Below are 72,089 nucleotides of genomic sequence, written 5' to 3'. Positions count from 1 at the left end.
GACTCTTTTTATTGATTCTGAACTCCTCAAGGTCATGGGCTACATCTTACATCCATTCTGTAATCCTCCATCTCCAGGCTTATCACCATTGACCTGTGCTCAATTAATACCAGGGAGTTGATGGAGTGATTGGACTGACTGCTCAATGAGGATGCTGAAGTTCCCATGGGCAATAGACTGGAAGAGTAGGCGTGGAGGAGATGAATCCTGTCCAGGTGCCAGCCATCCAGGAATAAAGAAGTGTTTCCAGAAAGAGTAATCAAGCTGACTCAAAAGTACTTGGCACACAGGTGTGGACCTTGAGTCCCAAGCAGCGCACCTCTTGTAGTGACCACAAGGGGGCGGCAGAGGGCACAGTCCAGGTATCAAGCTGTAGATAATGGCACCTGGTCAGCTAACAGCCCTGCTGGGAAGGAGATATTGGCCTATGTGATTTGCACAGGATAAAGTGGGCTTCTTACTAGAAGTCCTGAAAGCAAGGTGCCTAGACCAAGGTTGGGAAAGCCAGAGGATGAACGAGTGTTTGGCAGACATCAATAACTAAGAATATGAGCTGGATTCTCCAAAATCAAAGCAGTGAGTGATCTTTAAAGATATCTAGATATTCTGCTGGAGAAGGCAATGGCACCCCACTTCAGTACTCTTGCCTGGAAAATCCCATGGACGGAGGAGCCTGGTAGGCTGCAGTCCATGGGGTCGCAAAGAGTTGGACACGACTGAGCGACTTCACTTTGACTTTTCACTTTCATGCATTGGAGAAGGAAATGGCAACCCACTCCAGTGTTCTTGCCTGGAGAATCCCAGGGACGAGGGAGCCTGGTGGGCTGCCGTCTATGGGGTCGCACAGAGTTGGACACGACTGAAGCAACTTAGCAGTAGCAGCAGCAGCAGATATTCTACTAAGGATACAGGAACTGCCTCAGTGTTTTGGCAAAGGAAAAAGGACATCCAGGCATGTTATCGTGGACAAGAAAAAGTCCAGGGGGGGGGGAGGTAGTAGAGTCTCATCTCAAAGCCCCTAAGTCCTCAGCACTTGATGAATGCTATTGCTGTGTGACCTATGGGATGATCCACCCCTCTCTGAGCCTCCAGTATCTCTTCCCATTCAAAGAAGTTTGGTGTCTAGAGATTCAGAGACTGGGCGTGGTTTTGCACTGGTTTCCACCACGGCCAGGGATCCTTCTAGCTTAGATGGTCTCTGGATTTACGGGAACAAAGAAGTTCAGTTGGCTACAAAAACGTTTATTACCGTGTCTGTGGCCACTTGTTTTCTTTAAACATTTTGATGGGCCGCATGGGACCAAGGCTGTTTTAGTACCTTTGTGGGAGCCAAGCAGTCTAACCTTCAGAGGCACCACCCCATGTCATAGTACATACCAAAATTCCCCCAATATTGCGCTACGAATGCAATTATTTTGCTTTAAAATAGTCTTGAGCGCATTTTTAATAATTCTGTTTTCAAGATTATTTTGCCCATTTAATTTTCAGTGACTGATTTCTCAGAAATCATTAGGGCAGTTTTAGGGATTCCTTGAAGTGAAATAATCCACTAATTGTTTTCAAATACTGTATAATAACATTTCTACAGATACCAAGTCAAACAATTTAGGGAGTTGGCATGATAACTGTATTTCATGGACATGTATTTAAATTTCAATTTTGGAATTTTCATTTTGTATCTTGGAGTTGATGAGAATGTTTGTGATGTGCAAGGATTTTTCTAGGGCCTTAAAAGGCTTGCATGTCCTCAATCCTGTGTCTGCGGCACCTGATGAATAAAACCCTCCTGCCTGCAGCAGCTGAGACAGGGTTGGGGGCGGGGGTGGCTTCTTTCAGTGATTGTGTTTTGTCTCGTGTCTTCTGGCCTGGGAGCCTGAGCAGGCTTTGAGTGCCTTGACGAGAAAAGGACGCCTCTTCCCACTTCCCTTTAAGTCAGAAATTTCACTGTTACCACCGTTTCTTTCAGCCGAGTCAGATAGGCAGGCTCCAAGGTGGCAGAGTCTCCCTGCTCGGGGATTTTTGTAGAGCGGCACCTCCCAGTCCTCCCAGACAGACCACATTCAAGCCAAACACCATCCCCATTGTCAGTGCTTCCACAGAAGTAGTTATCTCACAAAGGGCAATATCTCGCCAGAGAATTTGTTTTCTCTTGCTGATAATTTCTCTCCATAAACATTTTTGAGAGAGATGAATAGGTGTACCTTTCTGGAACAGCGGGCAGATGCTGGGGCGTGAAATGACTTTGTGAGGCATGTTTTATGGATGAGGGAGGGGAGAATCCTGAGAACCACCTTTTGTTTCCCCAGCCTCCAACTTGGTTGCGGATGGCCAGGTTCTTCTTCTGCAGGTGGTAATTCTCTTCACTCCACTGCTGCGCACCTGAAGATTTAAAGGCCCAGCTTGGGTGGAAGCTACACAGAGAGACTCCCAAAGTGTTGGCACAAAAGGCCAGTAACACTCTGGGTCCACCATGGAGCCCTTGGTTCTCTTGGGACATTTCACAGCCAGGCCTATAGTCTTCAGATACTCTGTTATGCTGGTATTTAAAATTTTTTCCTGTCTCTCTCTCTTTTTTTTTTTTTTTTCTGTCTCTAACAGCAATGAAGGGAATGAATTCTTTTCCGTCATAGAGTTAATGAATCTCAAATGAAAAAAAAAAAAGAAGACATGATCTCAGAAAAATAAGGAAACTAACATAAAAACAGCAAACCCTGTGACCTTCAACAAAATGAACAAATGTGGGATTTTTCCATCATCTCTGTCTGGGAGATGGGGAGGGTGATTGTTGTTAACAAAGTGGCACCAAATGATTCACCAACAGCTCACTAGAGTCTCTTTGGAGCCTGGAGTCAAGAATGCCAAGTGACTCAGGAAGGTGGCAGACCACACACGGGTGAGGTGGGGCACAGCATCCATAGCCCCAGGGCACAGACTTCCAAAGGGTTTATTTTCTCCCCGGGGTCAGGATGCCAGATTCAGCCAAAATAATATATGGCGCCCAGTTATATTTGAAGTTCAGGTAACAAATAGTTTTTAAGTATATTTGTGACATCCTTGTGCTAAAAATTTTTATGTTTATCTGAAATTCAAATTTAACTGAGAGTCCTTAGTTTTCCCTGGCAACCCTACCTCAGGGACACAATACTTCTCTTCATTTCCCAAGTACATACCTATTTCTAGGTTCAAGCTCCGCTAGGAAGAGACTCTCTCCAGTCTCAGCGTCTTGAATTTTGTGCTGTCTTACAGGGTTCAGTTCAAAACCACACTTCTATGAAGACTTTCCCCCTAAATCAGCTCCTCCTTTCTCTCTGTCCCTTTGCCGCAGAGCATTTTATTTCCTGTTTTGGTTTATTTTCAGTTGCTTATAAGTCTGTTTCCCCCACTTGATGGGGAACAACTCAAGGGTACTTGGTCTAGAGTTTTTTTTTCATGGCCTCAGTATAACTTTATATAGTAGGTAGTCTGAATATTTGATGAGTGAACGACCACACCTAACATACTGTGAGTGCTGACCATACGGGCTTGGGTCTCAGCATTTTACATGGACATAAGTCCTTTTCTCTTTGAGTAGTCCTTTGAGGTAGGCATTCTCTTTATTTTCACTTTAGAGATGGTGAAATGGAGGCACAGAGAGGTTAAGTAACTTGCCCATGATCACACAGCTAGAAAGGGGCAAAGCTGGGATCTGAACCTAGATAGTATGACTCCAGAGTCTGTGCTCGTAACCTCTGCAGTGTCCGGAATGATTAGGCGACTAGAGAATGTGTGGAAGAGCAAGTGAAGGAATGCACGAGCAGAGGCAGCAGACAGGTGTTAAACCTGGAAGACAGAACGGTTGGGGATCAGAGTGGGTGATGAAGAGCAGAGGCTGGAGGGGTTGGAGAGATATCAAGAAACTGCGCAGGAACCGCGATGAATCCGTGACTTGCACTCGGAAGGCAGTGTGCAATCCGCAGTGGACGGGCTGATTTCTTCTGGTTTCTGCTTTGGCAATCAGTTCCTGATCTCTGCAGGGGCCTGACTGTGAGTCTTTTTCTACTGCACAGCCCTCTTCCCAGCGTGGAACCTACAGAAGAGTCTTAGGAGGCTCAGCCCAGACAAGTTCTGAGGCCAATCCTTTCTCCTCCCCGTACCCCACCCCTCCGGGGCTCTCAGCTGGAAGTCAACAGACTTCATTCTTGGGCTCCAGTCCCTCCGTGTCTGGTGCACCTCTGCCTGGCTCTTGCCGTAAGTGTGGCCTGTGTGTTACATGGAGGAACTGATATGATCCAAGAAGGGTGATGGTGAACTCGAATGAGCACGCTGCCCAGGTTATTATAGTAATGTAATAACTTTTCCTTGTCAAGTCTGTGGGAACGGTAGATAGTAACTTGCTAATGCCTTCAACCTAGTTATTTACTTATTTTCACAGTGGCTTTTTAAAAATAAAGGTTCTAGTATTTTATTTATCTATTTTTATATATTTTCTTGGCCATGCCACATGGCATGTGAGATCTTTGTTCCCTAACTGGAGATCCACCCCCATGCTCCCAGCTTTGGGACACAGAGTCAATCACTGGATTTCCAGGCAAGTCCCTAGTCTTTTTGTTTTTAATTGTGGTTAAAAAAACAAAGATACACACATAACATAAAATTTACCATCTTAACCATTTTCAATTGTACAGTTCAGTAGTGTTAGATATATTCACACTGATATGAAACTGATCTTCAGGACTTTTTCATCTTGTGAAGCTGAAACTATACACATTAAATAACTCTCTTTCTCCCTCTCCCCCCAGACCCTGTTAACTACCATTTTATTTCTATGTCTATGAAATTTACTTCTCTACATACCTTTTTTTTTTAAGATGGCCTTTTTTTTTTTTAAAAAAGATTTATTTATGTATTTTTTGGCTGTGGTGGTTCTTCACTGCTGGGAATGCTTTCTCTAGTTGTGAGCAAGGGCTACTTTTCATTGCAGAGCACAGACTTCTCATTGCGGTGGCTCCTCTCGCAGGGGAGCAGGGCTCTAGGACACACAGGCTTCAGCCCACGGGCTCAGCAGTTGCGGTGCACAGGGTTCGTTTCTGCGAGGCATGTGGGACTTTCCTGGGCCGGGGCAATTCTTAACCAGTGGACCATCAGGGAAGCCCTAGATACCTCTTATAAGTGGAATCGTGCAGAATTTGTCTTTTTGTGACTGGCTTACTTCACTTAGCAGAATGTCCTCAAGGGTCATCCATGTTGTAGCCTGTGTCCGAATTCCCTTTTTTGTTGTTGTTTTCAAGGCTGAAGAATATCCCATTGTATGTATAAACCACATTTTGTTTATCCATATATCTGTTGAAAGGCATTTAGGTTGCTTCTCTATCTTGGCTTTTGTGTATTATAGTGAATAATAGGTGTACAAATATTTATTCCAGTCCCTGCTTTCAATTGTTTTAGATATATATCCATAATTTGGATTGCTGGCTCATATTCTATTTTTAATTTTTTGAGGAAACTCTATACTGTTTTCCATAGGTGTTGCACGCATCCCATCAACAGGGCTCCAGTTTCTCGAATCTTTATCAACACTTGTTGTTTTCTGTTTTGTTTTTTGATAGTAGCCATCTTAATGGGTACGAGGCTGCCTGGAACCCAGTGTTTATCAGGAGGCTGTGTTTCTGAGGTGCCTTAGGACATTATTCACTGGCACTCAGCAACGGGGAAAACAGCACAGAGCTCTAGGCAGACAACCTGATAACCTGCAGATAGAGCATATCATAAATTCGCCAAAGACTTTGCGACTCTGGGAAAGTTATGCAAGCTCTTAATTTCTATCTGCCCACTGGGGACGAGGCTTTCTTGATGACTTAGCCTCCTCCCTCCTTTCCCCAATGTTTGCTCCAGGAAAAGACAGGAAGTGAGAGATGGGAAATGACTCGTAAGATAAGCACCTTCATCTCAGCTGCCGTCACCCTGAGTGCATTTTTTCCTGTCTTTTTATTATAGAAACAAGTCATGATTATTTTTAAAAAATTAGCTCAGAAAAGCCTTAGAATCAAGGAAGTTTTTATCCATCCCTCCATCACTTGGAGGCAACCCCTGATAATATTTCAATCTGTTTCTTGTAGTTTTTTTTTCCTAAATGAGGCAAACTTCTTTAATCTTTGAAAGTCCCTCTTTTCCTAGAGATGAGCACCTCATTTTCACAGCAATCAAAAGCGAAGTTAACTGAGCTCTCAATTTCTTAAATATATCTTTCTTTGTGTTATTTCACGTCTTAAATGTGTCACTTTGAGTGAAAGGCAATTAATTACAGTGGAAACGCTGCTTCGAGACGTCTTATGAAATTGTGTTAATATGTGTAGAGAGAGGGAAAGGAAGGGGAGAGGGAGCTGATGGGCAAAACTAGTTTAGTTAAATGGATAATTTCTCTCCCTTTCAAGTTTCAGAGTGGAGGGTCTCTTTATTAATGAAAGGATCAGAAAGTTATTATGGTTGTCCCAGTTTGTCAAAATTAGTAAAACTCCATCGGAAAAGCAAAGTTGATCAACCAGTAAAAAGGTAACAAACAACAAAATATATTTTAAAAAGAACACTATCAGTTCAGAAAAAAATCTGAAGATACAAAAAAGATGTAGTGTGGGACTTCTCTGGCAGGCCAATGGTTGAGACTCTGCATGTTCAATGCAGGGGATGAAATTTCAGTCCCTGGCCAAGGAACTAAGTTCCCACATGCCATGTGGTGTGGCCAAAAAAGAGGAAAAAAAAAAAAAAAAAAAAGGAAGGAAGGAAAAAGGTGGAATGTGGGAGAGCCTGGAAGGTAAGGCACTTTCTTAGGAATTTTTGACCTCAGGATATTATGCTTGAGGATCTTCTGAGCTGGTGTTGTCTAATGGAATTGGGCTGAGGGACTGTAGGAGACCTAGATGTTTCTATCTTGGTAGCTTGGCATGACTGGGGCCACTGAGGATCGCAGACCTGACTCCTAGGCTGGTAGAATAATGCATGAGAGGAGTTCAGTACCAGGCACAGAGGAAGTACTCAAGAACCGTTCTGTGTAATTGCTGTTATCTGGGGTGGAGGAGGAAGTGAGCTTTTGGATCTTCTTGGCAATGTGCTAGGGGTCAGAAAGTGTCATACTTGGAAGGCAGGCAATGGTGGCGAGTGGCCTGGTCCTTCATCTTCTTTCTGCATGCATGTGTGCTAAGTTGCTTCAGTCATGTCATGCTTCAGACTCTTCGCGACCCAATGAAATGTAGTCCACCAGGCTCCTCTGTCCATGGGGATTCTCCAGGCAAGAATACTGGAGTCGGTTGCCATGCCCTCTTCCAGGGGATCTTCCCCACCTAGGAACTGAACCTGCCTCTCTTTTGTCTCCTGCATTGACAGGCAAGTTCTTTATCGCTAGCACCACCTGGGAAGCTCAACTTCTCATTCCTCTTTAATCTAGGCTTCCAGGTCCTGGTTGGGAAATGCACGTGTGCATATATGTGTGTGTGTTGGGCATGTAGGATGAGGAAGTCTCCAGGAAGTGGAAGAGTCGACTGATATAATTAAGCTATACACCAGACACCACAATCTAAGTGTTAAAAAGCCAAAAGACACCAATCTTGCAAGAGAGTTTAGGTAACTTGACTGCACATTTGGACCAGGCTTGTGGCTCAGAGTTTAAAGCATCTGCCTGCAATGTGGGAGACCTGGGTTCGATCCCTGGGTTGGGAAGATCCCCTGGAGAAGGAAATGGCAACCCACTCCAGTATTCTTGCCTGGTGAATCCCATGGACGGAGGAGCCTGTTGGGGTTGCAAAAAGTAGGACACAACTGATTGACTTCACTTCACTTTGTCTGTCAGAACCTAAAGCTTGAGCAGAGACATTCTCTCCATTTTCCATTTTAGAGAGATTTTTCTCCATTAAGTTTCAAGAGTTCAAGTCTAACCTTGCCTTGGGTAAGGTTGCAAGAGGCAGAAGTTTTCCCATTTGGGGAAAATCAGATTTGGGGAAATCAGAGGCTCTCCAGCTTGGGATGTTGAGGTTTTCTGCCAGTGACAAGGAAGCACACCATTACTGGCTCCCATTAGCACTGAAGGCCTCTCCTCAAAGGGGCTGAGTGGGCTGTCCTGATATAGGCGTGCCAGAAACCTCCTCCTGGGCCATGTGGGAAACCAGGCAGCCCCTGCCTGGTCTGATGCAAGCCCTGGGTAGAAGGGAAGCAAGCTCCAGCCTGCAGGCCAACCCTGGCACACAGTGGGGCAGTGGGCAAACAGCCATCCTTGGCGCCACTGGAGCCAAATTCCTTGCCAAATGGGCTTCAGTTTCAATGCGCTGGTAGAGCCCAGGAGCCCAGGAGTGTAACTGCCATCGACCCTGATGCTGAGCCAAAGAAGACCCCAGAGAGTTAGCACAGTGGGTGGAAGGTATGGCATGGACACTGGGCTCTCGGGGACCCAGCCCTTCCTTGGGGAGTGTGCTATGCCATCCACCCCCAGGGACCTGCTATGACAGGGGTATGTCACATGCCATCCCAGGGTGGAGGTGGGCTTTCATCACCTGTTCTACCTGTGAAATCTTAGAACTTAGACTAGGAAGTTAATGATCTCCCATTCTTGTTCAGCCTGAATCAGGAAAGGAGGTGAATTATAATTAATAGATCTTTTTTTTTAAGAGAGCAAGACATTTTATAGTGTGCTTTATAAAGATTTACATTCAAAATGATTGTAGTTCTTAATTTATATCCAAACTAATGATAATTTTTAATATTTTGGCCAATGGAAAGCTTCAGTTATCAGCAAATTTCATTTAAGTGGAATGGAGAGTATCAGATTTTACTGGGTAATGATAAGAGTCACACTTACTGAATGTTTACCATATCTCAGGCCCTATTTTAAGCGCTTTACTTACATTAACTTCTTTGATCCATGTAACAACCCTATGCAATGGTATACATAGTCTTACTTTTGAAGGAGGAAACTGAAACACAGAGGAGTTTAGTAACTTATTCAAGGTCACACAGCTCATAAGTGGCATACTTGGATTTGAACCCAAGGAGTCTGGCTTATGAACCTATGCTCTTAAAGCACAGTTCTAACGTGTCCCAAATAATGAAGACTTTTATTTGGATATTTTATTAAGTGATCATTTACGTAAAGTTTTCATGGGAATTTTCACAGCAACAGTTCAGGGGTCAGAACAAATTGGGAAGACTAGAAACTTGACATCTTAATCCCTTCCTGCCTCCCATGCAATATTACAAATGAGAAAATGAAAGCCCGGAGAGGTATTAGTGTAATCTAAGATTACACCATGAAATCTAACCGGAAGTTAGAACTTAACATCCAAGCTGAGTATTTCCCAACATATCATTCTTTGTGATTTTTTTTTTTTTTGACCCCCCCGACCAGGCACTGAACTCGTGCCCCTTACAGCAGAAGCATGGAGTCCTAATCACTAAAAGAAGGGAACCAACCAGGGAATTCCTTATCATTCTTTGTTCTGAATGATTTCTATGTCAGTTTCTTAGAGTTCTGAATTCTGCCCTGAGCCCCTCTTTTTCTCTCCTCTCTTTCACAGCCCAACTTCTTGTCAACCAGAAAGTGTCTACACTTTCCTCTCCTGTACACATAATCCCTCGTTCCGATTCCATCACAAACACTCCTGAAGTCCCCCATGTCGGTCCTGCCTGTTTTGCAGGGGCTGTGTCTGAAGGAAGAATACAAGGTCTGTTTTCCTGTTAAAGTCAGGATCGAAACAGAGTGGCCAGGACAGGAACTTTAAGCAGTAAGGCCCAGACCACGTGATTGGGTGATGGACACCAGGGCCTGGCGACAACAGCCACACCCATTACCCCATCAGCTCTTCCCTCAGCTATTTATCACATCACTAACTCTGCTGAGATGCCACTGACTCAAATGTACTAAAAGAAACAAATATTTGAGGGTCATGGCTAGATGCTGGAAATACTGGAAGAGTTCTAGACTAGTAATCAGGAAGCCTGGCTTCCAGGCTTGGCTCTTCCACTAACCAGTGGTATGGCTTTGGGCAAGTTGACATGCCTCTCTGGGCTTCTTGTTTCTCATATGTTACATGGGTTAATGAGCTGCTTGTCCAACCTCACAGGATTTCTGTGAAGCTAGACTAAGAGAACAATAATGCTTTGGAGATGACATTACAGTGTGAAGATGTAAGGAATTATTGTTGCTACACTGAGCTAGATCCAAACGGCCCAAGGCTCCGGATTCCCTGCCCTGATCAAAAATAGTGGTATGAAAGACTTTATTCACTCTCATCTACCATATTAGGACTTGTTCCCTGGAAGGGATTTGGGAAGTAGAAAAACAGAGCCCAGTCTGGGGTTGCGTCCAACCCCACGGGTTAGTTCTTTGGAGCACCGTGCCAGGAGTCAGGAGCCGGGGCTCTGGACACCACCTGTGCGCCCCATGAGGCTCTTGGCCTCCCTGTGTCTTGGCTGGTTCTGAAACTCTGATGCTACATTGTCAGTTTGAATTCAGGGAGTTGGATCAACTCTGGGATCTGGGGAAGGAGGAAAATGGAAAAATATACCTAGTAAGTGCCAGGTCCTTCCCATGTTATCTGTCCCCTTTCATTCACTCAGCCCCTGATGGTGCCAGACTCTGTGCTAGAGGCTGGGATCAGCTGTCAGTAATCAAGACAGACCCAGCTTTCTGGCAATTCCGATGAAGCAAAAGACACAAGCATAAAGCCAAAGTGCACACAAATATCGAAAGAAAATTGCGAGAAAGGATAAGAAGGAAAATAACTATTGGGGAGACCAAACCAGCCCATTGTGGAGCTGAACTTGACAGAAAACAAGAAGATGGCCAGCTAGAAGGGGACAAAAGAATATGCCAAGGGAACAGGTGTGAAGGTCCTTAGGTTGAAAGGAGCATGGCATGGCCCAGAGACGGAGGGGCACGGCAAGTGTGACCAAGGAGCAGTGAGCGCGGGGTGGACTGTTGTTGGTGTGGATGCTCAGGAGCTGACCAAGCCCTTTCTTACAGGCCATGGTCAGAAGCAGAGGTCTTGATCCAATTTTTGAATGTGAGCTCTGCTGACCTAGGTCTTCTGAATACAAGTAGAATTTCTTGTTTTCTGGACAATCTGACTGATCACATTCAACAAATTTAATAAACATTTACTGTCCTGTGCCCTAGAAAGACAGGACAAAAACAGAAGCTTTGTCTCTGTCCCTTGTGTTGCCATCTGGACCTCAGGCTGGGTACAGGGCAGCAGGACAGGACTACTTTATTAAGTAGCCATAAAACAAGAGAGTCGGAGATGAGTGCCACAAAGGAAGCGCAGGGTCTACAGTTCAATGAATAGAGCTGGCAGGTACAGGAACTTATCATGTTAATGGCCGCATCTTTGAAATGCTTGTCACACCCATTGGGAGAGTTTCCAGGAAAAAGCATAATTTCAACTGAGCCTTGGACAGTGGTAGGACTTAATATTTTTTTCCCATTTAAAAATAATATATACTTCTTAAAGAAAATTTGAGAAATGCATAGACGAGTGAAGAAGATAATTATAACCACATCTAATCTGGAGAAATCATTGTAAATGTTTTAGTGAGTAACCTTCAAGGCTCCTTACCTGCGTTTTAACAGTGCTGAAAACATCATGTAGCTATAACTTGGCAGCTCTCCTTTTTTCATTTCATGTGTTAAGTCTTTTCCTATGTCGTTAAATATTCTTCAAAAACATGATATGGAATGGCTGTTCAGTATTTGATTTTTTGGATTTGTGTAACCAATTCATTATCATCGGATATTTTTGTAGTTTCTAAATTTGTTGCTTCTGTGAATAATGCTGGAGTGAGCATCCTCATACATGAAACCTATGACAGCACCTGGGTATTCCCTTAGGGCAGATCCTGAGGAGTAGAATTCCTGAGGGAAAAGGGTGTGGACATTTCTCTGGCTTTGGATTCGCACTCCCACCAGTAACATAAGAGCTCTCCTATCTCACTGCATATTTGCCAAAACTAGTTTCTGATGTAAATCCTTACCATTTTGACACGAGAAGGAGAGGAGCTGCGTTCTCTTGCTGTTTGAGATGATCCTGACCTTAGCCAGCAGAGGAGAGGGACTCAGGAGGTGGGGAAGAGCACAGAACAGCTTGAGGGAAGTCCTGGTAGGTCTCCTCCCCAAGCCGCTCTTCAGAAGTGTCTGGAGTTTAAGGGAATCACACAAAGTTGCCTTGCTGTAACTCCTCCTCAGCTGTCTGTGGCCCATGAATCAGGATATTTCACCCAGAGGACAGGTGACTGCCTGAGACACTGTTTGTCCCAGGATTCACCCAGAAGGAAGTGCATCTTGTCCACACTGCTCCCCTATAGAACAGATCCCTCACCCCAAAATTTCCCCAGCGAGGGGAGAGTCTACTTTCAATCTCCATAAAAAGTGAAGTAAGGTGAGGTGTGATGTGGGAGTAAAATTTTTTTGGCAAATATCTTCAAATTTAGGACTTTATTTATAGACTTCTGCTGCTGCTGCTGCTGCTGCTGCTAAGTTGCTTCAGTCATGTCCAACTCTGTGTGACCCCATAGATGGCAGCCCACCAGGCTCCCCCATCCCTGGGATTCTCCAGGCAAGAACACTGGAGTGGGTTGCCATTTCCTTCTCCAATGCTTGAAAGTGAAAAGTGAAAGTGAAGTCACTCAGTCATGTCTGACTCTTAGCAACCCCATGGACTGCAGCCTACCAGGCTCCTCCATCCATGGGATTTTCCAGGCAAAAGTACTGGAGTGGGGTGCCATTGCCTTCTCTCTATAGACTCCTAGAGGAGCATAAATTAGTTCAACTCTTTTGGAGAGCAACTTGGTAATCAAATCGTAAAGTAGGAGTACTCTTGAACTCAATAATTTTACTTCAAGAATGTGTCTGAGGAAATAAGGGGCTTCCCTGGTGGCTCAGTAGTAAAGAATCTGCCTGAGAATGCAGGAGACATGAGTTTGATACCTGAGTTGGGAAGATTCCCTGGAGAAGGAAAAGGCTACCCACTCCAGTATTCTTGCCTGGAGAATCCCATGAACAGAGGAGCATGTCAGGCTACAGTCCACAGTGTTGCAAAAGAATCGTATCAGTTCAGTTCAGTTTAGTTGCTCCATTGTGTCTGACTCTTCGCGACCCCATGGACTGCAGCATGTCAGGTCTCCCTGTCCAACACCAACTCCTGGAGTTTACTCAAACTCATGTCCATTGAGTCAGTGATGCTATCCAACCATCTCATCCTCTGTTGCCCCCTTCTCCTCCCGCCTTCAATCTTTCCCAGCATTAGGGTCTTTTTCAATGAGTCAGCTCTTTGCATCAGGTGGCCAAAGTACTGGAGTTTCAGCTTCAGCATCAGTCCTTCCAATGAGCACTCAGGGCTGATCTCCTTCAGGATGGACTGGTTGGATCTCCTTGCAGTCCAAGGGACTCTCAAGAGTCTTCTCCAACACCACAGTTCAAAAGCATCAATTTTTTGGTACTCAGCTTTCTCTATAATCCAACTCTCATATCCATACATGACTACTGGAAAAACCATAGCTTGACTAATTGGATCTTTGTTGGCAAAGTAATGTCTCTGCTTTTTAATATGCCATCCAGCTTGGTCATAACTTTTCTTCCAAGGAACAAGTGTCTTTTAATTTCATGTGTGCAGTCACCATCTGCAGTGATTTTGGAGCCCCCCAAAATAAAATCTCTCACTGTTTTCACTGTTTCCCCATCTATTTGCCATGAAGTGATGGGACTGAATGCCATGTTCTTAGTTTTCTGAATGTTGAATTTTAAGCCAACTTTTTCACTCTCTTCTTTTACTTTCATCAAGAGGCTCTTTAGCTCTTTTTTGCTTTCTGCCATAAGGGTGGTGTCATCCTCATATCTGAGGTTATTGATATTTCTCCCAGCAATCTTGATTCTAGCTCGTGCTTCCTCCAGCCCAGCATTTCTCATGACGTACTCTGCATATAAGTTAAATAAGCAGGATGACAATATACAGCCTTGACGTACTCCTTTCCCTATTTGGAAGCAGTCTGTTGTTCCATGTCCAGTTCTAACTGTTGCTTCTTGAGCTGCATACAGATTTCTCAGGAGGCAGGTCAGGTGGTCCAGTATTCCCATCTCTTTAACCATTTTCCACAGTTTTTTTGTGATTCACACAGTCAAAGGCTTTGGCACAGTCAATAAAGCAGATGTTTTTCTGGAACTCTGAGTTGAGGAAGGGGCTGATGCCAGCTAAGAAAACACATATCTGGAGACTATCTGCAGGATCCCCTGCCCAACACCCAAGAGGTGCCCCTCCTCCCAGCATGGCACCTAATACGGTAGTCACACAATTTGGGAAGGGTACCAGGCTGGCTCACTTCAATCTGTGTCCATAAACAGGGAGAATAAGTCATTCTGCCAGGAAGGTGAGGGTCCTGTCAGGCTACAGTCCCTCCTGGTGCCTCTCAAGCTGCTAACATGGCCAATAGGAGAGCAGTTCATTCATCCTGAACTGAGACATTCCAATAGGGAGTGGAATACCCCCTTCTCAGGTGTCTTTCATGAGGTTAAAAACAATCCTAATCAGGGGATCAATTAGACTAAATGTCTTTTCTGGAAAGAGATACATCACAAAGAATAAAAGAAAAAAATATTTAACTACAAATGACAGCAAGCTTTGAGAGGACATCATTTATTCATTACAAAAAGTATGCAGGGACCCCCCACCCTGGGCTACAGTGAACAAAGCAGGCACAGTCCCTGTCCTCATGGAGTTTGCTTCTAGGGGGGCAGTAGGTAACAAACGAGGAAGCAAGACATATGTGGTGGCTATGTGGAGTGCATGAACGGAGACCTGATGAGACCTGATTGAGAGTGAGCAGCCCTGCAGGCAAGGGTGCTCCAGGCAGAGGGCACGAGTCTTGGGACAAAACAGGGGCCAGTGTGGCTTCTGTGCCGGGCAGGGAGAGTAGTGTGGGCTGGGGGTGGGGTAGGGTGGGTCACGAAATGTCTGATTCAATCTGAAAGCAACTGGCAATTATTTGTTCAGCCGCTCAGTCATGTCCAACTCTTTTCGACCCCATGGACTGCAGCACGCCAGGCTTCCTTGTCCTTCGAGTTTGCCCAAACTCATGTCCAAGGAATCAGCAATGCCATCCAACCATCTCATCCTCTGTCACCCCCTTCTTCTGCCCTCAATCTTTTCTAGCATCAGGGTCTTTTCCAATGAGTCAGCTCTTCGAATCAGGTGGCCACAGTATTGGAGCTTCAGCTTCAGAATCAGTCCTTCCAATGAATATTCAGGATTGATTTCCTTTCGGATTGACTGGTTTGACCTCCTTGCTCTCCAAGGGACTCTCAAGAGTCTTCCCCAGCACCACAGTTTGAAAGTATCAATTCTTCAGCTCTCAGCCTTCTTTATGGGCCAACATTCATATCTGTACATGACAACTGGAAAAGCCATAGCTTTGACTATACAGACTTTTGCTGGCCAAGTAATGTCTCTGCTTGTTAAGATGCTGTGTAGTTTTAAATAGGAGAAGGAACAGATGACTTTTTTTGCTGACCCTTTCCAATTGGGCAACAGCAAGGGTCCTCCTCTCTGGTGTCATTCAAGCCCACAGAATGAGAGGAAGTTCAGTTCAGACACAAAATTTTATTCTTTTCTTTTTCAAATTTATCCTTTAATTGAAGGAAAATTGCTTTACAATGTTGTGGCAGTTTCTGCCATACAACAACGCTATTCAGCCGTAACTATACATATATCACCGCCCTCCCCTCCGCAGCCCCTCTAGGTCTTCACACAGCTCCAGGCTGAGCTCCCTGTGTTATATAGCAACTTCTCGCCAGCTATTTGTTCTAGTCAAGTAATGGACAGCTGCAAGCCTATACTCTAGAGTACACGCTTCCCCAACAGGCTGAAAGATGTCTAGGGGGCTTTATCAGGTTATCAGTCAGTGGCGAGGGGGTGGAGTTCTCCTGAGGCAAGAGCAGCTGTACTGCTCACGCTCCAGGTCTGAGTGCTGGGTGCAGCGTCTCTGCACATGGCTCGCTGCCTCCATTTTGAATTACGTGTCCTGTGCAGCTTCTGCACGTGGTCCTCCAAGCTGAGGTATCGGCAGAGCCATTTTGTCCTCGGAACTTTGTTTTGAGGCATCAGGCGCAAGGTCTCTGCTGTTGTCCTGTGAGCAAGTGAAACCAGACAAAGAACAAAGGAAAAAGAGGTTAGATTTTTTATCCAAATTCTAGGGGTTTTTTGGACTGTGTTGCTCTGCATATGGGATCTTTGTTTCCCTCCTGCTGCTGCTGCTAAGTTGCTTCAGTCGTATCCGACTCTGTGACCCCACAGACAGCAGCCCACCAGGTTCTCCCATCCCTGGGATTCTCCAGGCAAGAACACTGGAGTGGGTTGCCACTTCCTCCTCCAATGCATGAAAGTGAAACGTGAAAGGGAAGTCGTTCAGTCGTGTCCAACTCTTAGTGACCCCATGGACTGCAGCCTACCAGGCTCCTCCATCCATGGGATTTTCCAGGCAAGAGAACTGGAGTGGCTTGCCATTGCCTTCTCCTCAGTTCAGTTCAGTTCAGTTCAGTCACTCAGTCATGTTCAACTCTTTGCAATCCCATGAATTGCAGCACGCCAGGCGTCCCTGTCCATTACCAACTCCCGGAGTGCACTCAAACTCATGTCCATCGAGTCGGTGATGCCATCCAGCCATCTCATCCTCTGTCGTCCCCTTCCCCTCCTGCCCCCAATGACTACTGGAAAAACCATAGCCTTGACTAGACGGACCATTGTTGGCAAAGTAATGTCTCTGCTTTTCAATATGTCATCTAGGTTGGTCATAACTTTCCTTCCAAGGAGTAAGCGTCTTTTAATTTCATGGCTGCAATAACCATCTGCAGTGATTTTGGTGCCCCCAAAAATAAAGTCTGACACTGTTTCCACTGTTTCCCCATCTATATCCTATGAAGTGATGGGACCAGATACCATGATCTTCGTTTTCTGAATGTTGAGCTTTAAGCCAACTTTTTCACTCTCCACTTTCACTTTCATCAAGAGGCTTTTTAGTTCCTCTTCACTTTCTGCCATAAGGATGGTGTCATCTGCATATCTGAGGTTCTTGATATTTCTCCTGGCAATCTTGATTCCAGCTTGTGCTTCTTCCAGCCCAGCATTTCTCATGATGTACTCTGCATATAAGTTAAATAAGCAGGGTGACAATATATAGCCTTGACGTACCAGTGGTCATGTATGGATGTGAGAGTTGGACTGTGAAGAAAGCTGAGTGCCGAAGAATTGATGCTTTTGAACTGTGGTGTTGGAGAAGACTCTTGAGAGGCCCTTGGACTGCAAGGAGATCCAACCAGTTCATTCTAAAGGAGATCAGCCCTGGGATTTCTTTGGAGGAAATGATGCTGAAGCTGAAACTCCAGTACTTGGCCACCTCATGCGAAGAGTTGACTCATTGGAAAAGACTCTGATGCTGGGAGGGACTGGGGGCAGGAGGAGAAGGGGACAACAGAGGATGAGATGGCTGGATGGCATCACTGACTCGATGGCCATGAGTCTGAGTGAACTCCAGGAGTTGGTGATGGGCAGGGAGTTCTGGAGTGCTGTGATTCATGGGGTCACAAAGAGTCGGACATGACCGAGTGACTGAACTGAACTGAACTGAACTGAGATACAAACTATTATATACATTTAGAATGCATAAGCAACAAGGTCCTCCTGTATAGCACAGGGAATTGTATGCTTTCTCCTGGGATAAACCATAATAGTAAAGAAAAAAAATTTTTAAAGAATGTATATACATATATATATGTATAATAACTGAGTTACTTTGCTGTACACTAGAAATTAGCACAACATTGTAAATCAACTATACATCAATAACAATTTTAAAAAATTCACGCTTTAAAAGTGTGCAAGTCAGAAGTTTCTATTGTATCATATATTTGTGCAGCCATCCCCATTGTCTATTTCTAGCACATTTTCACCACCCTAAAAAGAAACTTCATATCCATTCACATAACTCTCAATTTCCCACTCCTGTCAGTCCTTAGCAAACACTAGTCTACATTTTGTCCCTATGAATTTACCTATTCTGAATATTTCTCAGAAACAGAATGATACAATATGTGGCTTTTCTGACTGGCTTCTTCCATTTAACATGATTCCAAGCTCATCCATGTTGTAGCTCGTATCAGTACTTCATTCCTTTTTATGGCCAAATAATACTGTAGTGTATATAGATATACCACATTTCTCCTCTTCTCAATTGGTGGATATTTGGGTTGTTTCCACATTTGGGCAGTTATGAAGAATGCTGCTATGAGCATCATGTATGAGTCTTTGAATGAAGAACATACGAACATATGGTTTCCCTGAATAAGTGTTCCTTGGATTGCTGCAAGACTTTGATTAATTTTCAGAGTTCAGAAAAAGTAGATTTTGACAATTTTTGCCAGTTTTGACAATTCTCACTGCGTGTATGGAGAGGATTTTTGGAGATCCTTACTCTGCCATTTTGCCAATGTCACTCCGAATCACTTCATTTTAAACCCTATATTAGTATTTGATGAATCAAAATAAACTGAATTTTAAAGGTAAGTGACCCCAAAGGTTGTCTTCTAAGACCTCTGTTTTTAAATTTATTGTTTCTGATGGGCCAAATATTGAGTGAAATAAGGGGCCAACTAAGCGAGTTAGACCTTCAGTCAGCCTCTGCGTAGGGCTTCAGGGCTGGGAACAGTGCAATTGTGTTTCTTGAAGAGATGGCCGGGTTCCCGCAGAGCAAGCTGCTGCATGCTCCACTCTGGGAAGGCCAAGGATTTCCAAGTTTTTATGGCAACTCTTCAGGACTCTTGGTTGTTATGGGGACTCTTGGTTGCACGTGAGGACACTTTTGCACATCATAACTTCTGTAGAATTTCCTGTTCAGATAGGCTGGGGGTGTTGTCTGGCAGCAGCAGGATGTGTAAGTTGACCTCCTTTGTTCCCTGGGGATGGGGTCTGGTCACTTCTCTTGGGTTGGCAGGAAAGCAGATATTCATGCCCATATGGAAGATGGAGGAGCTGAGGCCAGAGCAGGGCCAGACTATTTCAGCTGCCCCTCACTTGCCTCTAAGTCCTCAAAGGGGCTTGGCTGGAGCTCTTCGTGTTCCACTTTCCAACTGGTTAGTCCTATAGATGGCTCCATGGCAGGGTGGAGTTTGTCCAGGTCAATATCAAGTCTTACGCTTGGAGATAAAAATCCAATTGCAGAATTCTGGCTCAACAGAGGTAAATGAGAGACGGGCTAGGTGATGGAGTTGACGTGCTAATGAAATAATGTGTAGAAGGAGGGATGTTAAATTTCTACATACTCTGGGTTGCGTCAGACTTTCCTGGGGTTTTGTGTCCTGGAGTATGTCTAAGGTAGGGAGGGCAGCCTGGGAACTATATTGTGTTAGAACAAGTGAAGGATTAAAAACTGTCTAGCTGAAGAAGGACAGATTCAAGGGACATGGTCTACAGATCTCTAATGGGCTGTCCTGGGGCAGAGAAAGCCAATTAGAGAGAACCCTCTGAGGGCCAAGTTGGGTTCAGTGGGGGAAGTCACAGGGAGGTAGCCTTAAGCTCAGCATTGAAAAGACCTCTGTTACAGGTTGAGTGTCCACATAGGTAAGTGTGGGTTCAAGTCTGTAGGCAGTAATCCCCCAGTCAGCCCTAAGGGGCCAGAACAAGAGAGTTCTAGAAAGTGTTCCGTACCACATCTGAAACAATATTCTCTTAAAAACATGTTGAAGCTGGGCGAGGTCATTGTACCTTCAAATCTAGCCTTCCTATATTCCAATCTCCAAAGGGATGTCCCTAACCCCTCCCCGCCACCCCCAATCCCCCACCAGTTTAGCATGGATCAGAAACCAGGCATTCTCCTAGACTTCCCCCCTTCTCCCACTCACGTCAATAGATCAGTCAGTCACCAGATTCTGATGGAGACAACCTCAGGATAGCTCTTGCATCTGGCTACCTTTCTCCATCCCACTGCTGCTGTCTTAACTCAGATTTTTATCATTTCTTGTCCTGTCCTTTGTTACAGATTCATGTCTGTTCAGGGGTAATCTTAACTGATGATCCTTAAATGTAGTCTGATCATTTTAGCACTTTGAAATATTTACCATCTCTCCATACTCTCAGGATAAAGCATAAACAGTTTAACATGATATTCAACTCACCTTTCTGGGACCACTCTTCTCCAGGTGCTTCATGCTCCAGCCACAGTTCATGACCACCCGGCCTTTGTTTATGCCGGCTTTTTGTATAAAAAATTCTCTTTCCTGGCTTTTTTTTTTTTTTTTTTGCTTGTTTGTTTTTTAGGTTTTCAGAAAGATTGATCAGAAAGTGCCGAGTTCTCACACACACACAACCCCCTCCAATTTCCCCTGTTATTTACATCTTGTGTTAGTGTAATATATTTTCCCGCAACTAATGAACCAATGTTGATACATTATTATTAAGTCCATAGTTTACATTAGGGTTCACTCTGTGCTGTACATTCTGACAAATGCATGATGACATGTTTCCACTATTACTGTATCATAGAAAAATTTCACTGCCCTAAAAAGCCCCTGTACTCTTCCCTCTAATCCCTCAAAACCAGATCAAAATCTATCCATCTTATAGGATCTTATGTAGATACTACCTCCTCCAGGAAACTTTCACTAATTCTATCAATTGAAAATATTTACTCTCTTCTCTTAATAATCAGTAGCATATATGGCACATCTTTTCAGTCCTGGGTGCTATACCAATCCTCTCTCTCTCTTCCATATACCAACTCTGCTGGATAGATTCTAACTTCCAGATGAAGACACAGAGGCTCCTTATTGAAATGACTTGCTTAAAACCTTACAACTAGCAAGTACGAAGACTGAGATGTGAACCCAGGTCTGTTTGCCTCCAAACCTGCCAAGAGGTCTTTTCAGTCCTTGACCTCGTTCACTGTTTGGTTTCCACCCTGGACTGAGAACTTGAGTTCAGGTGCCATCTCTGGGTCCTTAGAATCCAGCACAGAGCCTGAAACAGATCAAGGTTTTAAGGTAAATGTGAACAGATTGAAAAGTATTGTGTTCATGGGAATTCTGATAAACTCCTAGCTGGAAGTGCCAGAGGAAAAAATCCGAAGTCTTTGGTCTGTCTGCAGGAAAAATTTGCCCCATTCACTCCAGCAAATGCTCTGGGCTGAACCTCTTGAGTGAACCTGTTAATTCCAGTGACGATGAACTGAAGTTGTGTGTGAGTCTGTTAGTGAAGGAGATCCCTCTCCCGCACTCCTAGGACACTCTTAGGAGGGAAATGGACTCCTTTCATCTCAGCGTGGAGAGGGCTGGAGAGGCCCAGCCTTCCCGCTGGGCTCTGCTGGAGATGGGCCAGGCCCCGAGTGTGCTCACGTGTGTGCACTTGAACTCCTGCGTCTTCTCTTCTTTGAGATCACACCACCAGATGCGTAGTTCTCTCTGCTAATGCAATTTATATGTCTGAACATGAACGGAGGATTTGTGAGCCTTCAAGGCTGGGGCTTTGGAAATTACCTCGGCAGGCCAGGGCTGCTGGGTAGAGACCCAGGGTTTTAGTAGACTTTGGGGGAATTATTTTCAAAGGTGCTGAGGCTCCTCCTGGTGGGAGGAAGGGCCATCCCCATTCCTAGTGTCCGTTTTGAAACAAACCCAATAAGACTTTCTGGTTTAACAGTGATCACAAGGGAGCTACACAACGTGGCAGAACAAAGGCTCATTTAACAGGTCAGCTGGGCAGGGAGTGAGGGGAAACGGGAGCGGGTTGAGCTTGGGCTCTCATCCAGCATTGGGCACTCACCAGCTGGAAGCGTCAGTAAAGTTTTAAATCTCTGCCTCAGCTCCTACCTGAGGAAGTTGAGAGGGATAAATAATGTACACCAGGAGGCTGTCTCATTTTGCAAAAAGACTCAGGCTTTTATATTGGAAAAATTTGTGTGGTCTCAGGCAAGCTATTTCACCTCTCAGAGTCTCCTTTCTGTTATTTGTAAATTTGGAAATAATAATGGTTACCCTGTAGGATTTTTTTTAAATTATTATTATTGTATTTAATGTTTTGGCTGCAGCACATGGGATCCTAGTTCCCTGACCAGGAATCACACCTGCACCCCTTGCAGCGTACATGCAGAGTCTTAATAACCACTGGACCACCAAGGCGGTCCAGTGCAGCATTGCTTTGAGGGACTAAATGAGATAGTATGTAGGAAGTGCCCAGAGTAGCGCTGGTACCCAGTAAGGGTTCAGCATCAGTTGCCTTCTCTCTCTTTGGCATGTCAGTCGCGCTCTCCCACCCACTGCTCTCCCACCCACTCACCTCACACAGTTCTCCAACCCCCATCATCTCTCTTGACTGACAATCCTGAGTCTGTCGATTTTCTCCCCACTTGCGGGGACCTTATTGCCTTCTGTTCTGCCTACAAAAGGCTCTCTCTGAACCGTTTTGACCATGTCTTTTTCCTGCTTATAAAACCTCTTACGACTTCCCTTTGCCTACACAATAAAACCTAACCTCCTTTCCACCTTTCACCTTTCCAGTCTTACTTTATCTCCCTTTAAGTAGATGTCATACTGCTGCATCAGGTCCAGTGACTGTGGCTCCCTGTGTTAAGCATCTGTTATCCCTGTTCCTTGGGTGTCATTGATCTTTCTGCCTCCCAAGTTGAGGATGGTTTCTGTACTGAATTTTGAAGATGATGATTGCTTGATCTAGTTTAAGAAAGTATTCTATGGAAAAACAAAATAGCAATTTTTTTCTTTATACCTCAGAAGCCACCTGAGTTTTGCCATGGATTTATTCACTGTTTTCCTATGAGCCAGCTGTAGAAAGATCAGGACATCCCATTTCTTTGTAATTTCCCTGTGCTGAGCTGTAGGCCTGGAAAATGATAGATGCCTAAAATTGATCAGGGTAATCGATGCTACGTGAAGTATTTACACATGATGGATGTATCATCTGCCAGATGTGAGTCTTGGCAACGGCTTGCTTGTTTATAAAACCCCTGAGATCTCATTTGTATTAGTGACTAATGTTTGCACATGGAGCTGTTTGCAGTGTTTTAGAAATGACTATTTATTCGACATGCCCACCTTTCTCCTTTACTTTCCCATTTATCACAAGCCTTGCTGCTCTTTCCTACATAACAAAATTAGGGTTTTCTTCAACCTTCTTTCTCCTTGACCTTGCTGATATATGGGGGTGTTTTTACTTTGCATTTCCAACTGGGCTTCCATTTCCCCTCTTCCTCTAATTAAAAACTTATGTGTTGTTGGTATTATCTCCTGAGGCTCTGACTACTCATTACCCATTGCTGTACCTACAAATAAACTCCAACACCCCTCATGTGGCATTTAGAATCCTCCCCAACCTGGCCTCTGCTGATCTTTCCAGCTGTATGTCTTACTGAGGATCCCAGCATTGGACAGGGATATTCCTATAAGCGACAGAAACGCAGCCTGCCCAACCAGCTTATACCCACAGAAGTATTTATTGAAAGATCCCCATCTATGAGGAAAGATCCGCCTGAATGAGCGCAGTTCTGGGAATCTCAAAGACAGGAACCAGGGTCTCCAAGACTGTCATTAACTCCCGTAACCCCATTTCTGCTTCCTCTCGTTTTTGCTTGCCCTGTGTGTCATTCTTTCCTGCAGCCACTGTCAGCTGAACTCCTCAGTGGGGAAAGTATACCTTTTCCCGGTTGCCCTGGGGGAGGAACTCTGAATGGCCTGGCTTGGGCCCCCCATATTCCTGGGTGAGTCTCACTGTCTGGGGCATGGGGAGTGATAACTGGCCCAGCTCGCACTGCTGGCCTGACTCTGTGGCCAGGAGGGCAGTGCTGGCTCCTAGAGAAAAGGGTGGGAGGGCACACTGGGCACACAGAACTCCAAGGCTACCATTCCTGCTTCCTGGACTAGCTACAGCACGTGTTCCATTCAGTCACGACCAGCGCTCTGCGCCAGGTTCCCAGCCCTTCTGTCACCTGAGCTCACAGTCTGGTGGAGGAAACAAATACTCAACAGGTCATTACAAGGTAGAGTGTAGTGTGGGGCGATAGAGACAGACTGAGAACGCTGTCAGAGCACAGGCGGGAGGCCTTGAACTCAACCTGTCTCAGGCAAGGAGAATTCTTTTGGAAGAGTGACAGGAACCTGAGAATACCAGATTCTTATAGAACAGCAAGAGGGAATGAGGTAATGAGGGAGGGAGGGGCATTCCAGGTGAACAGCTGCGTGAAGGCCTGAAATGGCAGACTGGCGCCCAGAAGTATAAGGGATTCAGGAAGGAGGAGCTGTGGTTATGGTGATGGGGGTGGAGGTTGGAAAAGCGGGTAAGGCTCTCAAATGCTCACTTCTGGCTTTGTCTCCCCTCCTCCCCCTGAACTGAACTCCAACTTTTGCCTTAAAGATGAACTGCTAAAGCTGTCCTGTCTTTGAATCTGGAGACAGTGAACTACAGCTTATCACAGCTTCCTTGGGGACTCTGAGGTGTCTCAGGCCCCTCTCTGCTAGGCTTCTGTTCTGCCTCCTTTCAGTTATTTATTTACATATCTGAGGTCCTTTACCATATCAAAAGACCCTTGGATGCAGTAACCCTGCCCTAAATGTCCTTCTCTCTCACACAGCATGGCTTAGCACAGGTCCTTGTTCATTATCCAAAAAATAATTCTTGAATTGTGATCACTTGGCTAATTGGGCATTTTCCCCCCTTGGGATCAACTAGCAAAATGCTATTGGCTTCATGTGAGTAGAAAGAATCTTTAAAATGATCTATCAACAGTTTCTCAGCATAGCCAGTTTTTTTTCCTTCTGCCAAAAAGAGCTTTATATATTTTAGTGATTGTAAAGTTGATACATATGCATATATATAATGTAAGTAATACATAAAAGCATTAGAATAAATTTAAAACTACACAAGATACCATCTCCCAAAGGCAACCACTGTTGATATTTCAGATAACAACTTTCCAGACATTTCTCTATAAATCCAGCTGTAATTAACATATCACTTTGTAAGAAGGTAGTGCAAAATACAACGTAAGCCTAAGTTTCAGAGTTATAAGTTTAAAATAATTTAATAGTTGAGTAAAATGTTCTTTTCTAGATTATCTAAATGAATTCTTGATGTTCTCTGAGGGATTAAGCAACCACTGAATATTTGTTTTGGAAAGTTCTACCTGTTCTTTCTCATTGAAGTATAATTTACGTACCATAACATTCACCCTTTTAAAGTGTATAATTCAGTGGATTTTAGTAGGCTCACAGACTGTACAACTCTCACCAGAACATTTCATCATCCCCTATACCCTTTAGGCAATCACTCTTCATTCATCTCTCTCTTTAGCCCCTGGCAACCACTAGTCTCTCTGTCTCTATGGATTTGCCTATTTTGGACATGTCATAGAAATGGAATCCTATAATGTGCTGCACTTGGTGTCTAGTTTCTTTCATGTAGCATAAGCGTTCAAGGTTCATTGCGTTCTAACAAGAGTCAGTAGTTCAGCCCTTTTTAAGGCTGAACAATATCATATTGTATGGATATACCATATTTTGCTTATCCATTCATCAGCTGATAGACATTTGAGTTGTTTCTACTCTTCGGCTATTATGAATAACATTGTAGTGAACATTCTTGTAAAAGTTTTTATCTGAACATATGTTTTCACTTCTCTTGGTAGTATACTTTTACATTTTACATTTTAGGAGTAGAGTATATGGTCATATGGTAACTCTTCGCATAATGTTTTAAGAAACTGCCAACTATTTTCTAAGGCAGTTGTATCCTTTTACATTCCTACTATCTATGTATAAGTTTATGATTTCTCTACACCCTTAACAACAGTTGTTATTGTCTGTCTTTTCTATTATGACCATTCTAGTGGTCATAATAGAAAAGACAGTGGGTATGAGGGGGCTTCTCCAGTGGCTCAGCTGGTAAAGAACCTACCTGCTAATGCAGGAGATACAAGAGATGTGGGTTTGATTCCTGTGTCAGGAAGATCCCTTGGAGAAGGAAATAGCAACCCACTTCAGTATTCTTGGGGGCTTCCCTGGTGGCTCAGTTGGTAAAGAATCTGCCTGCAGTGCAGAAGACCTGGGTTCAGTTGAGGGGTGGGGAATATCCCCTGGAGAAGGGAACGGCAATACACTCCACTATTTTTGCCTGGGAAATCCCCTGGACAGAGGGGCTTGGCAGGCTACAATCCATGGGGTCACAAAGAGTCAACATGACTGAGCCACTAACACCTTCACTTTGGGGGTGCTCTGGGGGCTCAGATGGTAAAGAATTTGCCTGCAATGTGGGAGACCCAGGTTTGATCCCTGGGTTGGAAAAATCCCCTGGGGAAGGAATGGAAACCCACTCTAGTATTCTTGCCTTGAGAATTTTGTGGACAGAGGAGTCTAGTGGGCTACAGTCCATGGGATTGCAGAGTCGGACACGACTGAGTAGCTAACACACTCAGTATTCTTGCCTGGAAAATTCCATAGACCAGAGCAGCCTGGCAGGCTACATTCCACGAGCCCACAAAGAGTAGGACACAACTGAATGCACATGCATGCACAAACACACACACACACACACACAGTGAGTATGAAGTAGTGTTTCCCTGTAGTTTCGATTTGCATTTCCCTAAGAATTAATAATATTCATGTGTTTATTGGCAATTTATATATCTTCTTTAGAGAAAAGTTTATTTCTTCAAGTCCTTTATCCACTTTTTGTTTGGGATATTTATCTTTTTATTGGTGAGTTTTAAAAGTTCTTTAAATATTCTGGATACTAGACCTTTATCAGATACAGGATTTGCAAATATTTTCTCCCATTCTGTGGCTTATCTCTTTAGTTTCTTGATACTGTCCTTTGAGAAGCAAACATTTTTAAGTTTGATGAATTTTAATTTGTTATTTTTCTTTTGTGGCTTGTGTTTTAGGTGCCATTCTAAGAAATCACTATCTAATACAAGGTCATGAAGATATACACCCATATTTTGCTATAATTGTCTCACAGATTTCGCTTTTACATTTAGATATTTAGTCCATTATGAGTTAATTTTTGTATGTGGTATGAGAGAGAGGTCCAACTTCATTCTTTTACATATGGAGATCTTGTTCAAGGACCATTTGTTGAGAAAGCTATTTTTTCCCCATTGAACTGTCTTGAGGAAAATCAGTTGATTATAAATATATGGGTTTATATCTGAACTCTCAATTCTATTGATCTATAGGTTTACCCTTATACTAGATCCAAGTCATCTTGATTAGTATAGCTTTGTAATAAATTTTAAAATTAGGAAGTATAAGTCCTCTAACATTTTTCTTCCTTTGCAAGATTGTTTTGTCAGTCCTGGATCTCTTACATTTCTCTATGAATTTAAGGATTAGATAGTTTCTTAAAAACAAACAATCCAGCTAGATTTTGGTAGGGATTGAGTTGAATCTATAGATTAATTTGATTGAGTTGAATCTATAGATTAATTTGAAGAATATTGCTATTTTAAGTTCATGAACATGAGATTCTTTGTATTTATTTAGTTCTTAATTTCTTTTAATGATGTTTTAGAATTTCAGTGCATGGATCTTAAATTTCTGTCTTGAATTTATTCCTAAATGGTTTATTCTTTCAGTACAACTGCACATGGAGTTGTTTTCTGAATTTCATTTTTGGATTCTTCATTGCTAGTATACAGAAACAGAACAGTATTTTGTATATTGATCTTGTATCCCACAATCTTGCGGAATATATTAGTCTAAAATTGTGTGTCTGTGAATTTCTTAAGATTTTCTTTATATAAGACTAACCATCTGATAGTTTTACTTCTTTCTTTCCAGTCTGAATGTCTTTTATTTCTTTTTCTTGCCTAATTGCCCTGGCTAAAAACTCCATTACAATGCTGTGAAGTATTAAGAGAAAATCCTGATCTTGGGAGAAGGCTTTCAGGCTCTCACCATGAAGACTTTTTCTTATTTTAATGTTTGGCAATTTCTTCAGATAAAAATCCTATTTCCTAAAAGTTTTCAGATTATCTGCATTTCAACTGTCTGGAGAGGCGGCTCTTGTGGAGGCAGCTAGCGCGAGGCTGTGGAGCGCTGACAGCGCGTCGTGCTCTGCGCTGCCCAGACTAGAAAACAATACAGTCAAGATGGCTAAAGGTGATCCCAAGAGACCAAAGGCAAGATGTCTGCTTATGCCTTCTTTGTGCAGACATGCAGAGAGGGACATAAGAAGAAAAACCCAGAAGTCCCTGTCAATTTTGCTGAATTTTCCAAGAAATGCTCTGAGAGGTGGAAGACCATGTCCGGGAAAGAGAAGTCGAAATTCGATGAAATGGCAAAGGCAGATAAAGTGCACTATGATCAGGAAATGAAGGATTACAGATCAGCTAAGGGAGGCAAGAAGAAGAAGGACCCTAATGCCCCCAAGAGACCACCGTCTGGATTCTTCCTATTCTGTTCTGAATTCCACCCCAAGATCAAGTCTACAAACCCTGGCGTCTCTTTTGGAGATGTGGCAAAGAAGCTGGGCGAGATGCGGAATAACTTAAGTGACAGTGAGAAGCAGCCATACATCAACAAGGCAGCGGAAGCTGAAGAAGTATGAGAAGGATGTCGGAGACTCTAAGTCTAAAGGGAAGTTTGATGGCGCCAAGGGTCCTGCTAAAGTTGCCCGGAAAAAGGTGGAAGAGGAAGACGAAGAGGAGGAGGAGGGAGAGGGTGAATTAAAAAAAAAAAAAAGCAGTTGATCTGTCTCCTTGGGAATACCTTAGAATAGGGAGTGCCTTGATTGACACACCTCTCACCCAAGAGGTGTCTGTTGCCCTCATTATGTGTAATTACCCAGCTGGATCATGATCATATCCTAGTCTCTCAAAGTGCTCCAGCAACTGTCAGTGGTTTACATTAAGCAGCCATGGGTGTCCAGAGCACCTGGAAACTGTTTCAAAGTTGTACATATTTCCAAACATTTTTAAAGTGAAAAGGCTTTCGTGTTCTCCTCACTCTGTGCACTTTGCTGTTGGTGTGACAAGGCATTTAAAGGTGTTTCTGGCTTTTTTTTTTTTTTTTTTTTCTAAGGTGGTGTGTTAATTCTATGGTCATTGGCTAGAAATCCCGAGTTCTCAACTGTACCTATCTATAGTCTGTAAAAAGAACAAAGCAACCGAGACACACTCTTGATGCTCCTTGCTTGGTATGGAGGCTGTGGGGGCAATGCCTTCCGGAGGGGCCGTAGCTCAGGGCATGCACTGTGGGGCTGGACCTGTGGACACTGCAGCGGGTATCCATTTAGCTTCAGATTGTCTTGTTTTTATATACGGTGACATAGCATCTTGCTGTCATTCTTAGCTGTATAAAAGGTGGGGGGCGGCAGGGGCGGTGGTCAGTAGGCATGAGAAGTGTTTTGGATCCTTCTTAGTTGAAGTGTGGTAGTTTTAAACATTTTTTTTTTTTAAAACAAACTGTAGAGCTGTTCATTGTCAGCAAAGCCAAGAGCCATTGCACCAGTGAAAGTTCAAGAACCTTCGGTACTAAACACGATCTGCAATGTTGGTTTTTTTTTTTTTTTTTTGTATGTTTAGAATGTTGAAGTGTTTTTGAAGTTAAATAAACAGTATTACATTGAAAAATAAATAAATAAAATGTCTGGAATCTCGAGGCTATAGCCTTGGTACTGCTGCCGCTCTCACTCCAGGGTCTGCTTGATGATTGCCTCCTGCAAACAGTGCCGCTCCCCCCGCCCCTACCCCTGCCGCCTGTCCTTGATGCTGTTCTGTAGCTCAATCCGCTGCAGCTCGCTACTGAATCAACTCAAATGCCTTTCAATTAATTCACAAGCATCTCTCTTTGAATATTCCACTTTTTTGAGGTTCAAGATGATTTTGAAACCACTGCAGTTTTTCACCAATAAGGTTGAGATGCAACACCTTTTCATTCTTCAGTTTTCCCTTTTTTTCTTGTTTCTGGGCCTCTTAATTTGAGTTGCCTTTTTTTTACTGTATATATGGATGACTTTTACTGTGTCAATGCAGGGACATGGTAAAAATACCTGCTCCAGGAAGATTCCGCAGGCCTTGGGGCAACTAAGCCCACAAGTGGCAACTGTTTAAGCCCCTGGACCTAGAGCCTGTGCTCATGATAAAGTCCTCATGGTGAGGGACCTCTAGATCTCCGACTCACATGCCTGCACTCACCTTCGGTGGCAGCAGCAGTTCACAAGGTGACTCGCTCTTTTTAAACTCACTTTAAAAAAAATTTCTCTTCTTCAACTGAATCATCTCAATTGACCTAACTGCAAGTTTGCTGATTCTTACTTCTGCCTGCTCAATTCCGCTGTTGAGTTCCTTCAGTAAATGTTTTTATTTTGGTTATAGTGTTAATACTTTTCAACCTCGAATTTCTATTTGTTTTGTCTTTATAATTTCTATCTCTTTATTGTTATTCTCTATTTGCTGAGACATTATTCTCATTATTTTATTTAATTCTTTAGATATGGTTTCTTTGCCTTCTTTGAACCTAATTGTGTGTGTGTGTGTTAGTTGCTTAGTTGTGTCCGACTCTTTGCAACCCCATAGACTATAGCCCACCAGGCCCCTCCGTCCATGGGATTCTCCAGGCAAGAACACTGGAGTGGGTTGCCATTTCCTTCTCCAAAAGGAACTATAGAAAGAAAGAAAGTCAAGTTGCTCAGTTGTGTCCGACTCTTTGTGATCCCATAGACTGTAGCCTACGAGGCTCCTCCATCCATGGAATTTTCCAGGCAAGAGTACTGGAGTGGGTTGCCATTTCCTTCTCCATGAACATAATTAAAAGAGCTAATTTAAAATAGCTGGGTTTCCTCAGGTAGAGTTTCTATTGATTGCTTTTCAATTGAAGCATATTGTGTCATATGCTTCACTATGTAACACAGTCTCTCTTTTTCTTTGCATATCTTCTATTTTTTTGTTGTTATTGAAAACTGGACATACCTAATAATTAAAAAAGCTACCCTGGAAATCAGATTTTCCCCCCATCCTCAGACTTTGTTTCTGCTATTCCCTGGAGTGTGTCAGGGCACGTTTCCTGATATGCCTTTGTATAGCTGATTGTTTTAGCCCTGCCCTAACTAGAGCTCTCATCTGCATTCTGACTCTCCCTTCTGAGTCTTGCAGGCAACCCAGACACCGACAAATATTGGGATTTCTTGTTACCCAAGGTTCCTCTGTGGTCACAGCACATTTTCACACGACACTTTGGATTGACTTCAAGATTTGTCTTGACATTGGGCTGAAAACTTCCTCCAGCTTTGGCTTCTGTGACAAAGACTATTTATTCTCCCTCTACCTCTTTCCGCTCCTCTTTGACTCTTTACTGGGCTCATGGTCTTGCTTGGGGTTTGCCATACTCTCACTTTCCTCTTTCTCCTCTCTCCCAGTGTACCTAGTCTTCTTCAACTCTCTCCTCTCTGCAGCTCTTCCATGATGAAGCTGGAACGCAGTACTAATGAGAGTAAGCTTTGGAGTCAGCCAGACCTGGGTTTGATATCTGGCTTGGACATTTACAAGCTGGGGAATCTTGGACAAATTTATTTACAGCTCCATTTCTCAGTTTCTCATCTATCCAATAAGGATAATAATTATACTGCCTCAAGGAGTTTCATGAGGCTTAAAACTTTCATATGCTCATGATAGAGTAAGTGCTTCAAAAATTAGCTTTGGGGTTCTACGTCACTTAGACTCAGTCTATCCAAACCAAGCTCATAATTTCACTCCAAATAAACCCTTCTGTCTTCCATGCTCTCCAGCCCTCTAGTCTCCTCACTTTGTGAGTCACCTGTAATCTGGGCTTGTTCACTAAGGATGATGACTTCCTACATGCATCTAATATCACCAGAGCTTTTGAATGCCCAGTTTTTTTGTTTTCTTTATTCTTGAAGCATCATTCACTTACTCCTGCTAACTTTTCCGTCAAACTATCCCTGTCCCCATCTTTTCTTTCTACCTTCACTGACTTTGCCCTAGCTCCACTCTCATTGAACTCTGAGTGGAGTGACACTCCCTGATACCACAGCTTCCTATCTGCCTCACAGGAGCTAGATTCCAGGCAGCTTCCTGTGGTCACTGTGGCTCTTGTCCTTTCTTCTGGCAAGGTGGAGCCACACACTAGCCAGGGAAACTATGGGAGGGGGTTAACTGTGGAATTTGAAGGCAGGAGTTCTTGATTCTAGATGAAGCTCTGCCATGGATTTACTAGAGAACACAGGCAAGCCCTTCATGTTCTTTGGATCTTGGTTTCCCCATCCATGCAGTGGGGATGCAGAATTGAACTGTTCTGAGTGCTCCTGCGAGCTCTGACGTATGCTGATTTATCACATGTGATTTCTTTCACATGCCAGGCTCATTCATGGGGCTTCTGGGATATTGTTCTTCCTTCATTCTCTCTCTACTTTGATAGGCTTGTCTTCTAAGGCAAATTCTCCTTTGCCAAGTTTTATTCAGACCTTGTTTCCTGCCCCTGACTCATTCTTGGCTTCTTCCCCTACCCTGCAGCCTAGGGTGTATATGCTGATACACAAATTTACTCTGATTGTTGGCGCAGCTTCTACTTCTGTTGTCACTTGTCTTTCCAGAGAATCTCTGCAGTGTGCCTCTCCTTTTCCATCCAGCTGCTACACTGATACGTATCAGACTTCATATCTGATACATATCTGATATATATCAGCCACATATCCGTTGGCTCAGATGGTAAAGTGTCTTCCTGCAATGCGGGAGACCTGGGTTCGATCCCTGGTTTGGGAGGATCCCCTGGAGAAGGGAATGGCAACCCACCCCAGTATTCTTGCCTGGAGAATCCCATGGACAGTGAAGGCTGGAGGGCTACAGTCCATGAGGTCACAAAGAGTAGGAGATGACTGAACAACTAAGCACACACACACTTGGCAGATAGGTGGTGCTCAGTAAACATTTGTTGAAAAACTGAATAATTTTTCTCAGGTTATCTGGCTTTAGACTCACTCCCCAACCAGGCTACTTGAGAGGCCACCTCCAATTCATCTATCATAGAAAGATCTTCCCAAAGGGCAGCTTGGTTTATCTGCTGCCGAACCCAACTCCTGTTCATCTACATTTAAGCAAAGGAACAGGAAGAAGCAAGGATTAGCGCAAGATCCTCATCACTGAGTGCAGAGACACCTACTAGCATGGGGAACTCTGGTGGAATTCCCTGCCAGTGTGCACAAAAGCAAGTGGTTGATGATGTCCACAGCTAGGATTTGCACTGGTTGAGCTGGGGAATCTGAACATTTGGATCCTTCCAAATACTAGGTTTTCAGAGCTGGAGCTGGCCTTCGAGATCACCATGTCCAAATAGACGCAGAAGCTAAAGTCCCATGAAGGCTTCCCTAGGTCACACAGCAGGTTGGAGCAGGGCTGAGAAAGAATCCCAGGGCTCTCACTCCTAGAACTGAGCTCCTCACTCTCCACTAGGCTGTGAAGTTTTATAAGAATTGTTGTAACTCCTGAATGTCTTATTTCATGAGCAGGGATTTTCCTAGAGCTGGATTAATATGACCTGGAAATTGGCACCAGTGCTTTAAATTGCAAGAGCAAAAACACTCATGGATGAGAGAGAGAGAGAGAGAGAGAGAGAGAGAGAGAGAGAGAGAGAGAGAGAGAGAGAGAGAGAGAGAGAGAGAGAGAGAGAGAGAGAGGAAGGGTGGGAGAGAAGAGAGAATAGGCAGACAGAGAGAAATACAGAGGGAATGAGACATGAACAAAGAAAGAGACAGAGGCAGAAAGAGAGATGAAAATGATCAATGATCCACAGGCAAAGAGGCCAAAAGAGAGTCAGAAAGAGACAGTGTGTGTGAGACAGAGGAAGCAGAGATGGAGGAAGGCTATGCAAACAGAGGCCTCCCTCTATTCTTCCTATCTCCTCCCTCTACCCAGCCCTGGGAAATGCTTCAAAGGTGAATACAGCTGTTTACACTTTGGGTTCTCTGAGACTTATAGGATGACATGGCCCCAGACATCCTAAGACTTCTTTATTGGGAGCTGCAGCTTCAGCTCTTTGGGTGGCATATGCATATGAGGTGAGGATTCAAGAAAAGTGTTGGGGTTTATCCAGTAGCTTCTTCCAGGTTTCCTGGGGCTGCAGAAAGAGCTCAGCGAAGCAGGGATGTCAAGAACTCAGGCTCTGGTTTGAGTTTGGCACTGGCTGGCTGGGTGTCTTGAGGTTTTCAACCCAGGCTTTGGACCAGCTGATCCCTGAGGCCTTCTAGTTATAAAATTGATGACTGAGCCTTTGGATTTAAAGATAAATGGTTCTAGCTCTTCTTGGATGCTCAGCCATTACTTTGGAATTGTGTTTGCCATCAAGGATGTGAAAAGAGAGGGATTATACATCCAAGGAGACAGACTCCACATGTTGATACCTCCAACAACAACAACAACAACAACAAAATCTGCTTGGTAGAAATGTTAAGTTACAGACCATCAGAGCTGGAGAGTACCAGACACATCTTTACTCATTGCTCAGATGGGAGAGAGACACAGAAAGCTATTGTCAAAGTAGAAGCTAGAACTTAGATCTTCTGGCTCCCATCCATGTCCCAGGTATCAGACTAAATGTTGAGTGGCAGGGGGTGGGGGAGTTGGGAGAACACAACTGGGGTTTCGTTGGCAATGAGAATAGCCAAGGTGCCAGAAACATCCCCAGATTTTGGGTTGGGCAGCACTTCTTTACCTTCCCACTGCGCACTTAAATTATGGTGCTATTCAGAGCTGGTTGTGTAGTCCCACATCATTGCTCTAGTAGCTGAGAGGCAACTGGCTGCACACTTACCCTTCATTCACAAAGAACTCGACTTGCAGCTCCTGTGTCTCAAAGCCTTGCCAACTGTTTCAGCACTATCTTGGAGGAGGTTGCTTCAAGCTTTGGAGAGTGCTTGACAGTGGTCGAAGAAGGTAGCAGATGGGATAGTTGGGAAGGTGAAAGGGATGTTAAAAAGATGAAGGCCAGTAAAAACTTATTTACATTACACACCACAAATCACCACGTGATGGAACTGACTTCCAAAGGCATGCTGGGGCTAACTTTTTCTTCATTCCCTTACTTACTCATATACTTATTCATTCATTCATGTAACAAACCAGCCAGTCATTATTGATGTACATGCCCAGGAGTGTTGATGGTGGTGGAGATGGGTGGCACTGGTGGTGGTTGGTAGTGGTAGGGGGTGCTTTTACCGGTGGGTGGTATTGTTGGATGTTAGTAATTGTGGAGGTACTGATGTGGTGGTAGTGGGTGGTAGTGATAGGTTGGTAGTGTTGGTAATGGTGGGTCCTGGTGATGAGAGATGGGTGTTATTTGTGGGGGTATATTGATGGGCAGCGGTGATTGCAGTGTTGTTGATGGGCTAACAGTGGTGGTGCCGAGTGGGTTGTGGTGGTGGTGAGGGGGTAGTAGTGACAGGTGTTATTTTAGGATAAAGGTGTTTTTAATGGGGGTAATGGTAACAGTGATTTGTTGTTTATGATGATCATGGTTTTGGAGATGGTTATTGTGATGGTGTTTTTAAAACTAATTTTAAAACTGTTTATTTTGGCTGTGCCGGGTCTTCATTGCTGGGCAGGCTTTGCTCTGGGTGTGGTGAGCAGGGGCTACTCTCCAGTTGCTGAGCTTGGGCTTCTCATTGCGGTGGCTTCTCTTGTTGCTGAGCATGGGCTCTCGGGCATGCAGGCTTCCGCCTTTGTGATTCCCAGGCTCTAGAGCACAGGCCCAGTGGCTGTGGCACATGGACTTACCTGCTTCTCAGCATGTGGGGTCTTCCTGGACCGAGGATTGAACCTGTGTCTCCTGAACTGGCAGGTGGAGTCTTTACCACTAGCAGAGAAGCTGCCAGAGAAGCCTTGTGATGGTGTTTTTAATGATGATAACGGGGTGCTGTTTTGAGGGGTAGTGATGGTGGGTGAGTGGTTGTGACTGTGGCAGTATTGTGATGTAGGTTGTATTCTCTACTGCTGTCACAAGTTACCACAAATTTAGTGGCTCAAAGCAGCACAGAAGTATTGCCATATAGTTCTGTAGGTCAGAAATCCAATGCAGGGCTCCATAGGTTAAAATGAAGGTGTCAGCCAACTGAGTTCCTCTCTGGGGGCTCTAAGGGAGAATCTGTTTCTGGCCTTTTCCAGCTCTTAGAGAACACCTGCATTCCTTGTCTCATGGCCCCCTACTTCCCTCTTCAAGGCCAGCAATATCACAGCTCTCCGACCCTCCTTTTATTGTCAATCTCTAACCACAGCCAGGAAAGAGTCTCTGTTTTTATGTACTCAATGGTTAGATTGAACCCACACAGATAACCCAGGATAAATTCCCCATTTCTAGGTCCTTGTCCTTAATCGCATCTACAAAGTTCTTTTGCTATGTAGGGTAATATATTTATAGGTCCCAGGGATTAGGCTGTGGACCTCTTTGGAGAGTGACTGTTCTATCCTAGGGCTTATAGTCGTGGGGGTGGTGATGGTGGTAGTGGTGATGATGATGGTGGTGGTGGTAACTCTGGTGGTTTTTGTTGACTGAGGTGTCAGTGGTAGTGAGTGTCGTAATGGGGGTGGGTCACAGTGGTTGTAGTGATGGGGAAGAGGTGATGGTGATGATGGTCGCGGGCAGTGGGTGTGATACTGTGGGCAGGTGGTGGATGCGAGAGAGTATTTTTGAAAAAGGGAATGGTGGTGGTAGCAATGGAGATATTGGAGGTGGTGAGCTGGGCAGTGGAGACAAATCACCCAGTGTGGTTCTCAGTGCGCTGGTAGTCTGGTTGGGAAGAAGGTGTGACCTGGCTACAACACCATAACTGCAGATGTACAATGCTCAGGGATGTGGAGGGGGAAATGAAGAGCTTTGGGGGCTTGGAAGAAGTAGACGTTTTTGCTGTTTAGGGCTTAGGAAGTTATTCTTGGATCCTGAAGTGTAAGTAGCCATAATTAAAGAAGAAACCTACATAAAAACAATAGTTTTCTTGCTTTTATATTTGTAATGACTGCTAATTCAACAGAACCAAGATGTATAGAAAAGTACAAATGAGAAAACTTTTAAATTAACCAAAGTCTCACTTCCTAGACATGATGATGGGGGAGACAGGTCATTTTCACATTCAGAAATGGAGGTTTAGAGGTTCTGGACTCAAGACATTCCCTTCCAGATGGAAGAAGCAGTATGAGTGACGGCCTGAAAGTGCCAGAAGGTAGGGGTTTTTCCAGAGCAGCTGTACCCATCATCAGGCGTGAGGATCCTGCCTTCTGCTGGGGAAGAGAGGGCACCTGGGGCGATGGAAGTGGAGATGCTGCTGACGGAGTTGGACGGGGTGCTGGGGTAAGAGTGGAGCAGAATGCGCGCTCCCTCTCCCTGCCCTTTGTCCTGTGACCCGCCTGGGTGAGCAGATAAGCTTCGCGGACCATTGCGTTCTGTGTGTCACTCCTCAGGAGCGTATTGAAGTGTATCGAAGCAGGTTGCTGCAGCATCTCAATGAGCAAGGGAGATCTGGAAAGGAATAAGATCATAGTGCTTTTCTCTGCTCCCTTTGCACCAACCCCTCCCCTTTTGTGCCCATAAACAGAGCCTCCCAGAATCCCTGACATTTCTGTTTATCTGTGGGTCTGTATGATGTCAAAGGAACATGCTAAGCAATGACCTTGGGGAAAAAGATCTCTTTGGGTCCTACTGAGATTTAGGGTTATTTGGTAGTTTTCAGTGCGGTTTGAGAGCAAAAATGTGTCAGAATTTTAAGAGCCTTTAAAAAAATTATACATTTTTAAAAATTGAGAGGACAGCATCATGTGGCATGTGGGACCTTAGTTCTCTAGCCAGGGATCAAACCCACATCTCCTGCAGAGTCTTAACCACTGGACCCCAAGGAAGTCCCTTAAGAGCCTTTTAAGGGTGATCAAGACCAGATCTTTCCAGCCCTTCCATCCTTGTTATAAGTTGTGACAACCTTTTGTCAAGCAATATCTTCAGTGAAAATCCAACATGGAGAAGCCTCCAACAAAAAGGAGGCTTCTCTGGTTGAAGCAAAGGAAGAATTTCTTGCCTAGCTGAATCCTCGATCAACGCAACCCCAGCCAAGGATTGAAGTGTGAGATGGGGATGATCACATTTGTCTTTCAGGGCTGTAGGAGGATAGAATGTGATAATGCATGTAAAGCTCCCAGGATGATGTATGTGGAGCTCCTTGGCACTGTTCTAAGGCTTCCACATGATATCTCATTTGGTGCTCCAAAAACAAACTCTTCCAAGGCAATATTATTATCCTACCATTTTATACACGAGGAAAATATATCACAGAGAGGGTATGATTTGCCCAAGGTCATGCAGGTCCCAAGCAACAGAGCTGGCATTTGACGCAGGCACCATTGCGCTAAGACCCACAACCAACAGGGCCTTCTCCATTCCTGAAATCTCAGTTGTTGCATCTCACTCCCTGGCTACAGCTCCCCTCTGCCCTTGCTCTTCCACTTTAGAGACACTTATAGGTGCTTTTGTATCCTTTCCCATTTCACCCCCTTCTATTAGCCCTTCTTATCTTCGCTTTATCATCTCAAATGCTTAGATTCATACTGGCAAACTCATCGGCTCTCTGAGCCCCAGACTTACTACTACATCTGATGAAAATTTGACTTTGCCTATCTGGAATGAGACAAAAATCTCTTGTTTGATAGCTGGCTACTTTGGAACCTTCTATAAGGACTGTCAAAGTCTTCTTCCAGGTAAAATTGCTCCTTTGCTCAGAGAAGCTCTTTTAAGAGCCTTTGGGTGAGACAGAGGGGGTGGGTGGAGCTGGGGCTGTTGGGGGAGGTTACTCTCAGGTCATGACTTGTGTGCCTCTAGGGGCCTACTCACAGTGCTTCTACTTAAACGGGACTCAGCACACTGTGGAGCATGTCCTGCTCCCTCCCGCCACCTGCACCCAGAAGAGCCTTAGCGGGAGAGATCACAAAGGGTGCTTTTCAACACTACCTCTGGAGTATGGGAGGAAGTTATACTCTTATCTTAAAATCCTCAACCATCTGTAAAATGGATTCCAGTGTCCTTACTTTGGACTCAAGGCCCTACAAAATCAGGTCCCTGCCTATCTTAATGGATCACACAGCTCCACCCACACCAACTTCCCATCTCCCCTCAAACACCAAGCATAAGACAGCCTCAGCCTCTGCCTTTGCACCCGTGTCCCCTCTGCTGGGCCACAGACCCCTAGATACCCAAATAGCCTGCTCCTTGATTTCATTGTCTTTGCTCAAATGTCACCTCCTCGGAAAGGCCTCCCCTGACCTAGCTAAAATTGCATGCTGTCACTTTCTAACTCCTCACTCTGCTTATATGTCCCTCAAGCCCTGATCATTATCTGATGTCAAAGTATAATTTCCAAAGAATCAAAAACATGACTTTCACACAAGCATCCAGTGGGATGTGCCAGTGATTTATTTAACTCACAGTGAGGGTAGCGACAGGATGACAAAATTGGTTCAAAGAAAGTATGAGAAACTGATATATGTGATCAATGGAGAAAGAGAGCTGGAGTAAGATTGCAAAGTTAAGATACTAAGTTGGTTGATGTCTGATAACACAATGAAACTGCAACCTTTGGGGTTATCCTTTCCTCCAGACAGAGGAAAGGATACTTTCCCCAAGACAGAGGAAAGGATACTTTCCCTTTGCTTCTCTGCTGGACAAAAATCACTTGCTGCTTATCAGTCTTCTTTAAGTTAGCATCATACTTCTTAGAGTCTGGGCCCTAATCAATAGTAAATAGTAAGTCAAACAAAAGTTACTTTCCTAGAGCAGTGCTGTCCAAAAGGACTTTCTATTATGAAGGAAACATTCTGTTCAATATAGCTATGCCACCCCCACATGATAGCCCCTCATGGGACTAGTCAGTTCTTGAAATGTGGTTGGTATGACTGAGAAGTAGAATTTTAATATTTAATTAAGTTAAATGAAGTCTTAGTAAATTTAATTGATACATTAAATAAACCTTATGTCTTTGTATATACCAATGCACCCTGCTTATTTAACTTATATACAGAGTACATCATGAGAAATGCTGGGCTGGAAGAAGCACAAGCTGGAATCAAGATTGCCGGGAGAAATATCAATAACCTCAGATATGCAGATGATACCACCCTTATGGCAGAAAGTGAAGAGGAACTAAAGAGCCTCTTGATGAAAGTGAAAGAGGAGAGTGAAAAAGTTGGCTTAAAGCTCAACATTCAGAAAACGAAGATCATGGCATCTGGTCCCATCACTTCATGGGAAATATGTGGGGAAACAGTGGAAACAGTGTCAGACTTTATCTTGGGGGGCTCCAAAATCACTGCAGATGGTGACTGCAGCCATGAAATTAAAAGACGCTTACTCCTTGGAAAAAAAGTTATGACTAACCTAGATAGCATATTGAAAAGCAGAGACATTACTTTGCCAATAAAGATCCGTCTAATCAAGGCTATGGTTTTTCCTGTGGTCATGCATGGATGTGAGAGTTGGACTGTGAAGAATGCTGAGTACTGAAGAATTGATGCTTTTGAACTGTGGTGTTGGAGAAGACTCTTGAGAGTCCCTTGGACTCAAGGACATCCAACCAGTCCATTCTGAAGGAGATCAGCCCTGGGATTTCTCTGGAAGGAATGATGCTAAAGCTGAAACTCCAGTACTTTGGCCACCTCACGTGAAGAGTTGACTCATTGGAAAAGACTCTGATGCTGGGAGGGATTAGGGGCAGGAGGAAAAGGGGATGACAGAGGATGAGATGGCTAGATGGCATCACTGACTCGATGGCTGTGAGTCTGAGTGAACTCTGGATGTTGGTGATGGACAGGTAGGCCTGGTGTGCTGTGATTCATGGGGTCGCAAAGAGTCGGACACGACTGAGCGACTGAACTGAACTGAATGTAACATATAATAATGCAATATAAATATAATATAAATAATTTAATATGATATAAATATAAATTACATGTAAGTATATAATTTATTATATTAAATATATTCTATTAATTAATATAAAGTTAACAAGTTAAAATTAAATTTAGATGTCCACCATAAATTTTAGTGGCTACCCTATTGCCTAATTGTACAGCACATCCCTGGAAAGTCAGATGACAGCTTGTTAGACAATGTTGTAGCTGAAAGGGAGTTATTTTTGTATTATGAATAATTTTTCTTAACTTTGATATCATATATTTGCTTTTGTCTTCTGTCCCTACTAGAAAGTAAGTTTCAAAATAGTGGGCACTTAGTGCTGTTTTCTACATGTCTCCAGTACATAGGAGGGGTGCCCAGAGCATAGAAGTCAAGTCAATAAGTAAATGTAAGGAGGCTGGAGTCTTACCAGAAGCTGAAACAATAAGGGACTCCCCATGGTATGTTTGGCTGATAAACTTTAGCAAGAGTGATGCCTGATGTTTAATTTTAAATGATTTTCTTACTTCATAAAGTAATATTCTTCCATGACCCTCAGACCTTCAGTGAACTTACATGGCTCTAATAGTTAAAGGTTTTGGGTGGAGGTGGGGATAAGGGCTGTGGGGAGAGGGCCAGGCCTGGAGGCAGGTGATGACATGCTGGGGATAAGGAGGTGGTTGATTTGGGTGCAGACAGGTGGCACTAGAGTGGACAGAGGACTCCCCAGAGAATGGGAGTGCCTCCTGGGGATCCTAAAAATACCAAGGAGAACCTCAGGCACCATGAAGTTAAAGAAAGATGAATCTAGTTACTTACTTTGCATGATGTATTAATATTAGAGTGAGTGACCTGTAGTAAGAAATGTCTTACAGTCACAGTGATTGAACATCAGCGAGGTCTCAGGACAGGGTCCAGATCTTAGAGGACAAGGTCTAGTGGGAGTCGAACTAGACCTTGTAGTAGATTTACACAGAGTGAAGGTGTGGTTCATAAAATTCACAAATCACTTTTTCCATCTTTGGGCTGCCTTGGGTCCTATGTCTAAATGGGGAAGTGTTTACTTAGAGAGTTTACATGCGGTCTGCCAGGAAGTTCTGATGCTCTGGGTGCAGAGAAGCTGGGAGACCACAGCTCCCCTTTCTTGTGCCTCCCCTTTCTTGATCCCATGCATTCCTCCACTTTTGGCCACCCTGAGACCACACAGCTGACTCTTAGATCAGCTGAGTTGCCTGCTCTGCTGGCTTCCCTTCTCTGCCCAAACTCCTCTTGCCCCACTTTTCTGAGCCACCTAAAAAATGTGGCCTGTCTCCTGAGGGTGGGAATGGTGGCAGGGTTGGCATGGGGAGTGGCGCAGGTCTCATCTGTAAGGCACCCTGGCTGCCCATGGATGGCTAAAGTTTATAAATGGAATGAAAAGGACTGTTTCTCTCTCCTATTCAGTATGGTCATCAAATGCACTGGTAAATGTGATTATGAAGTTATCAAGCTGCATCATCCCTTTAAGAATGAGACCTGGAATCATTACTGGAATGCCTCCCAGAAAGACAGAATGTCAGATATGGAGGGTTTTCGCCTCTCATTGTACAGAGACCTGGGCCTGGAGAGGGGACGGGACTGCAGGGGGGCCCGCAGCAAACAGGGCAGAACTGGGCCATGAACCAGGGTCTCCGGTCTCCCAGCCAAGCACTTGTACTCTCTCCCCTAATCTCAAAGCCTCCCTCAAATGTGCCTGTTTTATGGACTTGTCCCCTGGTCCTCCCTGCCCTTCTCCCTACCATCAAAAGGGCCAAGATGAAATGGGATAGGAGACACGGTGGAATGCAGGGAAATGCCTTTTTAGGCTGCAGGGGCTTCCATTCTGGGACTGGAGCTGAGAACTTGTTTATGAGGGCCTTATCTCTGGGTATGGGCCCCCCGTGTCACTCTTCTGTCTGGACTGAGGGGCTTGGGTGGGGTGGGAAGTACTGGTTGCAGGCTGTGCCTGGGACTGGGATCCCAGCCTGCCACGTGACTCCACATCCCTGATATCTGTGCTCTATACTCTCTTCCCTGCCTGGGAATTCCCTGTTACCTCTCCCTTTCCATGTAACAGGGAAATCCACCAACATCAGAGTTAGAAAGGCCCTTAGAAATCTTCCAGCCCCGCTCATTTTGCAGCTGGAGAGAGAGGGGAAGGGGCTTCTGCTTGGCTACATGGCCAGTCAGGGCAAAGCTGGGACTAGAGCCTGAGGTTTCTGAACCAGCCTAGAGTTTTCTGGTGCTTTACCTTGCCTCCTGCTGATTAACTTGTCTTGTCTCATCTTGTCTCATCTCATTAAGGATGAGGGGCTAGAGAGGCAGCACTGAGATGGGATCCTTAAATTGACTTTTGAAAGCTCTTGGCTTGTATAGCGAGTGTATCATCTGAGAGAAACCCGTCCCATGCCCCTTACCCAGACTCCCTCCTGGTGGCTCCTCCGTTGGCCAGGCTGCCTGTGTGGGGTTTCAGGACAAAGGCCGCACAGGGGAGGAGTGAGTAATAGTGAGTATGGTACTCCTCTGGGCTTGTGCTCTTGGAACGAAGGAGGATGGACAGGCAGCCCCGGTTAGGATAGGTCCTTTGGGATTTCATGGAATTCTGTAGAAGGGAAATTAGAGCAGGTGAAGAAGCAGCAGAGATGTGGTTTAGCCCTCTTGTTGCCCCAGCTAATTGAGGGGTTTAATGGCACCTCTTCCTATAGGAATCTCTCCAAGCTTGACTTCTGGATTCCTTAGGAGAGAGGCAAAACACAGAATGTGCTTGGTTCACTCTGTCAGGATGCTCCTGGTTATCACAGAAACCCCGTTCACGTAAGTGTAGGACAAGGGGGAGAGGAGGTTATTGGGAAGAAGCTGGACTTTCCCATGCCACTAAATCATGAAAGTCCTTTCTCACCTTTACAGGTTCACTTCAGGGACACGGGAACTTGAATGCAGCCCAGCCCCTCCTCCCATCTTTCATCTCCACTTATCTATATGTCAGCCCTGTTCTCTAACAGCTTCTTCCATGTTAGGGGACACAGCACTGACCATTCTCCAGGGTCCCATGACTCAGAGCTTTGCTATGAGGGACAGATGACTCCTCTGCCTTTGGGTCCGGTTGGGGGAATCTCCAGGAGGACTTAAACCATCCTGGGGCCGGGGGAGAATCCATCCACGGCCTGAACCATTATGGTGTTGGGATCTGTCTTCAGAGAACAGAAACCATGGTGAGCTAAGGGAACCTCCTTCCAGGAGCCTATACCAGTTGATTTCTTCTGAATGCTCTTGATGTTTCCTATAAGCCATACTCAGGTGGGGCTGAGCTGTGAGCAGCCTCATTCAGGGCCATTGCAGTTGAACCCAGTAACAAAGCAGAAGGCAGGAAGTGCTCCAGGGCTAAAAGAGACAGAGGTGGTGCTCTGGGTTGAGAGCAGTTTTAGAATGAGAGAGAGCAGAATACATAAAAACTTAGAGGAACCAGGAGCCTCTAGTGTTGGGGCAGGTAGAATGAGATGAGGCTACAGAGTTCCAGATTTGACCTGGAGGCAAGTGGAGACTACAGAGGACGGGAAAGTGACAGGGTCAGACTTGTGTGACTGCCTGATGTGGCTTAACGATCTGTCTGGCATAGGGTTGCTGAGTGGCCTGTTTAGGGAACTCGCTTTCAGTGATGTGTAGAAAGAAGGGACTGAGGTTGAAATCAGAAGAGGGGGTGGGTTGCAGCCATGGGCTTCTCCTAGGATGGCCTCAGCACTCCTGTACCATTATGGAAAAACTGTATTAGCATAATTGAGCACCTTTGTTCTGTGTGGCTGTTTCTCCAAGGAAAGGGAAAAGGAATTGCTCTGTGAAACTTAATTAATCAACCAAAGAAACTGCTTTTGGTCAGATTCTAACATCTCACTTAACTTTCCTTCCCTGGCCTTGGCTCTGCCATCAGCTTGTTGAGGGAGGCAGAGTTAGGTTCCGTCCTTTAGCGGCTGGAGTAATCTGAAGTTTTGGCCAGTCACTGTAGTGAGGGGGGAAATCTTGGCAGCTTGGCTGGGTGACAGGAGAGCATCTGAGGCTCTGGGGATGGGGGAGGGCAAGGAAGGGTCAGACACATGGCCTCCCCTCATAGGGATTCAGGTGTCTGGGAGTCCCTCCTGGGTCAGAATAAACAGAGCACCTTCTTAGAGCATCAATTGTCATCAGAGATTTTAGAAGAGAAAAATCATGTATCATTTTTATATTAAAGTCAGATGGATATATTATGGAGTAAAATGCACATTTTGAATACTTAAAAAATTTTTCTGGTAAAATACATGTAACATAAAATTGACTACCTTAACCATTTTTAGATGTACAGTTCAGTAGTATTAAGCATATTCACATTGTTGTGCAACCAATCTCTAGAACTCTTTTCATTTTGCAAAGATGAAACTCTGTACCCATTAAGTTAAAACTTCTCATCCTTCCCTCCCTGCAGCTCCTGGAAATCACTTCTACTTGCTGCCTCTATGAGTCTGACTACTCTAGATACTCTGTATAAGTGGAATCATACAGTAATTGCCTTTTTGTAAATGGCTTACTTCATTTAGCATAATATCCTCAAGTTCCCTCTGTTATAGCATGTGACAAGATTTCCTTCCTTTTAAGGCTGAATAACCTCCCATTGTGGGTTTCCCTGATGGCTCAGTGGTAAAGAATCTGCCTGCCAATGCAGGAGACATGGCTTTGATTCCAGGGTGGGGAAGATCCCCTGGAGAAGGAAATGGCAAATCACTCTAGTATTCTTCCCTGGGAAATCCCATGGACAGAGGAGTATGGTGGGCTACAGTCCATGGGGTATCAAAGGAGTCCAACACGACTTAGTGACTAAACAACAGGAACAATAACATCCCATAATATGAACAGGCCACACTTTGTTTATCCATTCTTCATCTATGGAATACATGGGTTGCTTCTACCTTTTGTGAATATGCTACTATGAACATGGCTGTGCAAATATTTGAGATCCTTCTTTCAATTCTTTTGAGTATATTCCCCAAAGTGGAATTGCTAAATCATATAGTAGTTCTATTTTCTATTTTTTGAGGAACTACCATACTGGTTTGCACACTGGCCGTATCATTTTACATTCTCATCACAGTGCATAGGTCAGTTTCTCCACATCCCAGTTAACCCTTGTTATTTCTGTTTTCTTTTACACAGTAGCCATCCTAATGGGTGTGAGGTGGTACCTCCTTATGGTTTTGTGCAGACATTTTTAAAAGGAAAAGAAACATCTCGCCTCTGATGGCTACTTTGAGCCTCACTCACAGGGCCTGGGACTAGTGCATTCCAGCTCCTCAGCCCTCAGGAGCTTTCAGATCAGAGGCAGAGAGAGCATCCAGGCCTGGACTCAGCATGCTGTGTGGGTCTGCAGGAGTAGCTGCCCTTCCTCCTTCCCGCCTGCTGTCCATCTTGCTCTCATAGCTTAGAGGGCAGGGTAGACCGTACGTAACTGTGATGTCCAGCAGGATGAATCCCTTTTGAGGAGAGTCAAAGCATTAGGCTCAGAGGATAATCCCTCAATCCCTCCCCTCTGGTGATATCCAGGGAACAGCTTTATGGGGAGGTGATATCAAGCTGAAGGTAGAGAGGATTTTGCAGGTGGAAGAAAGCGGCATTACAGAGTTTCTCCTTTTATTAGTTACAGGAGCAGGTTTGAAGGATTTCAGTGTCTCCACACTTTCTTGCCCTCCCCATCCCTCCTGGCCAAACTGCCCCTCCTGTAGGTCAGGGGAGCCAGTGTCTTCAGGCTCCTTCTCCAGCCCTCTCCTCCAATGTGGCATTTAGCCCTGCAGATCACTCTCTTTTTCTTGAAACTCTCTCCTTGGTTCCTCAACACCTGGCTCTTTTGATTTTTCTCCTCTTTTCAGACTGCTCCTCCCTGTCTTCTCTGATATTTCTTCTAGCTCCTGAAGTGTTTCTAAGGGCGAAGCCTTGGCAGCTTTCAGTGTGATGGGCTTGTGCAAACCTGCCATCAGGATCCCAGAGCAGGGGCTGTCAGTGGTTGAAGGGGTGACCAGCCTGTGCATTTAGCCTTGATTCCTGGTGTCCCCGGAGGAGTCCCACTGTGTCCTGTTGCCTCTCCTGCCCTAGATAAAGTAGCAGCAGCAGCTCCTTTCTGGTTGAGTTCAATTGATTTAAGCTCCCACAGGCACCTGGGCATCTGGTTAGGGGGACAACAGTAGAGGACACCAGGCAAAAGCTTCAGGGGTCATTCTTGCATCTAGTCTTGTCATGAAGACATAGATGAATCTTCCTGGCCCTGCCCTTTAAGAGGAGAGCCGGATTTGGTAAAAGGTAATGGCAGTCACTGTGATAGGCGGTGTGAGAGAGAGGTGCCCCATTTTAGTGGGAGCTGGAGGAAGAAGACATCCATCCAGCCTCAGGCAAGGCTTCAAGTGGACTTGACTGCCTCCCTGGAGAGATAAGCTGTGTGAACACCCAGTAAAAAGGCAGTATATTCTCAGAGGCATTAGAGAAACAAACGAATACTTTGAGTTTTGGGATAAGAAGACATTTACCCCAATTTGGGCATGAGGTTGTCACAAAGACATCCTGATGAGACAGAGATTGAGCCACACCCTGGGAGAATGGAAGCAGAGAAGAGGTGGTAATAGAAGGATGAGGGACAAGAGTCAGAAAGGCCCCAGGGGCAGGAACCTGTGCATTATGTCCAGGAAATGGCATGAATCTTGCATGACGGGAGCATTTTGGTGACGGAGATGCACAGATTCTAGAAGAGAGGTGGGAGGGGTTGGGAAGTGTGCAGTGATTAGCAAGTCACTTCTAACGACAGAGTTGAGACTGCCATTAGCTAAAGTATCAGATTTGAGAAAAGTGAAATCCAATCTGTGTGGACTCATTAGCAATGATTTCTAGGCCAGTGAAGTGGGAGCAAGTCTAACCTTTTGGAAAGCAGTTGCTTGAGGCATCAACGCACAGCTCCTGTTCAGCAGATCCTCAGTCTTTCTAAGGATGCCATTTTAACCTAGTTTCCTGGAGCTTGTACAACTGAATATTTGATGTTTTAACAATTGAATCAGAAAACCTCAAACAGGTTAAAAAGGGCTGTCATTTTAAGCTTCCTGTTGGCTCAGTTTTTGCCTGGGTGTCTATCGGCTGGAGAGGCTGAGAAAAGAGACACAGATGGAGGAGCAGGTCTGCTGGGGGAGCGGAAGGCATGTTTAGTTCTGGCCTGAGGTGCACAGTGACTCCCAGGTGGGGATTTCCAGCAGATTGTTGTGTTTATGAATGTGACGTCTCGGGTATAGATTTGGAAGTGTATTAGACAGGGTATTTCTAGTTGTGAGAGACATAATCCTAATTTTAACTACATGAAGCCAAAAAGGCTTTTTTTTTTTTTTTTGGCTCATGTAAGTGGAAAGTACAAAGGATGGTTGCCCCTGTTAGATGTGGCTGCATTTAGGGGTTCAACAATGTTGTTAGAGCTTTGTCTGTCTGTCCACATTCTCAGTTCTGCTGTCCCAGCCTTGTTCTGCAGGGAGCTTCTCTCTATCAGACAGGTTTTAGTATCACCAGTGGAAAGAGGCTAATTTTTTCCAGCAGCAAAGTCCTTTGGCCAGGACAGATATGAATAAGGGTACTAAGCACTGGGGCAGAGGGAGAAGTGATATTATGATTGGTATTTCCACTCTGGTCATGTGGAATAGGGAGAGAGGAATTCTCCAAAGCAGACGTGGGGCACTGTTGCTGGGGACGCACTTGGGCCAGCGAAAGCTATGGCATCCATGGGCTCTGTCTGGGCAGCTTCATTGCACAGGTGGTAATTCTGAAGCTAGAGGAGTGGATGAGATCATCTTGGGAGACTGTGAATAGACGAGAGAAGAGAACTAAGGCTCAACCTGCCCAAGTTCAGGGTAATATTAGAGGCAGAAGATTGGCCCATAAGAGTCTTCCAGGAGCCAGGACAGGCAATAATCTAGAGATCAACGCAAACCCCAAGAGGAGACATTTCAAGGAGGAAACAAGGATCGGATTCACTGCAGATAGCTCCAGCAAATCAGCAGTGGAAAACTGTCCATGATTTAGCAATTAAGCCGCAGATGAGCTTGGAAAAAAGCTAGGGAGGGGTGGGGTTGAGCTTGGGGCTATGAAAGGAACTAGAGAGTGAGGGAACCAGAGAGGTTGGTGCATTTTTTCTTTTGTTTTTGTCTTAATGAGGAGACATTGATCTTGTGTTAGTGCTTAAGGGAGGGGTTAAAGTTTGGGGACAGGGAGGAGATGCTGGAGGAGATGGGCAGGGCTGGAACTAAGGACAGAGGCAGCCGGATTATCTTTGTCTCCAAAAGACCTGCATACAGCCGTGCTACATGAGTGCACTATTTATCTTACTTTTCAAAATTGTTTTAGGGATAGTATTATATCGTATGAATTTCCCATTTGCCTTACAGTACTATACTTATGTTTTAAAATTAATTTTTTAATTGCAAAGATAACATTTGTGTATGATAAAACAGAATTTAAATAATTCAGAAAGGAATAAAGACATAAAATAAAAGTCTTCTTCATTTTCCTTCAGGCTGCCTTCCTCAAGGTAACTGCTTTTTAAAGTTTTCTCAGGAATTTTTCCAAAAACGTTTCATGCATATGTAAGTGTATATGTGCATATATTTAAAAATAGACACGTGGGATCCTACAGTGCATTTTGTTCTGCCCCTTGCTTTTTTCACCCAGTGATGTGTCTTAAAGATACCTCCTCACTAGCATATACTGAGATTACTCATTTTGTTCCAGAAGCAGGATGGTGTTCTGTTGTGGAGTGGAGCAGGGTCTGTTCAATCAGTTTTCCACCACATGAATTTACTGTTGTCTTCAATCTATCGCCGTTAGAAATAATATTTCAGTGTACATTTTTACACAGGTATCTGCACACTGAAAGAACTATATTTGTCCATTAAATTCCTAGGAAATGAATTACTGGAGTATACGCACTAGTGGTAAAGACCTTACCTGTCACAGGAGACACAGGGTCAGTCCTTGCGTTGGGAAGATCCCCTGGAGGAGGGCATGGCAACCCACTCCAGTATTCTTGCCTGGAGAATCCCGTGGACAGAGGAGCCTGGTGGGCCACAGTCCACGGGGTCACAAAGAGTCGGACACAACTGAAGCGATTCAGCAGGCATGTAGCAGGCAGGCGGCACACAGGCATAACAACATATACATTCAAAGAGAATATATATTATTAAATTGAATTTTTGGAGTACACACGAGAATATACTTTTAAAAGAGTGACAAGGCTTCCCTGGTGGCTTGGCAGTAAAGAGTCCACCTCCAGTATAGGAGACACGGGTTCCACCCCTAGTCCAGGAGGATCCCACATGCCTCGGAGGAACTGGGCCCCTGCGCCACGACTATTGAGCCTGTGCTCTAGAGCCCAGGAACTGCAACTATTGAGCCCACATGCTGCCACTGCTGAAGCCTGTGTGCCCTGGAGCCCATGCTCCATAATTAAGAGAGGCCACCACAATGAGAAGCCTGAGCACCACAGCTTGGGAGTGGCCCCTTCTCGCTGCAACTTGAGAAAAACCCATGCAGCAATGAGGACCCAGCACAGCCAAAAATAAATGAATAAATTTAAAAAATTAAAAAGAATGATAATGACAAATTGCAATTCAGAGAAATTCTATAGATTAAAAAAAATTTATTTTTGGCTGTGCTGGGACTTTGTTGCTGCGTGGGCTACTGTCTAGGTGTGGTGCTTGGGCTTCTTGTCGTGGTGGCTTCTTTTGTTGCTGAGCACGGGCTCTAGGGTGTGTGGGCTTCAGGAGCTGTGTCACATACGCTCAGTAGTTGTGGCTTCCTGGCTCTAAGGCACAGGCTCAATATTGTGACGCATGGGCTTAGCTGCTCGGTAGCAGGTGGGATCTTCCCGGACTAGGGATTGAACCCTTGTCTCCTACATTCGCAGGTGGACTCTCCACCACTGAGCCACACGGGAAGCCCTATAGATGTTAATATTTCAAAAGCTGAGTCAAAGATATACAGATGTTTATTATATTTCTGTCCGTACTTTTCTGTGTGTTTGGACAGTGTACACACACACACACACACACACACACAATTATTTATATTCCCATGAACAGTAAATGAGTATGCTTCCATTTTCTCAAGAGGACATTAACAAAAATTTTAATCTTTGCGAGTCTGAAAAATGAAAAATGGTCTATCTCTATTGCTTTAATTGCATTTATTTAATGACAAGGGTGGCTGATCATTTTTCAATGAATTGCTTTTCCATTTCTAATGAGTCACACTCCTTTAAGGCCTACAGAGTATTTCATTGTATGTGTCCTAATTTACTTAACTATATTCTTATGAGTTATTTATGTTGTTTCCAAATGACTGTCAACATCTTTGTATATAAAGTTTTTTCTCTTTTATTTTCTAGACTTTTTTCTTTAGTGTACCATTTCAGAAGATGAATTGCTGGGTCGATAATGTGGACATTTTTATGCTTCAAAACATACTGTCAGATTGCTTTCTCAAGGGACATACAATACATAGTACCCCCAATTTCATTATACTCTTATCAGATTGGGTTTGTTAATAAAAATTAATTTTTGCTAATTTTATAGGTAAAAATAGGGTCTTAATTTCATTTGTATTTTATATTACCAATGAAGTTTAATGTTTTCTTTATGTTTGTTAATTAAATGAATTTCACTTCTCCAAACAATCTGTCCTTTTTCTCTCTTCACTTGATGGATAGCACATCCTTGTACAAAGAAAATAAAATTATGTGTTATCAGGGAAACCCTTATTTCCTCAGATTATCAAGTTAGCCTCTTGCATGGGAACACAGGGAAGGCAGTGGTTGAAAAGCCTTGGACTAGGGACGGGGGAGCCTGGTGGGCTGCCTTCTATGGGGTCACGGAGAGTCGGACACGACTGAAGTGACTTAGCAGCAGCAGTAGCAGTGTGGCCTGAGCACTGCATTGCCAGGACTCTAGGTATAGTGGTTGCAGAGAGGTGAGAAGGAATTTGTCAGTTAGGGTAAGAGTTCATGGTCAGCATAGAGAACATGCTAGACTTGGTGTTCTTCACCTCTGAGCTTCCCGGTGGAACTCTGGGTGGACTGGGTAGCCATGCCTGTGTTTCAGAATTCCAACCAGGTCATCGTTTCTGCTTCTTGAGGCCTTCTCCCAAGGCCAGTGCTGCAGAGTAGTTAAAAGATTGGAATAAGGGAGATTATTGTTACTGTTATCAGTTATTGCGTGCCCTCCCCCAGCTTTATCCAGATAGTTATTTACTTATTTATACATATATATTTTTTAGAAATTTATTTTATTTTGAACTATAGTTGATTTATAATGTTGCATTAGTTTCAGATCAGACAGCTATTTATTGATAGTTTCACCATTATTGAATAATCTTTGTCAATTAATTTAATGTCTAGAGTTGTTTTAATTCTTATTTCTTTTATACTACTTTTATATATAGAGATATTTTTATCAGCTTTCATATTTAGGTATGTATATATAAATTATATTTATATATCCATACCATTTTATTACTTCTTTTCGTATCTGTGTGTGTGTATGCATATGGTGTGTGTGTGTGTGTGTTTAGTCTCTCCAAAAGAGAGACTGTTCATATTCACTTTGTTTTCCTTTTAGGATGTTAATTTTATTTTCTTCCAAATAATCTTTATATATTAAAGTTATGAGATTATCATTTTTAACTAACATTATTTCTAATTTTTTATCTTCCAATTTTATTTTTTTCACTTTTTACTACTGAGATGCACAGAGTATGTTATGTTTGATGAGTTTTAACAAACGCATATACCCGTGTAACCCACATTTCTATCAAAGTATAGAATATTTCTATTACCCCAGAAGGTTTCCCGGTGACCCTTCCCAGTCAACGCTCAGCCCCCGCCTGCTCTGCCAAGCACAACCACTATCACCATATACCAGCCCTGCTTGTGCTAGCCTTTCATGTGAAGGGAGTAAGACGTGTGTACTTTTCTGTCTGGCTCTTTTCACTCAACTTGAAATTCAGCCATGCTGTTCCTGTTGGTACACTCTGCTCCTTTTTATTGCCTAGTGGTATTCCTTTGTATGAGTGGAGCACGGTTTATTCATTCTCCTGTCCCCTGACATTTGGGTTGTTTTTAATATTTAGCTGTTATGAAGAATGCGCCAATGAACATTCTTGTACCAGTCTTTTTGTAGACATATGTTTTTATTTTTCCTGGATAAATATCCAAGAATGGAGTTGCTGGATTATATAATATGTATGTTTAACTTTTTTAGAAACTGCCAAACTATTTTTCCAAAGTGATTATACCATTTTACATTCCTATCAGCAATACTTGAGGTTCCAGTTTCTCCACATCCTGGCCAATATTTGCTGTTGTAAGTCTTTAGTGGGTTAGTGGTGTCTTATAGTAATAATAAGTTTCACTTCCCTAATGACTTAGGTTATTGAACACTTTTTCATGAGCTTATTAGCCATCATATAATAATAAATTTGACTTAGAGACTTAAAATTTAATGTAGGCAGGTTCATTAATTATTTTATGAATTTTAAAGCTTTTACATTCAGAAATTCTTTAAAAAATACCAAATATTTTTACGTATATATCCTTCTACTACTTTATTGATGAAATGCGTAAATGTTAAACTCTTTTTAATATACCTATAATTTTTTTAAGTTGAAAGGAAAGTATTTGTCCTCATATAATTAACCAACTGAACTATACATTAAATAATCACTTTCTTCTTTATCACCTTATTTGATTTAATATATTTATCTTAAACCAATCTTTAAATATACTTGGATATATTTCTATGCTACTGTGTTACAGGTACTTTTTCTACTCATAGTATACTTTCAACAATTGGAGTTTTAGAGTTTAATTACCAAGTGAGCAAGTTTACTTTCATTCCTCTTTATTTCATCAAAAGTTTCCTAGCAATTCCAATTCATTTATTTGTCTAATCTAACAGTCTAGTCAAGGCTATGGTTTTTCCTGTAGTCATGTATGGATATGAGAGTTGGACTGTGAAGAAGGCTGAGAGCCGAAGAATTGATGCTTTTGAACTGTGGTGTTGGAGAAGACTCTTGAGAGGCCCTTGGACTGCAAGGAGATCCAACCAGTCCATTCTGAAGGAGATCAGTCCTGGGATTTCTTTGGAAGGAATGATGCTAAAGCTGAAGCTCCAGTACTTTGGCCACCTCATGCAAAGAGTTGACTCATTGGAAAAGACTCTGATGCTGGGGGCAGGAGGAGAAGGGGACGACCGAGGATGAGATGGCTGGATGGCATCACTTGCTCGATGGATGTGAGTCTGAGTGAACTCCGAGAGATGGTGATGGACAGGGAGGCCTGGCGTGCTGCGGTTCATGGGGCCGCAAAGAGTCGGACACGACTGAGCGACTGAACTGAACTGAACTGACCTGTGTTGTTGTTTAGTCATTAAGTAATGTCCAACTCTTTTTCGACCTCATGGACCGTAGCCTGCCAGGCTCCTCTGTCCATGGGATTTCCCAAGGAAGAATACTGGAGTGGGTTGCTGTTTTCCTTCTCCAGAGGATCTTCCCAACCCAGGAATCGAATCTGCAGTTCCTGCATTGTAGGTGGCTTCTTTACCACTGAGCCACCAGGAAAGCCCCTGAATCTAACTATAGCCGACTGAATAACAGCCTCTCAAAGATGTCTGTGTCCTAATCTTTGCAACCTGTGAATGTTACCCTACATGGCAAAGGGGATTTTGCAGATGTGATTAATTTAATGACCTTTCTATGGGATGATTATCTTGGATTATCCAAGTGGACCAAGTATAATCACAAGGCTTCTTATAAGAGGGAGACAGGAGTAGTGGAGAGAGAAGATGATGGGGACACAAGCCAAGAAATGTAGGCAGTCTCTAGAAACAGGAAGGGCTAAGGAGCAGATTATCTCTTGGAGCCTTCAGAAGAAACAAGCCCTGCCAACATCTTGATTTTATTCCTTAACCTTCACCTCAGCCTTCTGACCCTCCAGAACTGTAGGAGAATAAATTTGTATTATTTTAAGTCCTTACATTTGTGGCAATTGGTTATAGCTGCAACAGGAAACTGATACACTAACTTAACATTCCTTTTGAAAACTAAGTTCTAATTGTTGTTCTTAGATTTGATTGGATTGTGTTTTTGTTTGGATTATATTAAGCAGAGACTTTAGTTTGGGAAGGACTGACATGTTTATACTATTCAGACCTGCTCTGCAGACTGCTCCAGAAAGGTGCCCCCACAATTTCTACCCATTGACTGCTATCTTTGTTTGGGTTCCCCAGAGGTAGACATGAACGCAAGGAGTAGGGAGAAGGGAAGTCAGGGGAGGGAAGGCAGCCAATAGAGATTCGTCATCAAGCGTGCACCTCTGGGTTCCCTAAATCTTTTTTATTTAATTAAATTAATTTATTTAATTTGTTTTTTGATTGCACTGAGTCTTCATTTCTGTGTGAGGGCTTTTTCTAGCTGTGGTAAGCAGAGGCTGTTCTCAAGTTGGTGTGTGGGCTTCTCATTGTGGTGGCTTCTCTTGTTGCCGAGCACAGGCTCCAGAATGTGCAGGCTTAGTTGACCTGCAGCATGTGGAATCTCCCAGGAGCAGGGATTGAACCCATGCCCCCTGCATTGGCAGGTGGATTCTTAACCACTGCACCACCAGGGAAGTCACCCCAGATCTTCTTGAGGCGGTAAATGTATCACCTCAGCCTTGGGAATGGAGGGATATCAGGGTGAAGAAAGACCTTCAGACCTGGTGACAGCAGCAGATGGAGACTGTCATCATTGTCGTTGTTCTGTCGGTCAGTCGTGTCCAGCTCCTTGCGGCCCCATGAACTGCAGCTCGCCAGGCTTCCCTGTCCTTCACTATCTCCCAGAGTTTGCTCAAACTCATGTCCATAGTGACTGGCTATTAAGGCACTCACTTTTTTCCCTGGGGCCCAGCGTCCACACATTCCCTGCTCCCTCACATGGAGGCAAGGTTACAAAAGGGATCAAGCTGGCCTAACTCTGCACAGGACATGATAGCCAGGCAGCTTCCCAGGGGAGGTGAGCTGCTTGCCAAGTGCCTAGCAAATAATCCCTTCACCCTTCCCATTGCGATGAACATCTGGTTTCCAGTGTCAGCGTCTGCATCTCTTTTCCCAGGGGCTTATCCTGCTGGCCAGAGGCCATGGGAGATCAGAAGTACCAGAGAACTAAACTTCCTTGCCAGCAGCTTCCAACCAATGACAAGGGGGGTAGAGAACTCTGATCCCCAGTGTGCCCCAGCGAGTTGACACTGGACCATGTCGACTTACTGGCTGCCTTTCCCTCCCTGCCTTCAAAAGGTGCTTCCTGGGTTCATCTCCCAATACGTATTTATGCCTGAATTCTTGTCTCATGGTCAACATCTGGGAAAATTCAAGTAGCACAGAAGGCAATGGACCTAAGTGGCCAGAGGGGTGAGATGGAGGCATTCCAGGTGTGGGAACAAAAGGCAAGCCCCTTATAGCTGAGACATAGAGATTCTGAGCCCCGGGAGGCAGCTGAGAGGATTTTGACCTTCTTTACACTTGATGTTTTTATGGCTTCCCTGACATGATATTTTTATGGCTCCATCATTATGGTGCTTGGCTGGTTAGTCACTATGGCTGCTCTTTGGGGGTCTGGCCTGAGACTGGGATCCTAACAGTGGTTCTGGCTACTGGGCTAGCCCATTTGAAGGGTAAAAGTGTATGTAAAGTCATTCAGTTTCATTGAGGCAGCAGGACCCACAGGCCACCTAGACTTCATTTTGGCAGGAGAGCTGAAAACAAAGGCTTCTGGTAGAAAGAACTCTCCATTCTGGAGGATTTAATGCATTCCCATGAGGGGAAAAACATCAGTGGAGAGTGAGCTAGTGCTCCAAGGAAGACATTCCGCTAGGCCCTCCCTGGTAACCATGGGGATGGAGGAGAGTGGGAGCCAGGCAGGATCCATATCCCATAAAAATGTTGGCGGCTGGATTGCAAGATGAAGGGCCTGCAGATACCCTCTGACACCATATAATTTATGGGGTAATCAGAAGTCCTCCTGAAGGGCTGTGAGGGAAGAGGAGCTGTGATTCAGAGCCTTCGGGCCTTGAACATTTAATGAGGCACTGAGAGCCCATAAAGATTAAGATCAGAATGATTTGCCCCTTTAGGGTGCTGATTTTATCTTAGCATTGCCCCTGAAGGATACCACATCTTCTCTGAAATGCCTGGAAGTCCGAATGTGGAAATCAACAGCCCAGAATTTGCGGGGTATCTTGTAAGGATATGGTTGGGGGATGCTGAACTCCTGGAATTTCTGGATGCTGAAACTCTTCACTTTGACACTGGAAGCTGCCTACTGCCAAGAAATTGAGAGAACCTAAGAATCTCAAGCTGGACAAGCCCTTACAGAAAAGGATGCGGAAGTCCAGAGAGGTCAGGTGACTGGTTTAAAATCACACAGTACACCAGGAACTGTTGGTACCAGCTATAATATCAGGTGGAAGAAAAAAGAACCTTCAGTCCGTATAAGGGAAGTAGCTGGCATGATTCCTTTTTAGAAGGCAAAGAGCAGTCTACAATGTGCAAAAGGCACAAATAGCATCTTTTGGGGCTTTAAACCTTGAACATTTAAATTGGTTTCCTAAGTGCAAAATATGTATTACAACATTTTCAGAATCTCTAATGGTTGGTTGAGCAATTAAGAGACAGCTTATTAATATACAGTGACTGACTCATGAAATTGATTTAAAATGGCATCTGTGTGCCTTTAAGCTGAGATGTTTCCAATGTCTGGAGACATAAGGGCCTGAAAAAAGATGCTGCAGGAATATTCACTGAATCAAAGGATAAATGAGACTTGGCCCTCTGAAGGGGACCTGGCCCTGGTCAGGGAATCTTAATCTTTTTCCCTTTCTGATTCTAAAGTTTATTGTAGAAAATTTGAAAAATACAGAAAAATATGTAGAAGGAAAAAAAATCACCTATTAACCAGCCCCTTCAAATATTTCCAGAAATAACATTCTTAACATTATGATATGTTTCCAACAAGCATTTTTTTGGGTATACATTTATTTTTAAAAATTGTATTTAAAAATCTCAGCTTTAAGAGATTTGCATTTTGCCTTGATTCTAACTTACCGTTTAACAGTCTCCAAAGAGATTAATTTAGGTAGCTGCATTATATTCCATGGAAAGGTTGTGGTATAATTTATTAACCTGTTTCTAGGTCATTTCCAATTTTTCAATATTATAAATAACACAATGATAAACATCCTGGTGCATAAATCTTGGATGCCACCTCTGACTGTACTCAGAGTCTATTTCCAGTGATGGGAACTATCGGACAATCCTCACCCTCCCTGGATGTCTGGCCCCAGGGTCTTCAACTCCAGTAGGGAAGAGACAGGGTGCCATGAAGGCACAGCTGACTGTACTGTACTAAGCTTGATACCATTAAGCACCTACTTTTTATTATATTAATTATTTACATGCTTGGTAAGGTAGCTTCTGCATTAGTTGCATTGCCCCAGGCTCTGTCCCTCCTAGGAACAGCCCTGCCTTCTAGGAATAGCCCTGCCTGGTTGCACCATGTCTAGTGACCCCTGAGCTCTGGGGTAGCTCCTCAGAGCCCCAAGGCCCTGCAGACCCAGTCTGAAACCTGTGGCTTCTATCCATTCCAGGGACACCACTGTCGACACCACTCATGCTGCTGTTACTTCTGCCAGCTGCTCTTGTCCCCTGAGTTCTCCCTGCTCACCAGGTACCATGCTCAGTGCTTTATGTGTGTTGACTCACTCAGTCCTCGCAGCCTTTTGGAGGTGGTGCCTGTCATCATCCCCATCTTACAGATGGGAAAACTGAGGTTCAAGGGTGTTAAGCCCCTTACCCGAGGTTATAGTCCATTTGCCTCCAGAGCCCATGCTCCTATCAACCGCACATACTGCCTCTGCGAGCTCCCTTTGATGCCTCAACACACGGCAAGACCCTCCCATTATTGGCTTGTGCCCAGCCCTCTGCAACCCATTAGCACATCCACTTGCACTGCAAAGAAGACTGAGAACGGGGCCTGTTTAGGTGATGATGCTCATTCCATGTGGGGCAGCCATGGGTCTGAATGACTGGATCTGAACAACAGTATGAGTCAATAGCTGAGAGACGCAGATTGCCTGAGTCTACCTGGAATCCCTGACCCACCCTGAGCCCTGCTTGATGCTCACGCTACCTCCCCTTTGTGGCAGAAAGCTATTGGCAGCTTTCTCCTTTCCTGCCATCTCAACCCAGGATCGCAATGGACCTCAAAATAATTCCTGGCAAAGACTAACCAGGAATTGAATCTAGGGTTCTCAGAGAACTCTGGTTAGGGAGATCTGGGTCCAGCTTCACCACCTACTGCTTCTTGAGCCCAAGCTTCCTTGTCTATGAAACGTGAGGCTGACTACCCTCCTCCTCTTTGTCAGGACTTTGGGGCTCAGAGAGATGCCCGATGAGAACATGTTTTGTGAACCTGGAGTCTTGCACTTGTAGAAGGAAGCCCGGCTGTGGCTAATGGAATGAAGCTACAGGAAAGGGTGTTCACAAATAGACGGAGTCCCGCAGATCCTTAGGGTAATGCCAAGCCGCCCCCTTCGGGCTTGCAGAGCTTGGTGATTGGCCAGCGGTGACCCCTGTAGCCCTTCTTTGACTTGAAGTCTCCTTATCTGGAAAATGGAGTCATCCTACCCACCCCAGATGAAAGTCATGAGGGTGAATGGAGACAACAGGCAAGAAGGTCTTAGCACTAGCCCAGAACCTAGTAGGTACACAGGAAGTGGGAGTCCCGACCTCTTCCTCCCCTTCCCTAAGATTCGTTCCCAGATGGAAATGCCCAAGCAGGTGACAAGCCCCTGGGGCTGTGGGAACAGGTGTGAAGGTCAGTGGCCAGGTCCCCAGGCAGGCCCTGGTTTAGGCTGGGTGTAAAAGCAGTGGCTACACCAGGGCTGTGGCTACTGTCCAGTGGGCCTGGGGGTAGGGGGGTGGGTGTCAGGAATGGGAGCCTGGAGCTCTTTTGTCTGTTGCTCTCCAAATCTCAGGAACCCTGAGAGATCAGGTATTAAATCTTCAAGATTTCTGCCTTCTAAACAAGGGAGAGGGGTGGGATGTGAAAAGGGAGAGAACACTTGGTTTCCTGTCCTGGTTCTGCCACAGACTGTGTGACCATGGGCAAGCCCCTCCCTTCTTTGGCTCACAATTTCTGTACCTGTGAAACTGAGGTTTGGTTAAATGTGTGTTTTGCAGTTGTGACTCACAAATCTGTCTCCCCTACCTGGCTCCTGGAGATGCTTTGCCAGTGTCTGAGTCTTGGGTGTTAGTGGGGAAGGGATGGGCCTGCAGCTCACGGGTGCCCACTGACCTGTGAGATCCCCAAGGATAGAGACTGTGTCTGATCCATCTCATCCATGCCCTCCAGGGCCCTGGGGCTGCTCAGTCGTGTCTGGCTGATGAGGGAAGGAAAGCCTCCTGTGGCGGAGTGGAGGGGGGCTGGCCACCCAGTGTTGCCATCTGCCTGCCCTCCCCCATGACCAGTCAGGCTCCAAGTCTGGGGGTGGGGGTGGTAACTGTCGAGGGGACAGGCAGGTTTTATATGATTTTATTATTATTTCCCCGCATAGTGGGGTTTGTCTGGATGACACTAGGTAAAGCACCCAGGGTTTCTGTTATCAGCTTCCAGATCTGTCTACTTGGCCAGGCTGGGCTTCCAGAGGTCAGGGGCCTGTTGGATTCCTCTCTGCGTCCACAGTGTCTGCACAGGGTCTGGTACAGCGGTGGTGCCCAGTGAATAGTCAGAGAACCTACTTCATGGCTGGACTCCCTCTGACTCCATTTAAACCTTCATTTGATAGCCCCTTACTAACTGTCAACAAGAGCCAAGTCCATGGTCAGGCTGTCCCGTGGGGGGACAGAGGTAAACCTGACTCCTGATCCTCAAGGCACTCCCAGTGTAACTACGAAGAACCAAGTGAGCAATGTGCAGGAGGGGTCATGGAGGACAGCCCAGGGCTCTGTGAGCACAGAGGAGAGAGAGCACATGGCCTGGCACCTGAAGCAAGCTTCTGAAACCGCAAGCCCTGGAGCCAGCCTGTGTGTTCACAACCCAGTTCTGTCCTCTCTCAGCTCTGCAGCCTTGAACAAGCCATTTCATCTCTCTGGGTCTCAGTTTCCTCATCTGCCACACAAGTACCGGAAGTAGTGCCTTAGAACAGTGCTTGGCAGATAGTGAGTAGTCAACAAATATCAGCCAAAGGAAGACAACCAGCGGCCAGCACTTCTTAAGGCAGGAGAGGGACTCAACATTCTCCCTACAGTTACGAGGACTGTATGCTCCCTGGGTGTCTCTTCACAATTCTGCCACCCAGTTTTAACACTGCTGATGTAGGAGGAGACAGGACCAGAGAGGGGCAAGGACTTGCCCTGGGGGCTCAGCAGTAAAGAATCTGCCTGCAGTGCAGGTTTGATCCCTGGGTCGGGAAGACCCCCTGGAGGAGGGCATGGCAACCCACTCCAGTATTCTTGCCTGGAGAATCCCCACAGACAAAGGAGCCTGGCGGGCTGCAGTCCATGGGGTCGTACAGAGTTGAACACAGCTGAGTGACTCAGCAGCAGCAGTAGCAAATAGCCAGTGGCAGAGCCATAACTGAACTCATGAGCTCCTGCCTCCCAGCCTGAAGGATCGTCCTCTTTTGCAGGTCACTTCCCTTGTAAAAACCCCATATCTACACGCTTGGATTGATCCCTTAAGGCCCATGTGAAATGCAGCTGGATGCTCTTCAAAATTTGGCTCAAAAGGGAGTGTACAAGCTGGCTTTCACTTATCATTGGACCAGCCAGAATCTTGCTGGTCTTCTAGGAATTTAAAAGAATTTCTCTTTTTAAAAAAGTGAAGTATTTTGGTTGGCTTTTGCCATTTAAAAACATATTCAGGGAGGAGTAATCCAATGACTTCTTTTTCGTATATATGTCATCTGAATAAGATGGAACCTGGACTGTTCTTTTTGAAAATCACCTGCTCTCCTTCTGCGTCCCTTCTCTTCATGTTCTCTGCCAGATTTAAGGCCTTTGTGAGCATCTCTTCACCTGACTGCTCTTCCAGGATCCATTCATCTTTCTCTCTTTCAGGTGTTACTGTATAACCACCTTTTTCCTATATCCTGGCATATGGTTTTGTACTTCCCACTTCCTTCTCTACTGAACTGAGGTGTATTTTTAAAAATCTACTTATATCATTTTCCCTATTCTAAACCTATGGCTTCCCAGAATCTTCAGGAAAAGGGCCATAGTTGTCATTTAAGGTCTTTTGTGATCTGGCCTCAGTTTACCTATTCAATTTCATTTCCCTTCTTCCTAGACACAAATTCTTTATCCCCCTATAGATAAGTCATGCATGCATGCTAAGTTGTTTCCGTTGTATCCAACTCTATACGACCCTATAGACTGGACTGTAGCCTGCCAGGCTCCTCTTTCCATGGAATTCTCCAGGTAAGAATACTGGAGTAGGTTGCCATGCCCTGCTCCAGGGGATCTTCTCAACCTAGGGGTTGAACTTGCGTCTCTTGCATTGGCACGTGGGTTCTTTACCACTAGCACCACTTGGGAAGCCCCATAGATAACTAAGGGCAAAACTAATTACCCAAACCTCTGAGGCTAAGAAAATTGCTGTCACTGAGGTCAGGTTTCTGGCAATCAGGGCTTGTCTTGGTTTCCTGTGGCTGCCCTGACAAATTACCTCAAATTTAGTAGCTTAAGAAACAGAAAATTATGCTCTTAGAGTCCTAGAGTTAGGAATCTCACTTGCATCTTATCAGACTAACCCCCACTCTCTCAGGATGCTCCACGTCCCTGCCTCTTCCAGCTGCTGGTGGCTGTGGGCATTCCTTGGCTTGCGGCTCCGTCACTCCAAACTCTGCCTCTAAGTTCACGTTGCCTTTTCCTGGTCAAACATCAAATCTTCCTCTGCTTCCCTCTCAGGAGCTTCCTTATGATCACATTTAGGGCCCACCTGGATAATCTTCTCAACTCAACATCCTTAACTCAATCACATCTGTGAAGCCCGTGTACCATATCAGGTGACATTCCCAGACTCTAGGATGAGGGCCTGGATATCTCTAGGCTCATTCCTCAGCCAACCACAGAGGGAACCAGGCTGCATCTCAACAATTTTCCCATGTATGAGACAGACTTTTTTTCTGCCACTCTGAAGATTGTTACTTACTTGCTGTGTGCAGCTTTCTCTCCTTTTAGCTTGGATTTTATGGGATGGGAGAGATAAGAATTACTTCTTTAAAGTGCACTGGATTGGATTTTGGCTACCACTGGCTATGCAATGATGGAATTATTGAGAAATTAATTGGTGTCTTGTTTTCTTGACTCTTGTGGGCTTTGCAGAAGGAATGGAAGTATTTTCTCCCCAGGCTCTATCATAACTCTGCATATCTCTACCCAGGGAGGAAACGGTCTGTTTTTCCAAAGGTCTGGGCCTTTTCTTTCTTTAATCATTCACTGGGGAAGGAAGCAGGTTTCCGGGTGTTTTCTGGTCGGAGTGGAAAACTGGCCTCATGGAGGTTAGCTGAGGATCTCCTTGAATGGGGATGGTTAGCCTGGGGCATCCGAGGACAAGGTGTGAGGTTTTGTGCGCTGGGAGTTAGGTTACACTGTCTGCCTGTTTCCCTTCCTCCGTTCTCTATCCTAGGAAGGGTGGTGGCGTGGTGGGTTCCTAATGGCATGAAGAAGCCTGAATCTTACCACAACCTGGCTCCTAGGGGTATGGCCTGGGGTGGAGATGTCCGCATGGAAGCCAGGAACCCCAGGAGCCTCAGCATAGACTGTCTCTCCACCCTGATGGGTTTTCTTGGGGCAGAGAGGAGTAGGATGACCAGCAGAGTGGCCTGACTTTGGATGGCCACACAGGCCTGAGCAAAAACACAGGCAGCCGTGACCATGAGGGGCAGCAGCCCCAAGACCAGGACTAGTAAACCTGGGGGCTTCCTGTACCATCCAAGGGAGGAGGAGGGACTTCTTGTTGACCCTGGACATGTGTAGGCAAATAGGCTTCATTATGGAAAGTATGACATAGTCCCTGACCCCGTGAGCCATGGAGCAAACCGCAGGCCTGTTATCCATGTGGGAGGTGAATGGGGCTAGCACGCTCCCTTTGAAGCAGAGTGGTGATTCATGCCGGTGCAGCAAACTAGAGGCAGATGCTGTCAGGGGCAGCTGTGCTCTCCAGGGCCTCTCCGTTGGCTGGGGCAGATGCAAACAGCTGTGAAGCCATGGTGCAGACTAGGACAAAGAGCTGGAGTGGGTGAGGGGTGGAGAGGCATGGGGCAAGGGCATGGTTATATCCCCAGCTGCTAAAATCAGAGAGGGCTTCCTGGAGGAGGGCCCATTTCTGCTGAACCTCAATGGAAGAGAATTTTGGCCCAGGAGAGACAGAGTTGGGAAAATGATGTCCCAGAAAGGGGATGGGAGTGGTGTGGGAGCCAGAGGGATTATCCAGAGCATGAGCCACGTTACAGGGTGACATGAGGGAGAAGTCAGGACAGGAGGTGGGAGTTGGCTTTGGAGGGAATTGGATGCCAAGCCAAGGAGGTAACAAGGGGAAGGCAAGAGTGTTGTGACCAGTTCCAGCGATGACTAATGCTAAAGCTGGAAATAGCCTGGCCAGGCGTCGCTTTTAGGAGTGTGGCACTTGGGAAGTCACCCTCTAAGGCATAGCTGTGGTTACCTGCCTGTACGGCCTTCCTCACCCTTGCTGTCGTCTCTGAGGGACTCTCTTTTTCTAGATTCTGTGCTATATACAAGTATCATTTCCTTCAATCCTCACAAAAATCCTATGAGACAGATACTAGTTCCATCCTCATTTAACATTTGAGGGAACTAAGCAGAGAGAAGTCAAGTAACTTGTCCAAAGTCTTCCAGATCATTTTGGCAGGATGGTCGAGCTACCAGTGGAGCTTGGCATCAAGGTGCCAGGTCAGTCAACAGCACTAAGAACAAAGATTCTGAGCAAGTACCTGCTCTGACCACATTTGTACAAATGGAGAAACTGAGGCTAGGGGGAGGCTGACCAAAGTCACCCAGTAATTAGAGGCAGAGCCAGAAACCCAGGGGCCCTGGCTTCTGGGCCAGAAATCTCCCTCGGGAGTGCCCATGCCTGAGGATGCAGCAAACAGATAGGATGCCTAGACATGGTGCTGGATGGAAGTGGATCTATCCAGTGGAAGATGTTCTATCCACTCCTGGCCCTCAGCCACAGACATGTTTGTGAGCAGAGCCCACAGAGACTGCCTGAGGACACTATTTGTTGGTCATAAGCTAGTTTGTGATTCAATTTTTCAAGATATTTATTATGTAATTATATGTATATATATATGTCTATACACACAGAAAGAAACCAGTATTTGTGATGTATATGTTCATGGCAAAGCATAATAGTAAGATTAGCACCTGTGACCCACTACCTGCATTCGAAATCAGAAGCTTCCTGGCATTCTTGCATGTGTCTAGATGCATCTTCCCTGTCTTACCTCCTTGCTACCCCAGGTGAGACCATGACCCAGATTTTGGTGTTTGTCATTTCCTTCCTATTTTGTAGTAGTTTTAGCACACGTGTATAGATTCCAAAGCCATATGTTATTTACTTTTGCTGGCATTTGAACTTCATAAAGGTAGTATTATAATCTATATTGTTGTTTAGTTGTTAAGTCATGTCTAACTCTTTTGCGACACCATGGACTGTAGCCTGCCAGGCTCTTCTGTCCATGGAATTTCCCAGGCAAGAATACTGGAATGGGTTGCTATTTCCTTCTCCAGGGGATCTTCTCGACCCAGGGATTGAACCTACCACTCCTGTATTGGCAAGTAGACTCTTTACCACTAAGCCACCAGGGAACCTCTAGGCTACCAGGCTTCTCCATCCATGGGATTCTCCAGGCAAGAATACTGGAGTGGGTTACCATCTCCTTCTCCAGGGGATCTTCCCAACTCAGGGATCAAACCCGGGTCTGCTGCATTGGAGGCAGACGCTTTAACCTCTGAGCCACCAGGGAAGCCCCTGATAAGCTATATTACCTTCTATGAATTCTTTTCTAAACTCAATGTTTTTTCTAAAATCCATCTATATTGATGCACGTAGCTATAGTTAGCTCATTTTCCCCACTGTATAGTATTCTGTTTTACGGAATGCTGCATATTATTGGTCTATTCTTTTACTGTTGGGTATTTAGTTTGATTCTAGTAGTTTGCTATCATGAATAGTGCTGCTATGACCATTCTTGGACATGTCTCCCAGGGCACATGGAAGAGTTTCTAAAAGACATACCTTGGAGTGGGACTTCTGGATATATATAGTATGTGAACAGTTAACCCTATTAGCTAAAGCGAAATCAGCAAATGCTCCTATCTGCCCGGTGTGCTTCCCTTTCTCTTTTACCTTGTGGTCTCCCTCTAGTGCCCCCTATTGGCAGAAGCTAAAAAGGTTCCAAATGGCCAAGCCCTGCAAAAATGGAGTCCCAGGTCCGGCATTACAATGCAGGATTTAGAAGAGTAAGGTTAGAGATGAAAGGCATAGCAACTAATTTAGAGATGTGTGATCATTGTGTTTACCGGATAAAAAACAACAAGGCCAGTGTGGCCCAAAGGTCGTCCGTTTAAAACCTCTTCAATGTAACCTGATCTTTGCTCCGTCTTTCTGCCCTTGCCAAAAGGAATGGCTAATCTTTCCCCAAACATGTTGCCCTTCCACCTCCACGCTTTTATTTCTATTTCTTTCCATCTCAGTTTCCTTCTTTGCCTGGATATCTTGCTCCTTGTTCTTCTTGGTGCTAAAAGCCCATATCAAATGCTGTGTCCTTCATGGCTTTTTCTCTAATCTCTCCAGTGGAGGTAATAAAAATACTCTTCCCTTGGGTTCCATGGCCTGGTATCAGCCCTCTGTCTGGGCAACAAGCACCGTTTCCCTCAGCATCACAGTTGTTTGGTTTGTGAGTCATCGCCTTACTCAGAATTTTTCTTACTATTAAGAAAAGCAAGGCAGCATATGATAATAGAGAAAATAATCACTTAATATTCTACTGCTGGCATGGTTTTTACCACTTTTGTGTGTTCCTTGCTTGTTTTTCTGTCTGCGTGCTTTGAATAGGTAGCACACTTGTAACATCGTAGCGGATTTCTTTTTTATCCGTGTTAGGTCAAAAACTTCTCTCCTTTGTTTCTATAGTCTTCATCACAGTTTCTAATAGTTATGCATCATTCCAATGTGTGTTAATAACCTTTTGGCTCTAAGTGACAGAAACTCAGTCTAAATGAGCTTCAGCAGAAAGGGGATCTTCATGCAGAGTATACTGTGATCTCACAGTAACCAAGGGTAGCCTTCTGGCTGGACCTTGGGGACTCCCAGAAGAGGTGTTGTCCTACATCTGTGTCAGCTTCATTCTTTCTTCCTTCTCCAGCTGATCTGCTCTCTCTGATTTTCCTCCACATGGAAGAAAACATCCACACACCAGGCCCCAGCTTTACCTGTGATAGTCCAGCCAGCTCTTTGAGACTGGTCCTTCTTTCTCAGGGGCAGACTCCACTTGTATAGCTGCTGCTGCTGCTGCTAAGTCACTTCAGTCGTGTCCGACTCTGTGCAACCCCATAAACAGCAGCCCACCAGGCTCCCCCGTCCCTGGGATTCTCCAGGCAAGAATACTGGAGTGGGCTGCCATTTCCTTCTCCAATGCATGAAAGTGAATGTGAAGTCGTTCAGCCGTGTCCAACTCTCAGCGACTCCATGGACTGCAGCCTACTAGGCTGCTTGTATAGATAGGGACACATTTTACCAAGGTCAGTCATACTTGAACAACCAGGCGGGTTGTGTAGAAAAGGGATCCTGGTAAGAGAACCCTATGGTGAGATTTTTATACTTCCTCCAGATAATTGCTACAGTAGTCATTGCATGTATTAGCATATACATTTTCCCTAATTTTGAATTATTTTCTTTGGTCCAATTCTTAGAAGTGAGATGACCAGATCATAAAGTTCGTACATTTTTATATATGATATTATTACCAATGGGATTTCAAAGAGTTATTCAATTTCACTCCCATTGTGTGAGAGAGCCATTTCTTTGTACCATCGAGAAAATTGGGCATTATGACTGGAAATGGATTTTTTACTATTTTAATAATCATAAAAAGATATCTCTGTAATTTTTGTTAGCATTTTTCTGGCTACTAGTGAGACTGAAGTTTTCCCCGTATATTTATTTTATTAGAGTATATTCCCTTTTGTAAATTATCTTTTCCTAGTTTTGCCCGTTTATCTAGTGGCATGTTAATTCTGTTCAAATTTAATTGCTTCTTTCTTTTGTGTGTGCATTTCACTTCTACCTTTTTCTACCTTTATGCATGGTCTAGCTTGTATTATAGTTACTTGTCTGATCTTTCTTATTAGACTATGAGCTCCTGGTGGACAGAGCCAGCCCTGAGCACTAGCCTAGCATGGAATCCTAGTAAAGCCCTCAATGATGGCTAATTGGATAAAATAAGCCTACAGTTATGGTCTCCATGAGCTTCTCTAGTGGCTCAGAGGGTAAAGCGTCTGCCTGCAGTGCAGGTAGACCTGGGTTCAATCCCTGGGTCAGGAAAACCCTCTAGAGGAGGAAATGGAAACCCACTCTAGTACCTTTGCCCGGAAAATCCCATGGACAGAGGAGCCCGGTAGGCTACAGTCCATGGGGTTGCAAAGAGTCGGGCACAACTGAGCAACTTCACTTTCCCTTTCCTTTCACTTTATGGTCTCCATTATGCAGAAGTAATTGTGCAGCCTGAGTGGTGAGCATATAGGTTATAAGGATGCAAGAAACATACACTTCATTCATTTAGACTGAAGATCTGCTACATGCTAGGATCTAGGATGCCTTGGAGCCACAAGACAGTGGAGAAGGGAGAATTAAACATCAATTACACAGCTGTGAGAAATCCTACTTATCCTACAGAATTCCAGAGAGTTCTATGAGCTTTAAAAGGGAAGGAACATAGATCCAACATTAAAGCAGAAATCAGCAAACCTTCTGTAAAGAGCTAGATAGTTTTTAAATTAATTTTATTTATTTGGCTGTGCCTGGTCTTAGTTGTGACATGCGGAATCTTTTATTAATAGTTGTGTCATGCAAACCCTTAGTGGCAGCACCTGGGATCTATTTCCCTTACCAGGGAATGAACCCAGGCCCCCTGCATTGGAAGTGCGGAGTTTTAGCCACTAGACCACCAGAGAAGTCCCTAGATAGTTTATTTAAGGTCTTTCAGACCATATACTGGAGAAGGCAATATCACCCCACTCCAGTACTCTTGCCTGGAGAATCCCATGAATGGAGGAGCCTGATGGGCTGCCGTCTATAGGGTTGCACAGAGTCGGACACGACTGAAGTGACGCAGCAGCAGCAGCAGCAGCAGCAGCAGCAGGCCATATACGGGCTTCCCAGGTGGCACAGTGATAAGGAATCTGCCTGCCAATGCAGGAGCCACAGGAGATGTGGGTTGGATCCCTGAGTCAGGAAGATCCCCTGGAGTAGGAAATGACAAACCACTGCAGTATTCCTGCCTGGGAAATCCCATGGACCGAGGAGTCTGGCAGGCTACAGTCCGTGGGGTCACAGAGAGTCAGACACGACTGAGGACACATGCATGTACAACGCCATATACAGTTTCTGTCACGTGGCCTTCCTTGTGATTTTCTTTCTTGCAGACACAGCTATAGGTTTGATTTGGTCTGCAGGCAATTGCCAACCAGGTCCAGACTCCAGAATTAAACAGTACAATAGCTTCCTCATTACTATACAGATGGGGAAACTGAGTCACAGAGGGCCCAGTGCCTGCCTGTGGTGAGATGGGCAGCTAAGGGCTTTGTTTGGACTTTGGCAAGGTCCTCTCTGGCTGTCCTCTGGGATAACCTGCTCCCTTCCCTACTTTTGTGCTGGGGCTGATACTGTCCCCGGAGGTTAGAGGGCAGTCTGTTAACAGAGTACCCCTCCCTGAGGGATATCTCCTGTCCCTCGCGCCATGGGATTCTTTGACCCTATGTTTTCCCATTGAATTGGGGTTGAGGGTGACAGAAAAGATGAAATGGCAGCATGATTAATTAATGCATGTGTATCCTGAGGCTGAGAATTTTGTTGAGCATAGAAGTATGTCCCTTATTACAATTGATTTTTACAGGGAAGGTGGCATTCTTTTCTCAACTGAATCATGTATGGGGCAGAAAATGCTATATATAATTGCTTCTTCTCTCCCGAGATAACTCTTCTGATCAAGTACACATAGCGACAGATGGGACCTGAAGCTGCTGGCTCAGTCTCCAGAGGTTTCGGCAGGCTGAGGGCCTCACTGGCCACAGAGTTGGAGGGGCTGTGGGGCTGTGGGGCTGTGGGGCCTTCCCCCACCCTCCCCACACTATGCAAAGGGAGACAGACCACAGGGGCATCCTCCTGGAATTGTACCTGAGTGTTACGTTACTCTAGGGCCACAGGCCTGGGCATTTGAGGTGTGCACTGCCTGAAAGGGCAGGCCTCGTGGGAACCAGCACCTGTTCAGCCACACATCTCTCCCAGGCTCCCATCTCTGCTATCAATGGGCTGTTTCCTGCAAGTAACAGCTACCACCCTCCCCAATCCTGTGCTTTTACCATTCTACATAGGAACATCTTGATACCCCAGTTTGGGATGGATAGAACTTGCAAGCAGCAAGGAATGATTCGATTTGATAATCAGATGATGAGTTAAGGGGCTAAGGTTCTGGTGTTCACACTTCTTCTGCCAGCAACATGACCTTGGGTGCATCTCAGCCTCTCTCTGGGTCTCAGTTTCCCCTTTGGTGCTATGAGAGGACTGACTTTGTTTTTCTTTTTTACACTATTCCTGGCAGCCTTGTGATGAGGCTGACTTAGGATCAAATTCAGCCCTGAGGACCACCAGAGTGCTCCTGGGACTGAGGCTGCCCTTCCCCCATGTTGCCCTTCTCCTGCCTCCCTGGTGTCTTTGGGCTTTTCTTCTAACTCCTCTCCTCCTACATTTCTGCCCCACTCATGATCCAGCAGGGCTCTCTCCCCTCCTGGCTTTTGCCCTCTTCCTAAAATGCCCTTCCTCCCCCCTTCATAGGATAGCTCCTGCCAGCCTTGCTGGGGTATGCCCTCCTCTGGAAAGGAGCCTCCACCAAGTTATTGCTCCTCCTCCCATGCTGGGTTGCGGTGATGGGTATTGAGGGGAGGTTACTACCAAGGTTCTCCAAGCCAGGCTTCAGCAATACGTGAACCGTGAACTTCCAGATGTTCAAGTTGGTTTTAGAAAAGGCAGAGGAACCAGAGATCAAATTGCCAACATCCGCTGGATCATCGAAAAAGCAAGAGAGTTCCAGAAAAACATCTATTTCTGCTTTATTGACTATGTCAAAGCCTTTGACTGTGTGGATCACAATAAACTGTGGAAACTTATGAAAGAGATGGGAATACCAGACCACCTGATCTGCCTCTTTGAGAAGCCTATATGCAGGTCAGGAAGCAACAGTTAGAACTGGACATGGAACAACAGACTGGTTCCAAATAGGAAAAGCAGTACATCAAGGCTGTATATTGTCACCCTGCTTATTTAACTTATATGAAGAGTACATCATGAGAAATGCTGGGCTGGAAGAAGCACAAGCTGGAATCAAGACTGCCGGGAGAAATATCAATAACCTCAGATATGCAGATGACACCACCCTTATGGCAGAAAGTGAAGAGGAACTAAAGAGCCTCTTGATGAAAGTGAAAGAGGAGAGTGAAGAAGTTGGCTTAAAGCTCAACATTCAGAAAACGAAGATCATGGCATCCGGTCCCATCACTTCTTGGGAAACAGATGGAGAAACAGTAGAAACAGTGTCAGACTTAATTTTGGGGGGCTCCAAAATCACTGCAGATGGTGACTGCAGCCATGAAGTTTAAAGACGCTTACTCCTTAGAAGAAAAGTTATGACCAACCTAGATAGTCTATTTAAAAGCAGAGACATTACTTTGCCAACAAAGATCTGTCTAGTCAAGGCTATGGTTTTTCCTGTGGTCATGTA

The 72,089-nt window shown here is 44.7% G+C and overlaps 1 pseudogene; it reads left to right on the top strand.

Annotated features, from left to right (window-relative positions):
• The first annotated feature begins 28,062 nt into the window (after nucleotides 1-28,062).
• LOC101105311 (high mobility group protein B3-like) lies at nucleotides 28,063-35,833 on the top strand (annotated as a pseudogene).
• Nucleotides 35,834-72,089: the final 36,256 nt, after the last annotated feature.

This window comes from Ovis aries, chromosome 2, assembly GCF_016772045.2.
Source record: "Ovis aries strain OAR_USU_Benz2616 breed Rambouillet chromosome 2, ARS-UI_Ramb_v3.0, whole genome shotgun sequence".
Lineage (NCBI taxonomy): Eukaryota > Metazoa > Chordata > Mammalia > Artiodactyla > Bovidae > Ovis > Ovis aries.
Note: the sequence above shows the minus strand (reverse complement) of the source record. Positions and strands in the feature narration are given on the sequence as shown.